Consider the following 71813-nt stretch of genomic DNA (forward strand, 5'->3'; position numbering starts at 1 on the left):
GTCCCGTTTTGCATAGGGTACAAATTTCTACTAAGTCCCCGAAATTCCCAGATTCATATGCCCATGTTCATCGCCTCGTAACTTTGCATCCATAGCTCCGATTCATGCATATAGCATATCAAAATGTTCGTCTCAGAGAGCACATCATTTCATCTCATTGCATCATTTTCATTTGAGTTCATCTTGATGCCCGAAATGCTGTTAGAAAAGTGCTACTTGAGATAATTGTCAGATCTGCTGCTCCATTTAGATATTTGTCATTTTTGCCATGATTAATGTGTGCATGATATGCCCATGAGCTCTACATGTGTTTTGTTATATGCTTTGTCATCTATCCAGAGGTACAACCCATGTACTTTTGTGATGTGTGTGGTGACTAGAACAAGCTTGCCAAGTGAGGCACTTGGTAATGCTGATTTCCGTGACTTAGCATTTCCACTAAGTCCTTGACCTGTTTATCTCATTATGCCATATGTTTATGTTGTTTCCTAGTGATCCGTGCCTCTTTTGAGGATGATCAGTAAGGATGATTTGTTAATCTTGTAGTGCTCCATCCATCCATGTCTTTGTTTGCAATTATGGAGCACCCTAGCTTGATTCAATCGAGCTCTACTTTTGTCATTTCGTGAATCTGGGCAGATTGTCTACTTGTTAGCAATTTTGCCGGGGATGTTGTAGTTGATCCGTGCATGCTATGTTATTGTTCTTGCCATGTCTAGCTTGCATTTTGTGTATTCTTGATGGATGTATGCTTAGCTTTTCATGACTTGTTGGGGAACGTAGTAATTTCAAAAAATTTACTACGCACACGCAAGATCATGGTGATGCATAGCAATGAGAGGGGAGAGTGTGATCTACGTACCCTTGTAGATCGATAGCGGAAGCGTTATGACAACGCGGTTGATGTAGTCGTACGTCTTCACGGCCCGACCGATCAAGCACCGAAACTACGGCACCTCCGAGTTTTAGCACACGTTCAGCTCGATGACGATCCCCGGACTCCGATCCAGCAAAGTGTCGGGGAAGAGTTCCGTCAGCACGACGGCGTGGTGACGATCTTGATGTACTACTGTCGCAGGGCTTCGCCTAAGCACCGCTACAATATTATCGAGGACTATGGTGGCCGGGGGCGCCGCACACGGCTAAGAATATGATCACGTGGATCAACTTGTCTCTTTCTGGGGTGCCCCTGCCTCCGTATATAAAGGTTCAAGAGAGGAGGAGGCCGGCCGGCCCCTATGGCGCGCCAAGGAGGAGTCCTCCTCCTAGTAGGAGTAGGACTCCTACTAGGAGGGGGGAAGAAGTGGGGAGGGAGAAGGAAAGGGGGGCGCCGCCCCCCCCCTCTCCTAGTCCAATTCGGACCAGGGGGGAGGAGGCGCGCGGCCCACCTTTGGCTGCCCCTCTCTCTCTCCACTAAGGCCCATATGGCCCATTACTTCTCCCGGGGGGGGGGTTCCGGTAACCCTCCGGCTTTCCGGTTTTCTCCGAAATCACCCGGAACACTTCCGGTGTCCGAATATAGCCGTCCAATATATCAATCTTTATGTCTCGACCATTTCGAGACTCCTCGTCATGTCCGTGATCACATCCGGGACTCCGAACAACCTTCGGTACATCAAAACGTATAAACTCATAATATAACTGTCATCGAAACCTTAAGCGTGCGGACCCTACGGGTTCGAGAACAATGTAGACATGACCGAGACATGTCTCCGGTCAATAACCAATAGCGGGACCTGGATGCCCATATTGGCTCCTACATATTCTACAAAGATCTTTATTGGTCAGACCGCATAACAACATACGTTGTTCCCTTTGTCATCGGTATGTTACTTGCCCGAGATTCGATCGTCGGTATCCAATACCTAGTTCAATCTCGTTACCGGCAAGTCTCTTTACTCGTTCTGTAATACATCATCTCGTAACTAACTCATTGGTTGCATTGCTTGCAAGGCTTAAGTGATGTGCATTACCGAGAGGGCCCAGAGATACCTCTCCGACGATCGGAGTGACAAATCCTAATCTCGAAATACGTCAACCCAACATGTACCTTTGGAGACACCTGTAGAGCACCTTTATAATCACCCAGTTACGTTGTGACGTTTGGTAGCACACAAAGTGTTCCTCCGGCACACGGGAGTTACATAATCTCATAGTCATAGGAACATGTATAAGTCATGAAGAAAGCAATAGCAACATACTAAACGATCGGATGCTAAGCTAATGGAATGGGTCATGTCAATCAAATCATTCAACTAATGATGTGATCCCATTAATCAAATGACAACTCTTTGTCAATGGTTAGGAAACATAACCATATTTGATTAACGAGCTAGTCAAGTAGAGGCATACTAGTGACACTCTGTTTGTCTATGTATTCACACATGTATTATGTTTCCGGTTAATACAATTCTAGCATGAATAATAAACTTTTATCATGATATAAGGAAATAAATAATAACTTTATTATTGCCTCTAGGGCATATTTCCTTCAGTCTCCCACTTGCACTAGAGTCAATGATCTAGATTACACAGTAATGATTCTAACACCCATGGAGCTTTGGTGCTGATCATGTTTTGCTCGTGGAAGAGGCTTAGTCAACGGGTCTGCTACATTCAGCTCCGTATGTATCTTGCAAATCTCTATGTCTCCCACCTGGACTAGATCCCGGATGGAATTGAAGCGTCTCTTGATGTGCTTGGTTCTCTTGTGAAATCTGGATTCCTTTGCCAAGGCAATTGCACCAGTATTGTCACAAAAGATTTTCATTAGACCCGATGCACTAGGTATGACACCTAGATCGGATATGAACTCCTTCATCCAGACTCCTTCGTTTGCTGCTTCCGAAGCAGCTATGTACTCTGCTTCACATGTATATCCCGCCACGACGCTTTGTTTTGAACTGCACCAACTGATAGCTCCTCCGTTTAATGTAAACACGTATCCGGTTTGCGATTTAGAATCGTCCGGATCAGTGTCAAAGCTTGCATCAACGTAACCGTTTACAATGAGCTCTTTGTCACCTCCATATACGAGACACATATCCTTAGTCCTTTCAGGTATTTCAGGATGTTCTTGACTGCTGTCCAGTGATCCACTCCTGGATTACTTTGGTACCTCCCTGCTAAACTTATAGCAAGGCACACATCAGGTCTGGTACACAACATTGCATACATGATAGAGCCTATGGCTGAAGCATAGGGAACATATTTCATTTTCTCTCTATCTTCTGCAGTGGTCGGGCATTGAGTCTGACTCAACTTCACACCTTGTAACACAGGCAAGAACCCTTTCTTTGCTTGATCCATTTTAAAATTCTTCAAAATCTTGTCAAGGTATGTGCTTTGTGAAAGTCCAATTAAGCGTCTTGATCTATCTCTATAGATCTTTATGCCTAATATGTTAGCAGCTTCACCGAGGTCTTTCATTGAAAAACTCTTATTCAAGTATCCCTTTATGCTATCCAGAAATTCTATATCATTTCCAATCAGTAATATGTCATCTACATATAATATCAGAAATGCTACAGAGCTCCCACTCACTTTCTTGTAAATACAGGCTTCTCCGAAAGTCTGTATAAAACCAAATGCTTTGATCACACTATCAAAGCGTTTATTCCAACTCCGAGAGGCTTGCACCAGTCCATAAATGGTTCGCTGGAGCTTGCACACTTTGTTAGCTCCTTTTGTATCGACAAAACCTTTCGGTTGCATCATATACAACTCTTCTTCCAGAAATCCATTCAGGAATGCAGTTTTGACATCCATCTGCCAAATTTCATAATCATAAAATGCGGCAATTGCTAACATGATTCGGACAGACTTAAGCATCGCTACGGGTGAGAAGGTCTCATCGTAGTCAACCCCTTGAACTTCTCGAAAACCTTTTGCGACAAGTCGAGCTTTGTAGACAGTAATATTACCGTCAGCGTCAGTCTTCTTCTTGAAAATCCATTTATTCTCAATTGCTTGCCGATCATCGGGCAAGTCAACCAAAGTCCATACTTTGTTCTCATACATGGATCCCATCTCAAATTTCATGGCTTCAAGCCATTTTGCGGAATCTGGGCTCACCATCGCTTCTTCATAGTTCGTAGGTTCATCATGATCTAGCAGCATGATTTCCAGAACAAGATTACCGTACCACTCTGGCGCGGATCTCACTCTGGTTGATCTACGAGGTTCAGTAGTATCTTGTCCTGAAGTTTCATGATCATTATCATTAGCTTCCTCACTAATTGGTGTAGGTGTCGCAGAAACAGTTTTCTGTGATGTACTACTTTCCAATAAGGGAGCAGGTACAGTTACCTCATCAAGTTCTACTTTCCTCCCACTCACATCTTTCGAGAGAAACTCCTTCTCCAGAAAGTTTCCGAATTTAGCAACAAAAGTCTTTCCTTCGGATCTGTGATAGAAGGTGTATCCAATAGTTTCCTTTGGATATCCTATGAAGACACATTTCTCCGATTTGGGTTCGAGCTTATCAGGTTGAAGCTTTTTGACATAAGCATCGCAGCCCCAAACTTTCAGAAACGACAACTTTGGTTTCTTGCCAAACCATAGTTCATAAGGCGTCGTCTCAACCGATTTCGATGGTGCCCTATTCAACGTGAATGCGACCGTCTCTAAAGCATAACCCCAAAACGATAGCGGTAAATCAATAAGAGACATCATAGATCGCACCATATCTAGTAAAGTACGATTACGACGTTCGGACACACCATTACGCTGTGATATTCCAGGTGGCGTGAGTTGCGAAACTATTCCGCATTGCTTCAAATGTACACCAAACTCGTAACTCAAATATTCTCCTCCACGATCAGATCGTAGAAACTTTATTTTCTTGTTACGATGATTTTCAACTTCACTCTAAAATTCTTTGAACTTTTCAAATGTTTCAGACTTATGTTTCATTAAGTAGATATACCCATATCTGCTTAAATCGTCTGTGAAGGTGAGAAAATAACGATATCCTCCACGAGCTTCAACATTCATTGGACCACATACATCTGTATGTATGATTTCCAACAAATCTGTTGCTCTCTCCATAGTACCGGAGAACGGCGTTTTAGTCATCTTGCCCATGAGGCACGGTTCGCAAGTACCAAGTGATTCATAATCAAATGGTTCCAAAAGTCCATCAGTATGGAGTTTCTTCATGCGCTTTACACCGATATGACCTAAACGGCAGTGCCACAAATAAGTTGCACTATCATTATCAACTCTGCATCTTTTAGCTTCAACATTATGAATATGTGTATCACTACTATCGAGATTCATCAAAAATAGACCACTCTTCAAGGGTGCATGACCATAAAAGATATTACTCATATAAATAGAACAACCATTATTCTCTGATTTAAATGAATAACCGTCTCGCATCAAACAAGATCCAGATATAATGTTCATGCTCAACGCTGGCACCAAATAACAATTATTTAGGTCTAATACTAATCCCGAAGGTAGATGTAGAGGTAGCGTGCCGACCGCGATCACATCGACTTTGGAACCGTTTCCCACGCGCATCGTCACCTCGTCCTTAGCCCATCTTCGCTTAATCTGTAGTCCCTGTTTCGAGTTGCAAATATTAGCAACAGAACCAGTATCAAATACCCAGGTGCTACTGCGAGCGTTAGTAAGGTACACATCAATAACATGTATATCACATATACCTTTGTTCACCTTGCCATCCTTCTTATCCGCCAAATACTTGGGGCAGTTCCGCTTCCAGTGACCAGTCTGCTTGCAGTAGAAGCACTCAGTTTTAGGCTTAGGTCCAGACTTGGGTTTCTTCTCTTGAGCAGCAACTTGCTTGCCGTTTTTCTTGAAGTTCCCCTTCTTCTTCCCTTTGCCCTTTTTCTTGAAACTAATGGTCTTGTTGACCATCAACACTTGATGCTCCTTTTTGATTTCTACCTCCGCAGCTTTCAGCATTGCGAAGAGCTCGGGAATAGTCTTGTTCATCCCTTGCATATTATAGTTCATCACGAAGCTCTTGTAGCTTGGTGGCAGTGATTGGAGAATTCTGTCAATGACGCAATCATCTGGAAGATTAACTCCCATCTGAATCAAGTGATTATTATACCCAGACATTTTGAGTATATGCTCACTGACTGAACTGTTCTCCTCCATCTTGCAGCTATAGAACTTATTGGAGACTTCATATCTCTCAATTCGGGCATTTGCTTGAAATATTAACTTCAACTCCTGGAACATTTCATATGCTCCATGACGTTCAAAACGTCGTTGAAGTCCCGATTCTGAGCCGTAAAGCATGGCACACTGAACTATCGAGTAGTCATCAGCTTTGCTCTGCGAGACGTTCATAACATCTGGTGTTGCTCCAGCAGCAGGCCTGGCACCCAGCGGTGCTTCCAGGACGTAATTCTTCTGTGCAGCAATGAGGATAATCCTCAAGTTACGGACCCAGTCCGTGTAATTGCTACCATCATCTTTCAACTTTGCTTTCTCAAGGAACGCATTAAAATTCAACGGAACAACAGCACGGGCCATCTATCTACAATCAAACATACATAAGCAAGATACTATCAGGTACTAAGTTCATGATAAATTTAAGTTCAATTAATCAAATTACTTAAGAACTCCCACTTAGATAGACATCCCTCTAATCCTCTAAGTGATCACGTGATCCAAATCAACTAAACCATGTCCGATCATCACGTGAGATGGAGTAGTTTCATTGGTGAACATCACTATGTTGATCATATCTACTATATGATTCACGCTCGACCTTTCGGTCTCCGTGTTCCGAGGCCATATCTGTGTATGCTTGGCTCGTCAAGTATAACCTGAGTATTCCGCGTGTGCAACTGTTTTGCACCCATTGTATTTGAACGTAGAGCCTATCACACCCGATCATCACGTGGTGTCTCAGCACGAAGAACTTTCGCAACGGTGCATACTTAGGGAGAACACTTCTTGATAATTTTAGTGAGAGATCATCTTATAATGCTACCGTCAATCAAAGCAAGATAAGATGCATAAAAGATAAACATCGCATGCAATCAATATAAGTGATATGATATGGCCATCATCATCTTGTGCCTGTGATCTCCATCTCCGAAGCACCGTCATGATCACCATCGTCACCGGCGTGACACCTTGATCTCCATCGTAGCATCGTTGTCGTCTCGCCAATCTTATGCTTCCACGACTATCGCTACCGTTTAGTGATAAAGTAAAGCATTACTGCGCGATTGCATTGCATACAATAAAGCGACAACCATATGGCTCCTGCCAGTTGCCGATAACTCGGTTACAAAACATGATCATCTCATACAATAAAATCAGCATCATGTCTTGACCATATCACATCACAACATGCCCTGCAAAAACAAGTTAGACGTCCTCTACTTTGTTGTTGCAAGTTTTACGTGGCTGCTACGGGCTTAAGCATGAACCAATCTTACCTACGCATCAAAACCACAACGATAGTTTGTCAAGTTGGTGTTGTTTTAACCTTCGCAAGGACCGGGCGTAGCCACACTCGGTTCAACTAAAGTTGGAGAAACTGTCACCCGCAAGCCACCTATGTGCAAAGCACGTCGGGAGAACCGGTCTCGCGTAAGCGTACGCGTAATGTCGGTCCGGGCCGCTTCGTCCAACAATATCGCCGAACCAAAGTATGACATGCTGGTAAGCAGTATGACTTATATCGCCCATAACCCACAGGTCCCAGGATCGTAACCTGGCTCTGATACCATTGTTGGGGAACGTAGTAATTTTAAAAAATTTCCTACGCACACGCAAGATCATGGTGATGCATAGCAACGAGAGGGGAGAGTGTGATCTATGTACCCTTTTAGATCGATAGCGGAAGCGTTATGACAACGCGGTTGATGTAGTCGTACGTCTTCACGGCCCGACCGAGCAAGCACCGAAACTACGGCACCTCCGAGTTTTAGCACATGTTCAGCTCGATGACGATCCCCGGACTCCGATCCAGCAAAGTGTCGGGGGAGAGTTCCGTCAGCACGACGGCGTGGTGACGATCTTGATGTACTACTGTCGCAGGGCTTCGCCTAAGCACCGCTACAATATTATCGAGGACTATGGTGGCCGGGGCCGCCGCACACGGCTAAGAATATGATCACGTGGATCAACTTGTCTCTTTCTGGGGTGCCCCTGCCTCCGTATATAAAGGTTCAAGAGAGGAGGAGGCCGGCCGGCCCCTATGGCGCGCCAAGGAGGAGTCCTCCTCCTAGTAGGAGTAGGACTCCTACTAGGAGGGGGAAAGAAGTGGGGAGGGAGAAGGAAAGGGGGGCGCCGCCCCCCCTCTCCTAGTCCAATTCGGACCAGGGGGGAGGAGGCGCGCGGCCCACCTTTGGCTGCCCCTCTCTCTCCACTAAGGCCCATATGGCCCATTACTTCTCCCGGGGGGGTTCCGGTAACCCTCCGGCTTTCCGGTTTTCTCCGAAATCACCCGGAACACTTCCGGTGTCCGAATATAGCAATCCAATATATCAATCTTTATGTCTCGGCCATTTCGAGACTCCTCGTCATGTCCGTGATCACATCCGGGACTCCGAACAACCTTCGGTACATCAAAACGTATAAACTCATAATATAACTGTCATCGAAACCTTAAGCGTGCGGACCCTACGGGTTCGAGAACAATGTAGACATGACCGAGACATGTCTCCGGTCAATAACCAATAGCGGGACCTGGATGCCCATATTGGCTCCTACATATTCTACGAAGATCTTTATCGGTCAGACCGCATAACAACATACGTTGTTCCCTTTGTCATCGGTATGTTACTTGCCCGAGATTCGATCGTCGGTATCCAATACCTAGTTCAATCTCGTTACCGGCAAGTCTCTTTACTCGTTCTGTAATACATCATCTCGCAACTAACTCATTAGTTGCATTGCTTGCAAGGCTTAAGTGATGTGCATTACCGAGAGGGCCCAGAGATACCTCTCCGACGATCGGAGTGACAAATCCTAATCTCGAAATACGTCAACCCAACATGTACCTTTGGAGACACCTGTAGAGCACCTTTATAATCACCCAGTTACGTTGTGACGTTTGGTAGCACACAAAGTGTTCCTCCGGCACACGGGAGTTACATAATCTCATAGTCATAGGAACATGTATAAGTCATGAAGAAAGCAATAGCAACATACTAAACGATCGGATGCTAAGCTAATGGAATGGGTCATGTCAATCAGATCATTCAACTAATGATGTGATCCCGTTAATCAAATGACAACTCTTTGTCAATGGTTAGGAAACATAACCATCTTTGATTAACAAGCTAGTCAAGTAGAGGCATACTAGTGACACTCTGTTTGTCTATGTATTCACACATGTATTATGTTTCCGGTTAATACAATTCTAGCATGAATAATAAACTTTTATCATGATATAAGGAAATAAATAATAACTTTATTATTGCCTCTAGGGCATATTTCCTTCATGACTTGCTCCGTAGTGAGTGCATCAAGATCGTAAACATGCCTACTTGATATCTGTTTTCAGCATGCTCCAGTTTTCACTAAGTCTGAAAACTGATTATGCTTTTGCTATGTTCACATGCTTGCAAATGTGTTTTCTGATCCCTTTTGGCTCAAGGTCACTAAGGGATTTTTGTTAAGATTTTTGAGTAGCTCCATGCCATGTTTTACTTTCCCATGTTCAGGTCCTGTAGCATGTAGTTTTGTTGCTCCAAAGAGTGCTACCTGATCTGAGATTCCAGACAAGTGTTAATTTCACTAAGTCTGAAATATGTTTACCATATGCACTTTTGCCTTGCTTGTTTGAACCTGTTAATGGATGAATTGGCCGTAGCTCAGTGTTCATCATTTGTTAAGCATCATGAGTGGATCCCCGCCATGTATTTTTTTGCCATGTTTGGGTGCTGTAGCATGTTCGTATTGTTGCATTTAGATGGCTACTTGCTGTAAATCGCAGATCGTGGTCATATCTGAATCGTTTGCCATTTCCAAACCGTAACTCCGATTCCGGCGTTCTTTATATCCTTTTCAAGCGATTTCATCTCACCTTTCCAGTGGCACACTTGGATTTCCAAGTTGAGGCCAGGTTCTTTCATTCCCTTGAAAATCATGCATATGCATCGCATACCGCATCTCGCATATCATACCATGTTCATGTGTTGGTTGTTTACTTTGTTGTGTGCTTCTTTCCGGTGTTTGCTTCTTCGGGTTGGTTCCAGTAACGTCACGTTGTGAGGACCCGTTCGTCTACGCCCGTTTGTCTTCTTCATGGACTCGTTCTTCTTCCTTGCGGGATTTCAGGCAAGATGACCATACCCTCGACATCACTTCTATCTTTGCTTGCTTAGTTGCTCGCTCTTTTGCTATGCCTATGTTGCGATACCTACCACTTGCTTATCATGCCGCCCATATTGTTGAACCAAGCCTCTAACCCATCTTGTCCTAGCAAACCGTTGTTTGGCTATGTTACCGCTTTGCTCAGCCCCTCTTATAGCGTTGTTAGTTGCAGGTGAAGATTGAAGTTTGTTCCTTGTTGGAACATGGAGATGTTGTTCCTTGTTTGGAACATGTTTACTTGTTGGGATATCACAATATATCTTATTTAATTAATGCATCTATATACTTGGTAAAGGGTGGAAGGCTCGGCCTTATGCCTGGTGTTTTGTTCCACTCTTGCCGCCCTAGTTTCCGTCATATCGGTGTTATGTTCCCGGATTTTGCGTTCCTTACGCGGTTGGGTTATAATGGGAACCCCTTGACAGTTCGCCTTGAATAAAACTCCTCCAGCAAGGCCCAACCTTGGTTTTACCATTCGCCACCTAGCCTTTTTCCCTTGGGAGTCGCGCATCCCGAGGGTCATCTTATTTTACCCCCCGGGCCAGTGCTTGTCTAAGTGTTGGTCCAACCCAGAGCACCGTGCGGGGCCGTCCCTTGGCAACTTGGGTTACGTTGGCTCCCGTACGCTTAGCTTATCCGGTGTGCCCTGAGAACGAGATATGTGCAGCTCCTATCGGGATGTCGGTGCATCGGGTGGTCTTGCTGGACTTGTTTTACCATTGTCGGAGTTGTCTTGAAGAACCGAGGTACCGAGTCTGATCGGAACGTCTCGGGAGGAGGTCTATTCCTTCGTTGACCGTGAGAGCTTGTCATGGGCTAAGTTGGGACTCCCCTGCAGGGTTTTGAACTTTCGAAAGCCGTGCCCGCGGTTATGGGCAGATGGGAATTTGTTAACGTCCGGTTGTAGAAAACCTGAAGTTGACCTTAATTAAAATGCATCAACCGCGTGTGTAACCATGATGGTCTCTTTCCGGCGGAGTCCGGGAAGTGAACACGGTGTTGGAGTTATGCTTGACGTAGGTTGCTATAGGATCACTTCTTGATCATACTTTTATCGACCATGCTTTGCCTTCTCTTCTCGCTCTCATTTGCGTATGTTAGCCACCATATATGCTAGTCGCTTGCTGCAGCTCCACCTCATACCTTTACCTTACCCATAAGCTTAAATAGTCTTGATCGCGAGGGTGCGAGATTGCTGAGTCCCCGTGGCTCACAGATACTTCCAAAACCAGTTTGCAGGTGCCGATGAGTCCGTGCAGATGACGCAACCAAGCTCAGGAGGAGCTCGATGAAGATCTTGTCCTTTTGTGTTGTTTCGCTCTAGTTGATCAGTAGTGGAGCCCAGTTGGGGTCGATCGGGGACCGTGTCGCGTTTGGGGTTCTTCTTTTATTTTGGTTCCGTAGTCAGACCTTGATTGTATTTGGATGTTGTAATGCTTTATTCATGTATTTGTGTGAAGTGGCGATTGTAAGCCAACTATGTATCTCTTTCCCTTATGTATTACATGGGTTGTGTGAAGATTACCTCACTTGCGACATTTCTTTCAATGCGGTTATGCCTCTAAGTCGTGCTTCGACACGTAGAAGATATAGCCGCATCGAGGGCGTTACAAGTTGGTATCAGAGCCTTCCCCGACCTTAGGAGCCCCATTGCTTGATCGTTTTTAGCAGCCGAGTTGTGTCTAGAAAAATGTTTTGAGTCATTTAGGAATTATATATCGGAGAGTTTAGGAATTCTTTTTTACTTCCCAGTCTCCTCATCGCTCTGGTAAGGCATCCTGACGTAGAGTTTTGACTCTTCTCTTCTCAAATTTCACTAAAAAAATTTAGGATCACGCAGGTATCTTGGAATCGTTTCGATGGTTTTATGACGAGAACATTGTCTTGGTGCCTCCTGTCAGGGGTTTTGTGGAAGTGTCCCGGGGAGTTGAGCTCTGAGGTGTTGTCGTCATAATTTTATCGTTGCAGTTCTGGAATACCTGAGTTTAGTACACCGACATCGAAAATCTCTTTTATGCAGTTCGTTGGTGAGATAACCTCGACGCCACCCAGTACTGGGGCAGGAGTTCGGGAGTATTGCCATAACTCGTATAACGGATGCTTTTCGAAGGTTGAGGTAGACCATTTCCGAAGGTTTCTTGGTTATGTGTTGAAGGATGGATACAGCTGGATGTAGGATTTGCTAGTTTTGGTTGAGATATTATGCTTCCCCTGTATCCCCAACACCTGATTGCATAACCGGAAAGTTTCGGGAGTTTATAAGTGGGAATTCAAGTAGTTCTTAGGATATCTTTCCGACAGATGTATGATATGAAATTAGGGTTCTACGTCTAGTGGCCCGCCTATTCACGGTCGGTTTTACAGTGGTCTCGTTGTGTCTTAAAGATTCCTTGGCTATGCCGACTCGGGGACGCTTCGTATGTCATGTGCACTGCCTTGTACATGATGGTGCTGTACGATCGAGCCCGTGTAGGCCCCACCACGAAAACTTCGGACGAAATCTCTATCATATGTTTGTTCCGGCTTATTCTGCAAGCCAATCCTTTGTTTTGTTTTGAGTTATGGTATTCGAGTTGCTTCGAAGTCAAGTGTTGATTCCATACCTTTTCCTAAGCGGTGTTCTCATACCCCGATGTGAACATTAATCCTTCTTGGTCATCGAGACTGTCATGTCAATCCTTTTCAACCGATGTGCTTCTCTTCTAGTGGATCCGATCATTTCAACATCCGCTTGATCAAGTATCAGTTCTTCTCAACGGTGTTTGTTTCATCCGCTCCAAGTTGCCTTTGTTTTTCCCGCCCACCCACCCTGTTTCTTCAAGGACCCAGATTTCTTATTCTAGTATCCATCTTATTGGTGTGAGGTCTCTCCATTCTTTTCTATCAATATTCTTATCCGGTGATTCTCATGAAGATTCTAACGGAGCTTCAAGTTCGTCTCTCATCTCTCGTTTTCTTCTCCGGTGGGACCAATTCAAGCTCTGTGGATCATACCCTTTTTCCTCGTTTGCAAATACCTTCTCATGCCGGTGCTCCTCATATTCATTCATTTCTCGCTATTCTTTTGTTCCGTAGTGCTGAAGATATCTCAGAAGGTTCACGTTTCGATTATCAATCCGTTCAAGATATCTCGAGGATGTTATCTTATTCAAACCATTTAATTCAACCAGTGCAATCTCTCTTTTCAAGTAATCATTTCAACGGTGTTTATTTTGAGTGGGCCCTAACCCATAGGTCTTTTCCCAGGATCTTACCTGACTCTTCCAATCTTCCCGGAGCTATCCTCATACTTCTTTTCAAAGTTTGACGTAAGAATGATTTATCATCAGTTAAATGTCTTCTCCTAGATCTTTCACAATTTTTTTTCCATCGTTGGCTCAACTTTTATATTCTTCTTTATTCCGGTGCCTCAATAATTATTGGTGGTGTTTCTTATCGTCATTCTCAATATTTGAAGACTGAAGAAGAGTTTTTCCTCCATATTTTATCCGCTCTCTCAGAGATTCATGGTTCTAGCGTAATGCCATCCTCTCATAATTGTTTTGATTGTGAGTATTCTTTTCACCTATCCAGAGCTTTTCATGAGTTGTTTCCATTTCTTTACACCGGAGGCCATCTTCTCAGAATTATTCATTCTCAGCTTTCAGCTCTTTTTCTCTAAATCTTACCGGTGCATCATTCTAGTATTTTCTTATCAGCTCTTGATCTCTTCGTTCTCTTGTATCTAAATTTCCCGAAGTATCTTTGTTCGTTTTTAATTTCTTACCGGTGATTAATCTCTTTTTCTTCGTTCATTTTCAATTTTACGGTGGTTCGTTGAAGACCTTCTTAAGTTTGCGCTATATCTATCTTAATCCTTTCTACGAGAATAAGTAGTGTGCCAATTCCATTGTTTGCCATCAATTTTAATTGGTGAAGGATAACGCATAATGTAATTCTTATTCTTGTTTCATCGAGTTTTTTTTCAATTACTGTTTTCCGGAGTGGTTCATCATACTTATTCTTGGTTTCAAGTGCTCATCTTTCTTTCCCGGAGTTCCAAGCCTTCTCAATTATATCATCACGAAGATCCATCTAAGTCATTACAAGGATTCACCTTGTGCTTTCAACTTCTCTTTCCTTTCATTTGATCATTCTTTTTGTTATCGGAGTTCTTCATCAAGGTTCTACATGATGATTCATCAAGGATTTAATTCCTTCTCGAAGTGTCCATCGACATTCTTTGCTAAGAAGCTCAAGTTTTCTTCATCTTGCTATCCGGAGTGCAATTTCTTTCTACCATATCTTTGGAGGTGGTTTTACATCATTCTTGATAATTTGAGTTCATGATTCACATGTTATTAAGAATGAGGTATTTGAAATCCATCAATCTCTTCTTTGGAGTTATCTTGGGTTATTTTTCACCTAAAGCCTTCCCTAAGGATTGTTGCTATCTATGGTGCTTATAATTGACCCAAGTTCTTCATTATCCTCTCGGTGAAATAAGTTTCTCGTCTCCTTGTTCATTCCAATCCAATTCTTTTCCCGTGAGTGGCAGGGTGTCACCTCATGATTTGAGATGTATTCCATAAGTCCATATCAAGCTTATTCTTTTCGTTGTTGGTTTTCAACAACTCCGTTCTAGCATTTGTTATAACCGTGCTCTCTCAAGATATTGTTTCCCTTCGCTAATTCCATGCCATTCTATTCTTTTGTCCCGGAGTCATGGTGATGTTTTCTCTTTTCTCTCATCATCTTGGATAGTGTTCTTTTCGTGCCTATCCATTTAACCCAAGTGTTGTGCCCTTTTGTTCAAGTTCTTTTCGCCTTATCAAGCCTTGCATCTCTTTTCAACCGGAGTGCTGCCCGAATCGGTTCTTTCTTATTCCTCTTTCTTAACAGAGTGCTTTCAACTTCGTTCATCTCCGTTGTATTATTCTCCCGGAGTGGCTTAACCTCTTCAAGGTTCGTGGTTTCACTCGTTTGTCAATGAAGCAACTTAGTTTTACCTCTTCTCTTTCTCTTCCTTTTTCCCTCCGGTGCCATTCTAGATCTCGGGACGAGATCCTCTCGTAGTGGTGGAGTGTTGTAATGCCCCGAGACTGATGTGCCAGGTGTCGTCCAGTTATTCGCTGTTGTTGCCTTGTCATTGCTTGCGTGTCATGCATTGCATATCATGTCATCATGTGCATTTCATTTGCATACGTGTTCGTCTCATGCATCCGAGCAATTTCCCCGTTGTCCGTTTTGCATTCCGGCGCTCCGTTCTCCTCCGGTGGTCATTTCTACCTTTCTTTCGTGTGCGGGTATTTAACATTGCCGGATTGGACCGAGACTTGCCATGCGGCCTTGGTTTACTACCGGTAGACCGCCTGTCAAGTTTCGTACCATTTGGACTTCGTTTGATGCTCCAACGGTTAACCGAGGGACCGATAAGGCCTCGTGTGTGTTGCAGCCCAACACCCCTCCATTTTGGCCCAAAACCCACCTAAACCCTCTCCATCATCTCGGTCGTTCGATCATGATCGCGTGGCCGAAAATCGCACCTCATTTGGACTCTCCTAGTTCCCTCTACCTATAAATATGTGCAACCCTTCCAAATTCGAGGACGAAACCCTAGTCTTCTTCATCCTCGCGCCATCGGACACGTCCACGCCGAGCCGGACATGTCCGCCGCCCGCTGCCACCTCACTCCGGCCAATCCGGCCTCGCCACGTCAGCCGAGCCGCCGGCGCGCCCAATCACGCGCTGCCACGTCGCCAGCGCCGCGCCCTCCTCTCTCCTCCGCCGCCGCGGCCCGAGGGAGCCCAGATCGGGCCGCCGCCGCCCTAGCGCCTCCTGTCGGCTGCGGGCATCTCCGCCGCCGTGCGCCTAGGCGTCGCCCCGCCGCCACCGACGCTCGCCGGCGTCGACCGCCGCCTCGCCTCACCTTCCCCGCCGCTGTTTCCTCGCCGGAGTGCGCGTCCCGGCCGGATCCGCCTCATCCGCCGCACCTCGCCTCCACTCGAGCGCCACCACGTGCCGCTTCCACCGGACGGCGCCTCCTCGGCGGCCGGGAGCCCGCCGCCTCGCCGGACCTCGCCGGCCGCGCCGGACTCGAGCTCGCCGGAGCTCCTCTGCCCCGATCTGCATGACGCCACCCCTGTACGGCCTCATCCACCGCACCAAACGTCCGGCTCGTCCCGCATCGGTCCATCCTGAATGCCCCCGTCCCGTTTTGCATAGGGTACAAATTTCTACTAAGTCCCCGAAATTCCCAGATTCATATGCCCATGTTCATCGCCTCGTAACTTTGCATCCATAGCTCCGATTCATGCATATAGCATATCAAAATGTTCGTCTCAGAGAGCACATCATTTCATCTCATTGCATCATTTTCATTTGAGTTCATCTTGATGCCCGAAATGCTGTTAGAAAAGTGCTACTTGAGATAATTGTCAGATCTGCTGCTCCATTTAGATATTTGTCATTTTTGCCATGATTAATGTGTGCATGATATGCCCATGAGCTCTACATGTGTTTTGTTATATGCTTTGTCATCTATCCAGAGGTACAACCCATGTACTTTTGTGATGTGTGTGGTGACTAGAACAAGCTTGCCAAGTGAGGCACTTGGTAATGCTGATTTCCGTGACTTAGCATTTCCACTAAGTCCTTGACCTGTTTATCTCATTATGCCATATGTTTATGTTGTTTCCTAGTGATCCGTGCCTCTTTTGAGGATGATCAGTAAGGATGATTTGTTAATCTTGTAGTGCTCCATCCATCCATGTCTTTGTTTGCAATTATGGAGCACCCTAGCTTGATTCAATCGAGCTCTACTTTTGTCATTTCGTGAATCTGGGCAGATTGTCTACTTGTTAGCAATTTTGCCGGGGATGTTGTAGTTGATCCGTGCATGCTATGTTATTGTTCTTGCCATGTCTAGCTTGCATTTTGTGTATTCTTGATGGATGTATGCTTAGCTTTTCATGACTTGTTGGGGAACGTAGTAATTTCAAAAAATTTACTACGCACACGCAAGATCATGGTGATGCATAGCAATGAGAGGGGAGAGTGTGATCTACGTACCCTTGTAGATCGATAGCGGAAGCGTTATGACAACGCGGTTGATGTAGTCGTACGTCTTCACGGCCCGACCGATCAAGCACCGAAACTACGGCACCTCCGAGTTTTAGCACACGTTCAGCTCGATGACGATCCCCGGACTCCGATCCAGCAAAGTGTCGGGGAAGAGTTCCGTCAGCACGACGGCGTGGTGACGATCTTGATGTACTACTGTCGCAGGGCTTCGCCTAAGCACCGCTACAATATTATCGAGGACTATGGTGGCCGGGGGCGCCGCACACGGCTAAGAATATGATCACGTGGATCAACTTGTCTCTTTCTGGGGTGCCCCTGCCTCCGTATATAAAGGTTCAAGAGAGGAGGAGGCCGGCCGGCCCCTATGGCGCGCCAAGGAGGAGTCCTCCTCCTAGTAGGAGTAGGACTCCTACTAGGAGGGGGGAAGAAGTGGGGAGGGAGAAGGAAAGGGGGGCGCCGCCCCCCCCCCTCTCCTAGTCCAATTCGGACCAGGGGGGAGGAGGCGCGCGGCCCACCTTTGGCTGCCCCTCTCTCTCTCCACTAAGGCCCATATGGCCCATTACTTCTCCCGGGGGGGGGGGGTTCCGGTAACCCTCCGGCTTTCCGGTTTTCTCCGAAATCACCCGGAACACTTCCGGTGTCCGAATATAGCCGTCCAATATATCAATCTTTATGTCTCGACCATTTCGAGACTCCTCGTCATGTCCGTGATCACATCCGGGACTCCGAACAACCTTCGGTACATCAAAACGTATAAACTCATAATATAACTGTCATCGAAACCTTAAGCGTGCGGACCCTACGGGTTCGAGAACAATGTAGACATGACCGAGACATGTCTCCGGTCAATAACCAATAGCGGGACCTGGATGCCCATATTGGCTCCTACATATTCTACAAAGATCTTTATTGGTCAGACCGCATAACAACATACGTTGTTCCCTTTGTCATCGGTATGTTACTTGCCCGAGATTCGATCGTCGGTATCCAATACCTAGTTCAATCTCGTTACCGGCAAGTCTCTTTACTCGTTCTGTAATACATCATCTCGTAACTAACTCATTGGTTGCATTGCTTGCAAGGCTTAAGTGATGTGCATTACCGAGAGGGCCCAGAGATACCTCTCCGACGATCGGAGTGACAAATCCTAATCTCGAAATACGTCAACCCAACATGTACCTTTGGAGACACCTGTAGAGCACCTTTATAATCACCCAGTTACGTTGTGACGTTTGGTAGCACACAAAGTGTTCCTCCGGCACACGGGAGTTACATAATCTCATAGTCATAGGAACATGTATAAGTCATGAAGAAAGCAATAGCAACATACTAAACGATCGGATGCTAAGCTAATGGAATGGGTCATGTCAATCAAATCATTCAACTAATGATGTGATCCCATTAATCAAATGACAACTCTTTGTCAATGGTTAGGAAACATAACCATATTTGATTAACGAGCTAGTCAAGTAGAGGCATACTAGTGACACTCTGTTTGTCTATGTATTCACACATGTATTATGTTTCCGGTTAATACAATTCTAGCATGAATAATAAACTTTTATCATGATATAAGGAAATAAATAATAACTTTATTATTGCCTCTAGGGCATATTTCCTTCAGTCTCCCACTTGCACTAGAGTCAATAATCTAGATTACACAGTAATGATTCTAACACCCATGGAGCTTTGGTGCTGATCATGTTTTGCTCGTGGAAGAGGCTTAGTCAACGGGTCTGCTACATTCAGCTCCGTATGTATCTTGCAAATCTCTATGTCTCCCACCTGGACTAGATCCCGGATGGAATTGAAGCGTCTCTTGATGTGCTTGGTTCTCTTGTGAAATCTGGATTCCTTTGCCAAGGCAATTGCACCAGTATTGTCACAAAAGATTTTCATTAGACCCGATGCACTAGGTATGACACCTAGATCGGATATGAACTCCTTCATCCAGACTCCTTCGTTTGCTGCTTCCGAAGCAGCTATGTACTCTGCTTCACATGTATATCCCGCCACGACGCTTTGTTTTGAACTGCACCAACTGATAGCTCCTCCGTTTAATGTAAACACGTATCCGGTTTGCGATTTAGAATCGTCCGGATCAGTGTCAAAGCTTGCATCAACGTAACCGTTTACAATGAGCTCTTTGTCACCTCCATATACGAGACACATATCCTTAGTCCTTTCAGGTATTTCAGGATGTTCTTGACTGCTGTCCAGTGATCCACTCCTGGATTACTTTGGTACCTCCCTGCTAAACTTATAGCAAGGCACACATCAGGTCTGGTACACAACATTGCATACATGATAGAGCCTATGGCTGAAGCATAGGGAACATATTTCATTTTCTCTCTATCTTCTGCAGTGGTCGGGCATTGAGTCTGACTCAACTTCACACCTTGTAACACAGGCAAGAACCCTTTCTTTGCTTGATCCATTTTAAAATTCTTCAAAATCTTGTCAAGGTATGTGCTTTGTGAAAGTCCAATTAAGCGTCTTGATCTATCTCTATAGATCTTTATGCCTAATATGTTAGCAGCTTCACCGAGGTCTTTCATTGAAAAACTCTTATTCAAGTATCCCTTTATGCTATCCAGAAATTCTATATCATTTCCAATCAGTAATATGTCATCTACATATAATATCAGAAATGCTACAGAGCTCCCACTCACTTTCTTGTAAATACAGGCTTCTCCGAAAGTCTGTATAAAACCAAATGCTTTGATCACACTATCAAAGCGTTTATTCCAACTCCGAGAGGCTTGCACCAGTCCATAAATGGTTCGCTGGAGCTTGCACACTTTGTTAGCTCCTTTTGTATCGACAAAACCTTTCGGTTGCATCATATACAACTCTTCTTCCAGAAATCCATTCAGGAATGCAGTTTTGACATCCATCTGCCAAATTTCATAATCATAAAATGCGGCAATTGCTAACATGATTCGGACAGACTTAAGCATCGCTACGGGTGAGAAGGTCTCATCGTAGTCAACCCCTTGAACTTGTCGAAAACCTTTTGCGACAAGTCGAGCTTTGTAGACAGTAATATTACCGTCAGCGTCAGTCTTCTTCTTGAAAATCCATTTATTCTCAATTGCTTGCCGATCATCGGGCAAGTCAACCAAAGTCCATACTTTGTTCTCATACATGGATCCCATCTCAAATTTCATGGCTTCAAGCCATTTTGCGGAATCTGGGCTCACCATCGCTTCTTCATAGTTCGTAGGTTCATCATGATCTAGCAGCATGATTTCCAGAACAAGATTACCGTACCACTCTGGCGCGGATCTCACTCTGGTTGATCTACGAGGTTCAGTAGTATCTTGTCCTGAAGTTTCATGATCATTATCATTAGCTTCCTCACTAATTGGTGTAGGTGTCGCAGAAACAGTTTTCTGTGATGTACTACTTTCCAATAAGGGAGCAGGTACAGTTACCTCATCAAGTTCTACTTTCCTCCCACTCACATCTTTCGAGAGAAACTCCTTCTCCAGAAAGTTTCCGAATTTAGCAACAAAAGTCTTTCCTTCGGATCTGTGATAGAAGGTGTATCCAATAGTTTCCTTTGGATATCCTATGAAGACACATTTCTCCGATTTGGGTTCGAGCTTATCAAGTTGAAGCTTTTTGACATAAGCATCGCAGCCCCAAACTTTCAGAAACGACAACTTTGGTTTCTTGCCAAACCATAGTTCATAAGGCGTCGTCTCAACCGATTTCGATGGTGCCCTATTCAACGTGAATGCGACCGTCTCTAAAGCATAACCCCAAAACAATAGCGGTAAATCAATAAGAGACATCATAGATCGCACCATATCTAGTAAAGTACGATTACGACGTTCGGACACACCATTACGCTGTGATATTCCAGGTGGCGTGAGTTGCGAAACTATTCCGCATTGCTTCAAATGTACACCAAACTCGTAACTCAAATATTCTCCTCCACGATCAGATCGTAGAAACTTTATTTTCTTGTTACGATGATTTTCAACTTCACTCTAAAATTCTTTGAACTTTTCAAATGTTTCAGACTTATGTTTCATTAAGTAGATATACCCATATCTGCTTAAATCGTCTGTGAAGGTGAGAAAATAACGATATCCTCCACGAGCTTCAACATTCATTGGACCACATACATCTGTATGTATGATTTCCAACAAATCTGTTGCTCTCTCCATAGTACCGGAGAACGGCGTTTTAGTCATCTTGCCCATGAGGCACGGTTCGCAAGTACCAAGTGATTCATAATCAAATGGTTCCAAAAGTCCATCAGTATGGAGTTTCTTCATGCGCTTTACACCGATATGACCTAAACGGCAGTGCCACAAATAAGTTGCACTATCATTATCAACTCTGCATCTTTTAGCTTCAACATTATGAATATGTGTATCACTACTATCGAGATTCATCAAAAATAGACCACTCTTCAAGGGTGCATGACCATAAAAGATATTACTCATATAAATAGAACAACCATTATTCTCTGATTTAAATGAATAACCGTCTCGCATCAAACAAGATCCAGATATAATGTTCATGCTCAACGCTGGCACCAAATAACAATTATTTAGGTCTAATACTAATCCCGAAGGTAGATGTAGAGGTAGCGTGCCGACCGCGATCACATCGACTTTGGAACCGTTTCCCACGCGCATCGTCACCTCGTCCTTAGCCCATCTTCGCTTAATCTGTAGTCCCTGTTTCGAGTTGCAAATATTAGCAACAGAACCAGTATCAAATACCCAGGTGCTACTGCGAGCGTTAGTAAGGTACACATCAATAACATGTATATCACATATACCTTTGTTCACCTTGCCATCCTTCTTATCCGCCAAATACTTGGGGCAGTTCCGCTTCCAGTGACCAGTCTGCTTGCAGTAGAAGCACTCAGTTTTAGGCTTAGGTCCAGACTTGGGTTTCTTCTCTTGAGCAGCAACTTGCTTGCCGTTTTTCTTGAAGTTCCCCTTCTTCTTCCCTTTGCCCTTTTTCTTGAAACTAATGGTCTTGTTGACCATCAACACTTGATGCTCCTTTTTGATTTCTACCTCCGCAGCTTTCAGCATTGCGAAGAGCTCGGGAATAGTCTTGTTCATCCCTTGCATATTATAGTTCATCACGAAGCTCTTGTAGCTTGGTGGCAGTGATTGGAGAATTCTGTCAATGACGCAATCATCTGGAAGATTAACTCCCATCTGAATCAAGTGATTATTATACCCAGACATTTTGAGTATATGCTCACTGACTGAACTGTTCTCCTCCATCTTGCAGCTATAGAACTTATTGGAGACTTCATATCTCTCAATTCGGGCATTTGCTTGAAATATTAACTTCAACTCCTGGAACATTTCATATGCTCCATGACGTTCAAAACGTCGTTGAAGTCCCGATTCTGAGCCGTAAAGCATGGCACACTGAACTATCGAGTAGTCATCAGCTTTGCTCTGCGAGACGTTCATAACATCTGGTGTTGCTCCAGCAGCAGGCCTGGCACCCAGCGGTGCTTCCAGGACGTAATTCTTCTGTGCAGCAATGAGGATAATCCTCAAGTTACGGACCCAGTCCGTGTAATTGCTACCATCATCTTTCAACTTTGCTTTCTCAAGGAACGCATTAAAATTCAACGGAACAACAGCACGGGCCATCTATCTACAATCAAACATACATAAGCAAGATACTATCAGGTACTAAGTTCATGATAAATTTAAGTTCAATTAATCAAATTACTTAAGAACTCCCACTTAGATAGACATCCCTCTAATCCTCTAAGTGATCACGTGATCCAAATCAACTAAACCATGTCCGATCATCACGTGAGATGGAGTAGTTTCATTGGTGAACATCACTATGTTGATCATATCTACTATATGATTCACGCTCGACCTTTCGGTCTCCGTGTTCCGAGGCCATATCTGTGTATGCTTGGCTCGTCAAGTATAACCTGAGTATTCCGCGTGTGCAACTGTTTTGCACCCGTTGTATTTGAACGTAGAGCCTATCACACCCGATCATCACGTGGTGTCTCAGCACGAAGAACTTTCGCAACGGTGCATACTTAGGGAGAACACTTCTTGATAATTTTAGTGAGAGATCATCTTATAATGCTACCGTCAATCAAAGCAAGATAAGATGCATAAAAGATAAACATCGCATGCAATCAATATAAGTGATATGATATGGCCATCATCATCTTGTGCCTGTGATCTCCATCTCCGAAGCACCGTCATGATCACCATCGTCACCGGCGTGACACCTTGATCTCCATCGTAGCATCGTTGTCGTCTCGCCAATCTTATGCTTCCACGACTATCGCTACCGTTTAGTGATAAAGTAAAGCATTACTGCGCGATTGCATTGCATACAATAAAGCGACAACCATATGGCTCCTGCCAGTTGCCGATAACTCGGTTACAAAACATGATCATCTCATACAATAAAATCAGCATCATGTCTTGACCATATCACATCACAACATGCCCTGCAAAAACAAGTTAGACGTCCTCTACTTTGTTGTTGCAAGTTTTACGTGGCTGCTACGGGCTTAAGCATGAACCAATCTTACCTACGCATCAAAACCACAACGATAGTTTGTCAAGTTGGTGTTGTTTTAACCTTCGCAAGGACCGGGCGTAGCCACACTCGGTTCAACTAAAGTTGGAGAAACTGTCACCCGCAAGCCACCTATGTGCAAAGCACGTCGGGAGAACCGGTCTCGCGTAAGCGTACGCGTAATGTCGGTCCGGGCCGCTTCGTCCAACAATATCGCCGAACCAAAGTATGACATGCTGGTAAGCAGTATGACTTATATCGCCCATAACCCACAGGTCCCAGGATCGTAACCTGGCTCTGATACCATTGTTGGGGAACGTAGTAATTTTAAAAAATTTCCTACGCACACGCAAGATCATGGTGATGCATAGCAACGAGAGGGGAGAGTGTGATCTATGTACCCTTTTAGATCGATAGCGGAAGCGTTATGACAACGCGGTTGATGTAGTCGTACGTCTTCACGGCCCGACCGAGCAAGCACCGAAACTACGGCACCTCCGAGTTTTAGCACATGTTCAGCTCGATGACGATCCCCGGACTCCGATCCAGCAAAGTGTCGGGGGAGAGTTCCGTCAGCACGACGGCGTGGTGACGATCTTGATGTACTACTGTCGCAGGGCTTCGCCTAAGCACCGTTACAATATTATCGAGGACTATGGTGGCCGGGGGCGCCGCACACGGCTAAGAATATGATCACGTGGATCAACTTGTCTCTTTCTGGGGTGCCCCTGCCTCCGTATATAAAGGTTCAAGAGAGGAGGAGGCCGGCCGGCCCCTATGGCGCGCCAAGGAGGAGTCCTCCTCCTAGTAGGAGTAGGACTCCTACTAGGAGGGGGAAAGAAGTGGGGAGGGAGAAGGAAAGGGGGGCGCCGCCCCCCCTCTCCTAGTCCAATTCGGACCAGGGGGGAGGAGGCGCGCGGCCCACCTTTGGCTGCCCCTCTCTCTCCACTAAGGCCCATATGGCCCATTACTTCTCCCGGGGGGGTTCCGGTAACCCTCCGGCTTTCCGGTTTTCTCCGAAATCACCCGGAACACTTTCGGTGTCCGAATATACCAATCCAATATATCAATCTTTATGTCTCGGCCATTTCGAGACTCCTCGTCATGTCCGTGATCACATCCGGGACTCCGAACAACCTTCGGTACATCAAAACGTATAAACTCATAATATAACTGTCATCGAAACCTTAAGCGTGCGGACCCTACGGGTTCGAGAACAATGTAGACATGACCGAGACATGTCTCCGGTCAATAACCAATAGCGGGACCTGGATGCCCATATTGGCTCCTACATATTCTACGAAGATCTTTATCGGTCAGACCGCATAACAACATACGTTGTTCCCTTTGTCATCGGTATGTTACTTGCCCGAGATTCGATCGTCGGTATCCAATACCTAGTTCAATCTCGTTACCGGCAAGTCTCTTTACTCGTTCTGTAATACATCATCTCGCAACTAACTCATTAGTTGCATTGCTTGCAAGGCTTAAGTGATGTGCATTACCGAGAGGGCCCAGAGATACCTCTCCGACGATCGGAGTGACAAATCCTAATCTCGAAATACGTCAACCCAACATGTACCTTTGGAGATACCTGTAGAGCACCTTTATAATCACCCAGTTACGTTGTGACGTTTGGTAGCACACAAAGTGTTCCTCCGGCACACGGGAGTTACATAATCTCATAGTCATAGGAACATGTATAAGTCATGAAGAAAGCAATAGCAACATACTAAACGATTGGATGCTAAGCTAATGGAATGGGTCATGTCAATCAGATCATTCAACTAATGATGTGATCCCGTTAATCAAATGACAACTCTTTGTCAATGGTTAGGAAACATAACCATCTTTGATTAACAAGCTAGTCAAGTAGAGGCATACTAGTGACACTCTGTTTGTCTATGTATTCACACATGTATTATGTTTCCGGTTAATACAATTCTAGCATGAATAATAAACTTTTATCATGATATAAGGAAATAAATAATAACTTTATTATTGCCTCTAGGGCATATTTCCTTCATGACTTGCTCCGTAGTGAGTGCATCAAGATCGTAAACATGCCTACTTGATATCTGTTTTCAGCATGCTCCAGTTTTCACTAAGTCTGAAAACTGATTATGCTTTTGCTATGTTCACATGCTTGCAAATGTGTTTTCTGATCCCTTTTGGCTCAAGGTCACTAAGGGATTTTTGTTAAGATTTTTGAGTAGCTCCATGCCATGTTTTACTTTCCCATGTTCAGGTCCTGTAGCATGTAGTTTTGTTGCTCCAAAGAGTGCTACCTGATCTGAGATTCCAGACAAGTGTTAATTTCACTAAGTCTGAAATATGTTTACCATATGCACTTTTGCCTTGCTTGTTTGAACCTGTTAATGGATGAATTGGCCGTAGCTCAGTGTTCATCATTTGTTAAGCATCATGAGTGGATCCCCGCCATGTATTTTTTTGCCATGTTTGGGTGCTGTAGCATGTTCGTCTTGTTGCATTTAGATGGCTACTTGCTGTAAATCGCAGATCGTGGTCATATCTGAATCGTTTGCCATTTCCAAACCGTAACTCCGATTCCGGCGTTCTTTATATCCTTTTCAAGCGATTTCATCTCACCTTTCCAGTGGCACACTTGGATTTCCAAGTTGAGGCCAGGTTCTTTCATTCCCTTGAAAATCATGCATATGCATCGCATACCGCATCTCGCATATCATACCATGTTCATGTGTTGGTTGTTTACTTTGTTGTGTGCTTCTTTCCGGTGTTTGCTTCTTCGGGTTGGTTCCAGTAACGTCACGTTGTGAGGACCCGTTCGTCTACGCCCGTTTGTCTTCTTCATGGACTCGTTCTTCTTCCTTGCGGGATTTCAGGCAAGATGACCATACCCTCGACATCACTTCTATCTTTGCTTGCTTAGTTGCTCGCTCTTTTGCTATGCCTATGTTGCGATACCTACCACTTGCTTATCATGCCGCCCATATTGTTGAACCAAGCCTCTAACCCATCTTGTCCTAGCAAACCGTTGTTTGGCTATGTTACCGCTTTGCTCAGCCCCTCTTATAGCGTTGTTAGTTGCAGGTGAAGATTGAAGTTTGTTCCTTGTTGGAACATGGAGATGTTGTTCCTTGTTTGGAACATGTTTACTTGTTGGGATATCACAATATATCTTATTTAATTAATGCATCTATATACTTGGTAAAGGGTGGAAGGCTCGGCCTTATGCCTGGTGTTTTGTTCCACTCTTGCCGCCCTAGTTTCCGTCATATCGGTGTTATGTTCCCGGATTTTGCGTTCCTTACGCGGTTGGGTTATAATGGGAACCCCTTGACAGTTCGCCTTGAATAAAACTCCTCCAGCAAGGCCCAACCTTGGTTTTACCATTCGCCACCTAGCCTTTTTCCCTTGGGAGTCGCGCATCCCGAGGGTCATCTTATTTTACCCCCCGGGCCAGTGCTTGTCTAAGTGTTGGTCCAACCCAGAGCACCGTGCGGGGCCGTCCCTTGGCAACTTGGGTTACGTTGGCTCCCGTACGCTTAGCTTATCCGGTGTGCCCTGAGAACGAGATATGTGCAGCTCCTATCGGGATGTCGGTGCATCGGGTGGTCTTGCTGGACTTGTTTTACCATTGTCGGAGTTGTCTTGAAGAACCGAGGTACCGAGTCTGATCGGAACGTCTCGGGAGGAGGTCTATTCCTTCGTTGACCGTGAGAGCTTGTCATGGGCTAAGTTGGGACTCCCCTGCAGGGTTTTGAACTTTCGAAAGCCGTGCCCGCGGTTATGGGCAGATGGGAATTTGTTAACGTCCGGTTGTAGAAAACCTGAAGTTGACCTTAATTAAAATGCATCAACCGCGTGTGTAACCATGATGGTCTCTTTCCGGCGGAGTCCGGGAAGTGAACACGGTGTTGGAGTTATGCTTGACGTAGGTTGCTATAGGATCACTTCTTGATCATACTTTTATCGACCATGCTTTGCCTTCTCTTCTCGCTCTCATTTGCGTATGTTAGCCACCATATATGCTAGTCGCTTGCTGCAGCTCCACCTCATACCTTTACCTTACCCATAAGCTTAAATAGTCTTGATCGCGAGGGTGCGAGATTGCTGAGTCCCCGTGGCTCACAGATACTTCCAAAACCAGTTTGCAGGTGCCGATGAGTCCGTGCAGATGACGCAACCAAGCTCAGGAGGAGCTCGATGAAGATCTTGTCCTTTTGTGTTGTTTCGCTCTAGTTGATCAGTAGTGGAGCCCAGTTGGGGTCGATCGGGGACCGTGTCGCGTTTGGGGTTCTTCTTTTATTTTGGTTCCGTAGTCAGACCTTGATTGTATTTGGATGTTGTAATGCTTTATTCATGTATTTGTGTGAAGTGGCGATTGTAAGCCAACTATGTATCTCTTTCCCTTATGTATTACATGGGTTGTGTGAAGATTACCTCACTTGCGACATTGCTTTCAATGCGGTTATGCCTCTAAGTCGTGCTTCGACACGTAGAAGATATAGCCGCATCGAGGGCGTTACAAGTTGGTATCAGAGCCTTCCCCGACCTTAGGAGCCCCATTGCTTGATCGTTTTTAGCTGCCGAGTTGTGTCTAGAAAAATGTTTTGAGTCATTTAGGAATTATATATCGGAGAGTTTAGGAATTCTTTTTTACTTCCCAGTCTCCTCATCGCTCTGGTAAGGCATCCTGACGTAGAGTTTTGACTCTTCTCTTCTCAAATTTCACTAAAAAAATTTAGGATCACGCAGGTATCTTGGAATCGTTTCGATGGTTTTATGACGAGAACATTGTCTTGGTGCCTCCTGTCAGGGGTTTTGTGGAAGTGTCCCGGGGAGTTGAGCTCTGAGGTGTTGTCGTCATAATTTTATCGTTGCAGTTCTGGAATACCTGAGTTTAGTACACCGACATCGAAAATCTCTTTTATGCAGTTCGTTGGTGAGATAACCTCGACGCCACCTAGTACTGGGGCAGGAGTTCGGGAGTATTGCCATAACTCGTATAACGGATGCTTTTCGAAGGTTGAGGTAGACCATTTCCGAAGGTTTCTTGGTTATGTGTTGAAGGATGGATACAGCTGGATGTAGGATTTGCTAGTTTTGGTTGAGATATTATGCTTCCCCTGTATCCCCAACACCTGATTGCATAGCCGGAAAGTTTCGGGAGTTTATAAGTGGGAATTCAAGTAGTTCTTAGGATATCTTTCCGACAGATGTATGATATGAAATTAGGGTTCTACGTCTAGTGGCCCGCCTATTCACGGTCGGTTTTACAGTGGTCTCGTTGTGTCTTAAAGATTCCTTGGCTATGCCGACTCGGGGACGCTTCGTATGTCATGTGCACTGCCTTGTACATGATGGTGCTGTACGATCGAGCCCGTGTAGGCCCCACCACGAAAACTTCGGACGAAATCTCTATCATATGTTTGTTCCGGCTTATTCTGCAAGCCAATCCTTTGTTTTGTTTTGAGTTATGGTATTCGAGTTGCTTCGAAGTCAAGTGTTGATTCCATACCTTTTCCTAAGCGGTGTTCTCATACCCCGATGTGAACATTAATCCTTCTTGGTCATCGAGACTGTCATGTCAATCCTTTTCAACCGATGTGCTTCTCTTCTAGTGGATCCGATCATTTCAACATCCGCTTGATCAAGTATCAGTTCTTCTCAACGGTGTTTGTTTCATCCGCTCCAAGTTGCCTTTGTTTTTCCCGCCCACCCACCCTGTTTCTTCAAGGACCCAGATTTCTTATTCTAGTATCCATCTTATTGGTGTGAGGTCTCTCCATTCTTTTCTATCAATATTCTTATCCGGTGATTCTCATGAAGATTCTAACGGAGCTTCAAGTTCGTCTCTCATCTCTCGTTTTCTTCTCCGGTGGGACCAATTCAAGCTCTGTGGATCATACCCTTTTTCCTCGTTTGCAAATACCTTCTCATGCCGGTGCTCCTCATATTCATTCATTTCTCGCTATTCTTTTGTTCCGTAGTGCTGAAGATATCTCAGAAGGTTCACGTTTCGATTATCAATCCGTTCAAGATATCTCGAGGATGTTATCTTATTCAAACCATTTAATTCAACCAGTGCAATCTCTCTTTTCAAGTAATCATTTCAACGGTGTTTATTTTGAGTGGGCCCTAACCCATAGGTCTTTTCCCAGGATCTTACCTGACTCTTCCAATCTTCCCGGAGCTATCCTCATACTTCTTTTCAAAGTTTGACGTAAGAATGATTTATCATCAGTTAAATGTCTTCTCCTAGATCTTTCACAATTTTTTTTCCATCGTTGGCTCAACTTTTATATTCTTCTTTATTCCGGTGCCTCAATAATTATTGGTGGTGTTTCTTATCGTCATTCTCAATATTTGAAGACTGAAGAAGAGTTTTTCCTCCATATTTTATCCGCTCTCTCAGAGATTCATGGTTCTAGCGTAATGCCATCCTCTCATAATTGTTTTGATTGTGAGTATTCTTTTCACCTATCCAGAGCTTTTCATGAGTTGTTTCCATTTCTTTACACCGGAGGCCATCTTCTCAGAATTATTCATTCTCAGCTTTCAGCTCTTTTTCTCTAAATCTTACCGGTGCATCATTCTAGTATTTTCTTATCAGCTCTTGATCTCTTCGTTCTCTTGTATCTAAATTTCCCGAAGTATCTTTGTTCGTTTTTAATTTCTTACCGGTGATTAATCTCTTTTTCTTCGTTCATTTTCAATTTTACGGTGGTTCGTTGAAGACCTTCTTAAGTTTGCGCTATATCTATCTTAATCCTTTCTACGAGAATAAGTAGTGTGCCAATTCCATTGTTTGCCATCAATTTTAATTGGTGAAGGATAACGCATAATGTAATTCTTATTCTTGTTTCATCGAGTTTTTTTTCAATTACTGTTTTCCGGAGTGGTTCATCATACTTATTCTTGGTTTCAAGTGCTCATCTTTCTTTCCCGGAGTTCCAAGCCTTCTCAATTATATCATCACGAAGATCCATCTAAGTCATTACAAGGATTCACCTTGTGCTTTCAACTTCTCTTTCCTTTCGTTTGATCATTCTTTTTGTTATCGGAGTTCTTCATCAAGGTTCTACATGATGATTCATCAAGGATTTAATTCCTTCTCGAAGTGTCCATCGACATTCTTTGCTAAGAAGCTCAAGTTTTCTTCATCTTGCTATCCGGAGTGCAATTTCTTTCTACCATATCTTTGGAGGTGGTTTTACATCATTCTTGATAATTTGAGTTCATGATTCACATGTTATTAAGAATGAGGTATTTGAAATCCATCAATCTCTTCTTTGGAGTTATCTTGGGTTATTTTTCACCTAAAGCCTTCCCTAAGGATTGTTGCTATCTATGGTGCTTATAATTGACCCAAGTTCTTCATTATCCTCTCGGTGAAATAAGTTTCTCGTCTCCTTGTTCATTCCAATCCAATTCTTTTCCCGTGAGTGGCAGGGTGTCACCTCATGATTTGAGATGTATTCCATAAGTCCATATCAAGCTTATTCTTTTCGTTGTTGGTTTTCAACAACTCCGTTCTAGCATTTGTTATAACCGTGCTCTCTCAAGATATTGTTTCCCTTCGCTAATTCCATGCCATTCTATTCTTTTGTCCCGGAGTCATGGTGATGTTTTCTCTTTTCTCTCATCATCTTGGATAGTGTTCTTTTCGTGCCTATCCATTTAACCCAAGTGTTGTGCCCTTTTGTTCAAGTTCTTTTCGCCTTATCAAGCCTTGCATCTCTTTTCAACCGGAGTGCTGCCCGAATCGGTTCTTTCTTATTCCTCTTTCTTAACAGAGTGCTTTCAACTTCGTTCATCTCCGTTGTATTATTCTCCCGGAGTGGCTTAACCTCTTCAAGGTTCGTGGTTTCACTCGTTTGTCAATGAAGCAACTTAGTTTTACCTCTTCTCTTTCTCTTCCTTTTTCCCTCCGGTGCCATTCTAGATCTCGGGACGAGATCCTCTCGTAGTGGTGGAGTGTTGTAATGCCCCGAGACTGATGTGCCAGGTGTCGTCCAGTTATTCGCTGTTGTTGCCTTGTCATTGCTTGCGTGTCATGCATTGCATATCATGTCATCATGTGCATTTCATTTGCATACGTGTTCGTCTCATGCATCCGAGCAATTTCCCCGTTGTCCGTTTTGCATTCCGGCGCTCCGTTCTCCTCCGGTGGTCATTTCTACCTTTCTTTCGTGTGCGGGTATTTAACATTGCCGGATTGGACCGAGACTTGCCATGCGGCCTTGGTTTACTACCGGTAGACCGCCTGTCAAGTTTCGTACCATTTGGACTTCGTTTGATGCTCCAACGGTTAACCGAGGGACCGATAAGGCCTCGTGTGTGTTGCAGCCCAACACCCCTCCATTTTGGCCCAAAACCCACCTAAACCCTCTCCATCATCTCGGTCGTTCGATCATGATCGCGTGGCCGAAAATCGCACCTCATTTGGACTCTCCTAGTTCCCTCTACCTATAAATATGTGCAACCCTTCCAAATTCGAGGACGAAACCCTAGTCTTCTTCATCCTCGCGCCATCGGACACGTCCACGCCGAGCCGGACATGTCCGCCGCCCGCTGCCACCTCACTCCGGCCAATCCAGCCTCGCCACGTCAGCCGAGCCGCCGGCGCGCCCAATCACGCGCTGCCACGTCGCCAGCGCCGCGCCCTCCTCTCTCCTCCGCCGCCGCGGCCCGAGGGAGCCCAGATCGGGCCGCCGCCGCCCTAGCGCCTCCTGTCGGCTGCAGGCATCTCCGCCGCCGTGCGCCTGGGCGTCGCCCCGCCGCCACCGACGCTCGCCGGCGTCGACCGCCGCCGTTTCCTCGCCGGAGTGCGCGTCCCGGCCGGATCCGCCTCATCCGCCGCACCTCGCCTCCACTCGAGCGCCACCACGTGCCGCTTCCACCGGACGGCGCCTCCTCGGCGGCCGGGAGCCCGCCGCCTCGCCGGACCTCGCCGGCCGCGCCGGACTCGAGCTCGCCGGAGCTCCTCTGCCCCGATCTGCATGACGCCACCCCTGTACGGCCTCATCCACCGCACCAAACGTCCGGCTCGTCCCGCATCGGTCCATCCTGAATGCCCCCGTCCCGTTTTGCATAGGGTACAAATTTCTACTAAGTCCCCGAAATTCCCAGATTCATATGCCCATGTTCATCGCCTCGTAACTTTGCATCCATAGCTCCGATTCATGCATATAGCATATCAAAATGTTCGTCTCAGAGAGCACATCATTTCATCTCATTGCATCATTTTCATTTGAGTTCATCTTGATGCCCGAAATGCTGTTAGAAAAGTGCTACTTGAGATAATTGTCAGATCTGCTGCTCCATTTAGATATTTGTCATTTTTGCCATGATTAATGTGTGCATGATATGCCCATGAGCTCTACATGTGTTTTGTTATATGCTTTGTCATCTATCCAGAGGTACAACCCATGTACTTTTGTGATGTGTGTGGTGACTAGAACAAGCTTGCCAAGTGAGGCACTTGGTAATGCTGATTTCCGGGACTTAGCATTTCCACTAAGTCCTTGACCTGTTTATCTCATTATGCCATATGTTTATGTTGTTTCCTAGTGATCCGTGCCTCTTTTGAGGATGATCAGTAAGGATGATTTGTTAATCTTGTAGTGCTCCATCCATCCATGTCTTTGTTTGCAATTATGGAGCACCCTAGCTTGAGTCAATCGAGCTCTACTTTTGTCATTTCGTGAATCTGGGCAGATTGTCTACTTGTTAGCAATTTTGCCGGGGATGTTGTAGTTGATCCGTGCATGCTATGTTATTGTTCTTGCCATGTCTAGCTTGCATTTTGTGTATTCTTGATGGATGTATGCTTAGCTTTTCATGACTTGTTGGGGAACGTAGTAATTTCAAAAAATTTACTACGCACACGCAAGATCATGGTGATGCATAGCAATGAGAGGGGAGAGTGTGATCTACGTACCCTTGTAGATCGATAGCGGAAGCGTTATGACAACGCGGTTGATGTAGTCGTACGTCTTCACGGCCCGACCGATCAAGCACCGAAACTACGGCACCTCCGAGTTTTAGCACACGTTCAGCTCGATGACGATCCCCGGACTCCGATCAAGCAAAGTGTCGGGGAAGAGTTCCGTCAGCACGACGGCGTGGTGACGATCTTGATGTACTACTGTCGCAGGGCTTCGCCTAAGCACCGCTACAATATTATCGAGGACTATGGTGGCCGGGGGCGCCGCACACGGCTAAGAATATGATCACGTGGATCAACTTGTCTCTTTCTGGGGTGCCCCTGCCTCCGTATATAAAGGTTCAAGAGAGGAGGAGGCCGGCCGGCCCCTATGGCGCGCCAAGGAGGAGTCCTCCTCCTAGTAGGAGTAGGACTCCTACTAGGAGGGGGAAAGAAGTGGGGAGGAAGAAGGAAAGGGGGGCGCCGCCCCCCCTCTCCTAGTCCAATTCGGACCAGGGGGGAGGAGGCGCGCGGCCCACCTTTGGCTGCCCCTCTCTCTCTCCACTAAGGCCCATATGGCCCATTACTTCTCCCGGGGGGTTCCGGTAACCCTCCGGCTTTCCGGTTTATATACCCTCGAAATCAGGCAAGATGATCATACCCTCGAAATCACTTCTATCTTTGCTTGCTTAGTTGCTCGCTCTTTTGCTATGCCTATGCTGCGATACCTACCACTTGCTTATCATGCCACCCATATTGTTGAACCAAGCCTCTAACCCACCTTCTCCTAGCAAACCGTTGTTTGGCTATGTTACCGCTTTGCTGAGCCCCTCTTATAGCGTTGTTAGTTGCAGGTGAAGATTGAAGTTTGTTCCTTGTTGGAACATGGAGATGTTGTTCCTTGTTTGGAACATGTTTACTTGTTGGGATATCACAATATATCTTATTTAATTAATGCATCTATATACTTGGTAAAGGGTGGAAGGCTCGGCCTTATGCCTGGTGTTTTGTTCCACTCTTGCCGCCCTAGTTTCCGTCATATCGGTGTTATGTTCCCGGATTTTGCGTTCCTTACGCGGTTGGGTTATAATGGGAACCCCTTGACAATTCGCCTTGAATAAAACTCCTCCAGCAAGGCCCAACCTTGGTTTTACCATTCGCCACCTAGCCTTTTTCCCTTGGGAGTCACGCATCCCGAGGGTCATCTTATTTTACCCCCCGGGCCAGTGCTTGTCTAAGTGTTGGTCCAGCCCAGAGCACCGTGCGGGGCCGTCCCTTGGCAACTTGGGTTACGTTGGCTCCCGTACGCTTAGCTTATCCGGTGTGCCCTGAGAACAAAATATGTGCAGCTCCTATCGGGATGTCGGCGCATCGGGTGGTCTTGCTGGACTTGTTTTACCATTGTCGGAGTTGTCTTGAAGAACCGAGGTACCGAGTCTGATCGGAACGTCTCGGGAGGAGGTCTATTCCTTCGTTGACCGTGAGAGCTTGTCATGTGCTAAGTTGGGACTCCCCTGCAGGGTTTTGAACTTTCGAAAGCCGTGCCCACGGTTATGGGCAGATGGGAATTTGTTAACGTCCGGTTGTAGAAAACCTGAAGTTGACCTTAATTAAAATGCATCAACCGCGTGTGTAACCGTGATGATCTCTTTCCGGCGGAGTCCGGGAAGTGAACACGGTGTTGGAGTTATGCTTGACGTAGGTTGCTATAGGATCACTTCTTGATCATACTTTTATCGACCATGCTTTGCCTTCTCTTCTCGCTCTCATTTGCGTATGTTAGCCACCATATATGCTAGTCGCTTGCTGCAGCTCTACCTCATACCTTTACCTTACCCATAAGCTTAAATAGTCTTGATCGCGAGGGTGCGAGATTGCTGAGTCCCCGTGGCTCACAGATACTTCCAAAACCAGTTTGCAGGTGCCGATGAGTCCGTGCAGATGACGCAACCAAGCTCAGGAGGAGCTCGATGAAGATCTTGTCCTTTTGTGTTGTTTCGCTCTAGTTGATCAGTAGTGGAGCCCAGTTGGGGTCGATCGGGGACCGTGTCGCGTTTGGGGTTCTTCTTTTATTTTGGTTCTGTAGTCGGACCTTGATTGTATTTGGATGTTGTAATGCTTTATTCATGTATTTGTGTGAAGTGACGATTGTAAGCCAACTATGTATCTCTTTCCCTTATGTATTACATGGGTTGTGTGAAGATTACCTCACTTGCGACATTGCTTTCAATGCGGTTATGCCTCTAAGTCGTGCTTCGACACGTAGGAGATATAGCCGCATCGAGAGCGTTACAATACTCGACGGGAACGTCTCCTCCTACTGAACGCACATCGCCGAAATGACTAAGATAAATCCAGAAAAATACAACCACCAAGGACTTGACCCCTGATGGGCTGGTTCTATCCTAAGAACATAACCGTCTGCGCTACGCTAGGTTCACACAATTAATATACAATAATACTACACTCACGGGCTCACTACGGCCTTTTACACAATCTTCATTGCAAACTCTTCACCCCGAATTTCAGGTGGTGTGGGCCTCTCATCCTAATTTCTTCCAATCAAATTACCCAGCTAAGCACCCTCATAAAACCCGTAATTATAAGCACGTGCGTGTAGCATTGCTGATTAATATATGCTCACTACACACCTATAAAATTTCATAATGAAATATGTCTTTTTTGGGCTAAAATTGAGACAAGCATATGGATATAACAGATTTACTGGGGGTACTATTTTCTACTTAGAGATCTACATTTTTTGTTGCAAATAAACGAAAAAATATCTATGAAAGAAAATTATACATGTATCTACAACTTGAAAATATTATTATTATTATTTTCAAAAAATCCGGGCTCCAAACTATCACACTCGTGTAAATACTTCCTACTTTGAAAAATCTACCAAAATTATTGATTGATATAGGGAAATGACTTGCATCCGGATGAATGGATGATTTACATTGAATCCAAGAGCATGAGTGACCAAAAGAGGTTCAACAAGCAAGAAAATTGTATGGAGACGCATAGGCGACCGGCAATCACCCGATGGGCTCACCAATGCCGAAGAGGCTACACCGACATCTCTCGGGTTTGAGAAAAATATGTTGATAGAGGGTTTATTTGGTTAGTGTCCAGCACTCCATATCGCGAAAAAGATGGTGTCTAGCTTTAGGTTAATATTTTTTGATATTTTTTGTCTGACGAGGATGCCCATGAGAGGGTTGTTTTGTTGTGGCATGTAAAAGCATTTAATAGTTTACTAGCATTAGTAGATGCTCGTATGGTCAACAAGGTTGGAAGACATTGATTGAGGCAGCTTCACTTGAACGCTATGCGAGTCCTTCCGAGTGTGCAAAGCAAGTGTCTGGGTCACAATCTAGAGCTAGATCCTCTGACGTACTACACCCTAACTTGTGGGGCTGAGTCCACATGTCAGTGGGCTAACAGCATGTCAGGGGAGCCGCGTCCTACAATCCAGGATGCTCAAGGGGTGGCGAGCCGAGAGGAAGAAGGCATTTGCGTTGGGGAAGGCGGTAGGGAGAAAGACATGTAAAGCGGTTTTTAGAGCACCGTTTTTTGGTTAAATTTTTCCAAGATCACCACACATGTCATTTCATTACATAAGTTTGCACGCAAGTAGTAGAAAACACGAACATGTTTGTTGTCTAAAAATTCAGATTTTCTATCTTTTACTTTCCTTCGCGTTTTTTTTTATTTTGCTGTTCTTGCAGAGCATATGAGCCTGAGATCCGTTTTGAATATCCGGTGTTGAGTCCTTTCCATTGATTTTTTGTTGTTTGAAGTTGTGAGAAAATTCAGGGTACAACATAATCGGTACCTAAATTAAAGCTCCGCTTTAATTCAGCCTTGTGCATGGGTATATGGACTAACTTTATGAACAGAGTCCAAGCAGACAGAAATGGATCATTATGTACAAAGAGATGCAGATCAGTAACTAGATTTATTTTCCAAAACAGAAAGAAAATCTGGAAACTTGATTGCTGAGAAGCAAACCGAACTAACAATATGTACAAAGGAGACTCCAAGTCTGCAACCTTGTCTGGGCACTGTTTAACTAACACCTAAATTTAATCAATTGGAGAACATTATTATTTTATTTCAACCAATGACAAGTTTGCTGGGATAGATACAGGATCACTTCTCATCCTTGCCGGTGTAAAAGTGGCGAAACGCGCATGAGAAGTCCTTGAATTCACAGCCCTCGTCGCATAACTTCCGGTAACTGCAGAAACTAGTGATTAGTCATGCAACAAAAGAAAAGGTGAAATGTAAGGTTTTCTGTAACTTTTTTTGTTCTTGTTAATAATCTTACATCTCAAGTGCTTCAGAACCCATGGGACATTTGAAGCCAACTCCAGATGCAGAGGCCATGGCCAAATCCAAATCTTTAGCCTGCAGAGGAATGCAAACGATGAAGTGTGAGCTTTGTTTAATATGATGATCATATGCACTTAGTTTACACTGTTTCGCTCTTCCTTTGCTAAGGGAAACATGTACCACACATGTTGATGTGATTACAAGATTCCAGACTAATGTTGTTTTACCAAGCAATCCACTTATATTCGACAATCAGAACATTCTGTGTCCCGTGAATCATACCATTAATTTGGAGGTGAAACCACCATCATAATTCCTCGACGATGGCACGCCCGCCATTACTCCAGGAACTGGGTTATATGTGTCGCTGTTGAAATTAGCCCCAGAAGGAGCAAACAAAGTTACAAACTTCAGATGATCCAACTTATAAGGCATAAGCTTAAGGTGAGAATTTTCAGTTAAAAAAAGCTAAGGATGAGAATGTAATTTTCTATGACTCATTACACATTTACACCTGAATAAAAATTATGCTCCATCACCACAATCTAATGTTTGAAGAAGCAAAGCCCGTAGTACTGCATCTCAAACCACAATAGGATAAGTGAGGAGACAATACCTACTCCAGCAGCGGGCGCTAGAGCAATTGAATATATCTGTGAGAGTGCTTGCTTTGATCCCAAGATTCTGACCAAGAGCAAAGGCCTCGGAGACCCCAAGCATGCTGATGGCCATGGCCATATTGTTACAGAGCTTTGCAGCCTTAAAAGTACATATTAAAAGTGAGTTTGAATCATCTGTGCATGAAAAGTTATATAAAGAGAACTCAGTGAAGAGCTGGAGTAAATCAAACTTACCGAGCCATTTCCAGCCCCGCCGCAGTAGATCAGCTTTTTGCCCATTGCGAGAAGTAACGGCTTTGCTGCTATGTATGTTTCTTCTAAACCACCCACCTATATATCATTCCTTTGCACCAAAGTAAGACACAAGCCCTTGTATGTAACACTAGTTTTTCCCCAACAAAGTCTCTGTATTTTCTGGCAGTAACAATAAGTTCTGTGAAGCAAGGAATGGTACCATGAAAGTCAGTGTCCCAGCTTCTGCGGCAGGAACACCTCCGGAGACAGGAGCATCCATCATCATCGGTTTTTCGGCGTAGCCTGAAGATACAGAAAAGGCAGACATGCATAACTCAAATGTGCAGATAGTGTTATTTGTTGCCGGGGACAGATAAGGACACAGTTAAGACCGTTGATGGTTTCATCTTTTCCAGGTGTACACTGAAGTATTCAGGTTTTGAACTGCTAATTTCAAATGGTGGTTCTGTATGATGGCAGATCACAACCTTTCTTCTCATTTAAACTGCATCTTGACATGTCCATAGATATCTTTCTCGATGTATGAGGATCAACTGTGGATGAATCTATGTATAACCACGGTCCCAGGCGCCCCCCATTACCGAGCAAGCCATTCCGTCCACTGTATACATCTAAGACCTGAAAAGAGCCTGGTAGCACTAAGCATTTGATTTGGTAAAGGTGTTTGGTATAACTCAAGTTACAGCTAGTGCTTGTGAGTCACCAACTTCTCGTAAAGAAAACTAAACCAACTTACATGGGCAGAGGAAGGTAACATGGTGATTACAACATCACTCGACTCAGACACTTCAAGTGGCGACCGCTTCGTGGGAATTCCATCGTCGGAGAACTTCTTCATGGCAACCTCATTTCTGAACATCATAGATTCAGTGTTTGTTGGATGGTCTAACAACAGGTTTTAAGACGACCACAAAACTACGTGTTAGAGTAGGGTAATGCGGCTTTTTACATGTATAATTAGTAGGCAAACCACTTTTGAACAAGGAATAATTGGATGAACATTGGACCACAAAAAAAAATGGAAGCTGGCAAGAAGGGCTTACATATCATGAACTGACACTCTGTATCCAGCCCTCACCAGGTTCCTTGCCATGTGGGCGCCCATGTTCCCAAGCCCTATGAATCCAACACTCTGCAAAGCATGCCAACACCTCATAATCATAAACAAGGGAAACAATGTAAAATGTCTGTGCCTATCAGAAGGATGCATTGGCCAAAGATCAGAGCTCCTTCCAATCTTATTTTATTTCAACTAAGCTCTGCTCGACTCAAGTTGCAGGTGATACAGGCAGAGAAGAACGCGAGATGGACATGAATCATAAGAGGAAAGAAACCTCCATGTGGGGTGGAGGTGGAAGCGCAGGAGCGGAAGAGAAGCCCCGGGCGCGGAGGCGGCTCTCCCAGCCCCATCGCTGCCGCAGCTTGGAACCAAGCCTCCTCCATCCAACACCACCCATGCTTGCTGCTGCTGCTGCGGCTGCTATCGGGTATCAGTGGAGCGCTGAATCCAGACTGTTCGCTGCAGGAAGGAAACAGAGAGCGGATAACATCAGTCAGGTTCGATGGATCCGCGCGTCGTGGAGCGATGATCCAAGCGAGGCGCGGCACCGGACTCACTCACTCTGTCAGCCTGGGATTCGGATTCGGCGAGCGACACGGCGGAAGCGCGGGTCACTCACCAAATCTCGCGACTGGGACGGAAGAAGAAGCGGAAGAAGAAGCGGGAGCTTGCCTTCACCGGTGGGTGGGGGAGACGGGTGGAGAGAGGAGGGGACGAGCTGTGCTGTGCAGCAGGTGGGAAGGGGCTCGTTCCGGCGTGGCGTGGCGTGGCGTGGCGTGCATATCGCTTCGCCGCCGCCGAGTCATCGGTCATCACGCTCTCTCGCACGAGGCTCGCACGCCAAGAGGGATCACGTTTAGCTATGCAGACGAACAGTAAAAAACACATTCTTTTTTACTATAAAACAAACTGATTTATTCGTGCATGCCTGTGTCAAAAGCATGCTTGGCAAGAGCAGTTGTGTCACGCTGGTAAAAGGAAAATCAGCGGTTGAAAGTGCCAAAATTTTAGCGCTAAAACCAATTTTATCGGATGTCAAATATTTGGACCCCGAAACACTTACTGATAAGGGCATGTACAATGATTGATAAGACGGTCTCATCTTAAGTCTTGCATGTAATTTAAAAATAACAAATAAAATTGTCTATAATGGGTCATCTTTTAGTCTTATTTTTAATAACTAGCTATTCCTAAAAATATGGTGAGACATATTGTACTAAGAGATCATCTCTTGTCTTCTCTTAAATAAGATAAGACAAGACTTTTTCTTATGAGTACTCTCTCCTCCACCTCATTATTTATCTTACGTGGCACTCCTATGATACACCATTGTACATGCCCTAACATTTAGAGATGAACGCTTTTTGGGACAGCGTACTTGTCTAATATAGAGTATTAGCTAGAAAATAAACTATGCCTGTCGATTTTCTGGATTGTTGGATCTTCATCCAACGGCGCCAATTGCCCTCATGTTGTTCTTCTTCCAACCAACACTGACCTAACTGCCTACTCTCACCTCCTGCGGCCAAGGCGTTACCACGCTCGCCACGCCGCTCTCGTCCTCCCCTGAATCATTTCTCATGCCATCCCTCCCCTCACACACATCCTGGGACGTCTCCCCAGCTTCGGGTCGTTCCCATTCGAGCCCTAGCCATTGTCCCCGTGCTTTGCTGAGTGTCGGATGCTTCGGGTTCAGCTCTAATGCTCAATTCGACAGACACAAATTTTACTTTCAAGTGTCTAATATATAGCAAATGCGAATTTTTCATTTTTTTACAATTCCAAGAACATCTTCTATGCGCAAGATTAAAACTCCACATAACTGAATATATCTGCATCACCTTCCACTAAATAGTACTCCTTCTGTTCGGAATTACTTGTTGCAAAAATGGATGTATCTAGACATATTTTAGTTCTAGATACATTCATTTTCAAGACAAGTAATTCAGAACGGAGGGAGTACTTAATTTTTTTTAAAGATTCTAATATGAACTATATATGAAGCAATATGTATGAATCTACACCTTAAACTACATCTATATACGGTTCATATGTAGTTTATATTAAAATATTAAAAATACTTATATTTATGAACGGAGGCTCTACTGGAAGAGAACCACTACAGTGGCCACCCAAAGCACACTATTGAGCCACCTAAATCATTTTTTTATTTTTTTTATTTTCAAATTGATAGCATGCAAGCATCGAAATGATGGCATCGCCCGATACTTTGCATGCCAAACAGATTACTAGCACGTTTATCACTACTTAGTCCTGACCGTCGGCGCCGGTTGAATCGGCCGCGTCTCTGCCCATGAACCGGCCGACGACCCGCACGACCTCGCCGCTGGTCTCCGACCACGGGCCCCTCGAGAAGAAGCCGTGCTCCTTGCCGGCGAACACGGCGAGCTCCACGTCGTTCCCCGCGGCCTTCATCCCGTCCACGTACCGGACCTGGTTGTCCTTGAGCATGTCGTCGCCGCCCACGACGACGAGCACGCGGCCGCCGACGGGCCCCAGGCCCGGGCTGTCCGGCCCGAGCGGGTTCATCAGCGGGTAGTCCTTGTTGGCGCCGGCCGGCAGCGCGAGCCGGTTGTACCGCTCCGCCACGTCCCGGCTCAGGAACGCGCTGCCCCGCGAGCCCAGCTCGGACTGCGTCGGCGCCTCGGAGGTGAACGCCGGCATGACGAGGACGTACCCGGCTGTCTTCACGGGGTCGAGCCCCGCCGCGCCGAACCGGGCGGCCATGTGGTGCGCGATGTTGGCGCCGGCGGAGTCGCCGGACACGAAGAGCCTCCCTGGGTCGGCGCCGGAGTCGGCGAGCCAGGCGCGGACGTCCTCGTCGGACCCAGATCCGTCAGCAGGCCCTGGGGCGAGCCGGTCGCGGAGCCAGGCGAGGGCGGCGGCGGCGTCCTGGTGGGCGGCCGGGAGGCGGTGCTCGGGCGCGAGGCGGTAGTCGAAGGAGAGCAGGACGGCGGGGAGCTCGTGGGCGAAGCGGAGGCAGCAGGCGTGCACGGAGGGCCAGGCGCGGCTGCCGATGCAGAAGCCGCCGCCGCGGAAGTAGGCCAGCACCGGCAGCCTCAGCCGCGCCTTCCCCTTCCCCTCCCGGCGCGCCGGCCGGTACATGCGCACGCCGAGGCCGTGCGCGGCGTGGTACACGGCGTCCCTCCACTCGACGCGGCCGTCGTCGCGGTCCTCCACCGTGTACGGCGCCGCGGCGGAGCGCACGGTCGTGCCGTCGCTGAGCACCTGCAGCACGCCGCGGCAGTCCTCCACGACGCGCGGCGCCTCCGTGCCGCCCGCCATCGCCTCCCCGCCGGACGCGCGCGCCGACGTGGACGTGGAGAAGCTGGCCGGCCGGCTCGATTCGACCCGATCGATCCGATCTGCTACAGGCAGTTGGTTAGCGCACACGTGACACGCCACGTACCATATGCGCGGCCAGCAGCTCGTGGGTTGGTGTGATGAGCCGTGAAGAGCGTCTTGGAGCGGGCGCGCGTGCTGCTGTAGCTGACTGCGCGGTGAGTAGGTGCCGACGTGCCGTGGCGGTGGGCGGTGGCGGTCAGCCGTGTGCACATTATTGTTCGGGTTCGGTGGCTAACCTGGCGCAGGCCTGCGGGCGCTCGAGCGTCGAGGTGACGGCGGCGCGGACGCGGCGGGCGGCGGGACGGAGACGACGATTCGCCTCCGTGCAGCAGCACATGCTTCTCCGCGCGTCGGCCGCGCGGCGTGGAAGAGGCGGCGGGCCGGCGCTGTTGCGCGCAGGAGCAGGCTGCTGGCCATGGCGATTTGATCTTTCGGAGAAGACGACTCGGCTTTGGGGGATTCCACACAGCTTAACGTTAAACTGACTCTCATGACATGTGGGACCCTTTTGTTTCAAGTTGGATGACATGCGGGATTTCGGGTGGTAAGTACTTTTTTCTAGCAGATTTCCATCCATTCGGCCATTCATATCTACAGTAGATTTGACTAATACTATGAGCCATTAGAGTATGCTGAATTTCATACGAAACAAGGGTCGGCTTGGTCATGTTTACTGTTCCGTGTGAAGCTGTTGGTGCTTTTTAATAATCATAATAACAATTTTGAATCGTCTTTCTGTCCCTAGGCAACAGAGAAGCACCATTAGGGCATCTAGAATGCTAGGAACTTACATACGCGCTTACCAAGAAAACAATAAATATAATAAAATCTGAAAAACACCTAAGCGCCTCATGCCTCAACGCTAGATGCTAATTAACTAAACAACGCAGGCGCTAAGTGCTGGAAGAAAAATGGCCAAGCGCTGGGTGCGTGATTTGGCGTCGATGCCAGGGTTGACACCAGGATTACAGCCAGCAACCGCTAATCTGCTGGGATTACGAACCTGGCGCCGGGGCTAAGCGCCCAGCGATGGAGATGCCCTTAGAGAAAGAAGCACTGATGATGCTTCAGTCTGCTAAAACATTTAGGCCTCCTTTGATTCATAGGATAAAAAAATCGTAGGAATAGTAAAGTCATAGAAAATGAGATGACATATATTTCAAATCTTATGAGTAGGAATAGAAAAAAAGATACCCTTTGATTCATGAATTTTTTGTTAAAAAATACCACATACGCTCTTGCATTGACAGAAAGGACCACCTGCTCATCATATTGACAGAAAAAAACAGCTATGCTGTGGCGTGGCAGCCGACATGTGGCACCTGCCGCCACAGCCGATGGCGGCTAGGCCTGCCGCCACAATACACGGCGGCAGCCAATGCATCACAAGGATCCGGCCGAGCGAACGGAACGGAAGGATGTTGATGGGTTGGGTTGTGCGCATGCATGCATGCAAGTACACGCACAAGCACTGCCTCCTCGCTAGACACGCGCAAGCCTGCATGCATGGAAGAGCGGCACGCACAGCTAGCATATAGTGAGGCGAGGTTTGCCCAAAACATTTGTCTCTCGTCAGTTTGATGCATGTCGCTGAACGTAGGTCACGCGCACGCACAGAGTCCACACGCACCGGCCGAAATCACTGTTCTGATCTTGTCAACGTTTATAATCATAAACTAAACTTGACGAAAAAGTATTTCGCGATTTGACCCTTTTAAAAACGTCAGGGTCTGTGGTGTTTCCACCCAACATAGAAACGTCGAGCAAGCTAGCGTTCCAAGCCAACACGCAAACGCCGAGGCAGCTAGCGTTTCTGTCCTGGCCTACAGTCAGTCTGAACCCGCTGTTTTCGCTGACGTGGCATGCTTGAAACGCCAAGGTCCTTGGCGTTTCTGACCAGGATTAAGTAACGCGCGCGGGCCGCGGGGGCCTAACCCAGCCCACTCCCCCGGTCGAGCAGTTCTGGTTCGACGACGAACTGGCGGCCGCCCCCTCCCTCTTCTTCACCAAATCTTCCCCAGATCTACTATTTTGATCATCAAAACGAGGAGATCGGAGCATCCCCGAGTTGCTTGAGGTATTCTCCTCCCAATCCTCCATTTATTTTTAGTTAAGATTGGCTATTGTAGATGCATTTTTTCAAACATGATGGAACCCTAAGATGAGTTATTAGTGATTTGTTTGATGAATATTTTGGTTACATTATGTTTAGAAAGAAGACATATACTCCTTGTGTTTAAGTATTCTTAGTTAACTTGTTTATTATTGGATTTAGAGAGAGACCATTTTTTGGATTAGGTTGAGCCTATTATTTGTTAATAATTAGTTGTGATAGATTCTTTAGGATAAAATAGGTTGAAAAGAATTGGTGTTGGTAATGTATCTTTGGGATAATTTGTAGTAGTTCTCACACGATTTTGTATATGATGCGGTCATAATTTTAAGCATATATTATAACAAATCCATTGACCTTATTTTGTAGGATGTTTGAGCCGGATAAATATCCCGGCCTTGATGATTATTACGAGGAGAAGCATCGTGCTGTGCTAGTGGAAAGGGGGGAGGTAATTATGTATCTACATTGTTGATTCTCATATTGTGAGTAGTTTAGAGAAGTATATAAATTGTGCGTGTGTTATTTGTAGGTTCCTCCAGTACTTCGTTTGAGAGGCCACAACCCACGTGAGCCCTTGAGGTATGACCGTCGCTACGAGCCTTATTTTAGAAGAATGGATCTTCTCCAGTCTGTGCTCAACTTTAAAGGCACACCACCATGGTTGAACTCGACGACCATTACCGCCCTTACGGACCGTTGGAGACCAGAGATGCACTCTTTTCACCTTGCTCTTGGTGAGATGACCGTTACTTTGGAGGATATTGCGATGATCTCCGGTCTTCCGATCGAGGGCAGGGCTCTTATCGGGAAGGTGAGGTCTGAGGGGTGGCGACAAAGGGTTGCAGGTTTGGTTGGTGTTGAACCTCCCCCGTGGATTCATGAAACAAAGAAGGATCCTAGGCCATCTGGTGTTTTGTTCTTGTGGCTACAAGAACATTTTTACGAGTGCCCAGAGAATGCCAGTCCGGCTGTTGTGGAGAGGTACGCCAGGGCTTACTTATGGAATCTTTTGACCCAAGTGGTGTTTCCTGACGACACAGGAGACACAGCCTCGTGGATGTTCTTGGACCCTCTTCGTAACTGGGATGCCAAGTGGAGTTGGGGGTCGGCGGCACTAGCCTTCTTGTACCGTCAGGTAATGATAATTTGATGCATTCTCATTATATGAAAGAAATTTTTTCCTGTGATTGTTTAATGTGTGTACAAATGTGCAGTTGGACGGAGCATGTATGAGGAGTAAGCCGAAATCTTGTCTTGGTGGTTTTGTTTGGGCCCTACAGATTTGGATGTGGGAGGGTATCCCTGTGGGCCGTAACTTCACCATTGCTCCGGAAGAACCTTGGGAGTGGCCTTTTGACGGGGATGAGGAGCGATATCCCACTATCACATACACGTGGGCTAATGTCCAAGTGTCGAGTATCGCCGCCATGGGGCGGTATAAGGCATACATAAGCGAGCTTGACATGCTTACTTACAACTAGGTAATTATCAAATCCCTTGCCATCATTACAGATTTTTTTGTTGTGCATGAGCTAGTGACATGTTGTGATGTAGGTTAATTGGAGGCCGTACATGGTACTTAGGCAGTTCCCTTTGAGCAACATGTGCCTTCATGACCAACATCTTTGGCGTGTGCGTTGCCCCATGATATGCTTTTTTGCGGTGGAGTGGCATCTTCCACATCGTGTTTCGAAGCAATTTGGAGTACAACAACGCACCCTGCCGGAGTATGTTGAGACAAGTGTGGTGCTACATAGGTGAGAGTTTCTTGTACCATATGTTGATCAATGTGTAACCACGGAAAAATGAAAATGATGCCGATACTTCTCATGCTTTGTAGGACGAGCCGGCAACACAAAAAGAATGTCATTAATTGGGAGGATCACCATCTTATGTGGGTAGACATGTGGAATGCTTAGAGGAATGCCCGAGTTGAAGATGATCACACACCTGACAACGATGAGGGGGCATATTTAAGGCATTTGGAGTGGCTTCGCAAAGAGTACAGAGTTATCCTTAAGGGTGCTTGGACTCGTGCCGATTGCTTGGAAGTAATGCCAAGTGAGGCTGCTGATGGTGCATTCAACAACTCTATTAGGGAGACCATTGGAGCGCACCTAGATTATGGCCCTCTGCATGACCGAGTGGTATGTCTTTTTGTCTCTTTTTTTGAACATGTGACATTTCTTCATGAGTGGTGTGTCACTTAAGTTTTATTCAGGGCACGGAGCTATGGAGATGTATCAATGATAGTAATGTGGTGCTTGGCCGCGCACCTGGTAGAGAAACAGACGTTCTCGTTAGGAGTACTCTACAGGTTAGAGGCCCTTTTAATATGAACATGTGTCATGTGAACTATTTTTGCATATTTACATGTCAATGTCTTCGCCTCTGCAGAAGGTTGTGAATCGTTGCCGAACACTAGCCGCTTTACTTTCTTGCCATGGCGGTTCATCCATGGATGTGCGTGCACGTGCTCAGTATAGAATGGATGTGCTGTCTTCCGCTCGTCCATCTTCGATCCAAGCACGTGCTTGTTCCACTCGTTCATCTTCCAGCCGAGCAGGTGCTTCTTCGAGCCGAGCACGGATTGATGAACAGGAAGATGAAGAGGAGGAGACAGACTACGATGCGGATTCGGACTATGTGGAGCTTGCGGCTTCGCAGATGGAAGATGCTCCACCGCCAACTCAACCTTCTCAGCCTTCTGAAGAAGCACGTCGAGTTAGCTCAAGAACCATCCGACGTTGTGAATGGCAGAACACTCCAGAGGGCTACGTCAACAGGGGGAAGATGGCTGCAAAAAGAGGCAAGAAGTGAAGTGATGACTAATGCGAACTTGTTAGTTCTATATGTTGTGAACTAGAAATGTAGTGAGCGTTTCAGATGGAGCAAACTTGTTAGTTCTATATGTGATGAACTTCTTATGTTTTATGTCTGATGGACTTCTTAGTTCTATGTTAGCAAGACTTGGTAATTATTATGTAAGCTGGATCATGTTAAGTTCGTTGCCGAAAAATATGTCTCATTGCTATACTGTTGCTGTACTTGGCATTATATTGTGAAAACTGTTGTTGTACCTTTGCTATCTGTGATGGAATGGACATGGGCAGCAGGGTTTGCTGTGTTCTGCATAACAGGGAAGAAACACCAAGGACAATGGCGTTTATCTGTGGCTTGGAAACGCCAAGGACAATGGCGTTTCAGGTGTGAGCGGCAACGTTTCGTGAACATGGCCCAACCAGCCTCTGTCTTAAAGAAACGCCAAGCCACGGAGAGTGTTTGGTTGTAGGGTGGAAACGCCATGGACATTAGCGTTTCTGGGGTGAGCGGCAACGTTTAGTGAACATGTCCCAGCCAGCCTCTGTCTTCCAGAAACGCCAAGCCAGGCAGAGCGTTTCGTTGTAGGGTGGAAACGCCAGGGTAGTTGGCGTTTCTGGTGTACATAGAAACGCCCATTTGTTTGGCGTTGCTGTCATAACAGGGTGTCAAAACAAACTGTCGGATCACGGGTTCCGGCAGACCCTTAAGGTCCGAACACTGGGGTGCGTGCGGAGATCACGCCTTCTACCTCCCCGTCTCGCAAAGATCTAAACTACTAAAAGAACTACACAAGGGACGCAAGATTTATACTGGTTCGGGCCACCGTTGTGGTGTAATACCCTACTCCAGTGTGTGGTTGGTGGATTGCCTCCTGGGGCTGGTGATGATGAACAATACAAGGAAGAACAGCCTCGCGAGGGTCTGTTCTTGGCTGGGGCGATGAACTGCTAGGAGGAGTTCAATCATCCTTCTCTCTCTGGTTTCGATCTGATGTCTCTTCCAAATTCCTCTCTTCCAAATCCGATCAGCTTGCCTCTACCCTGGGGGTGGCTAGTCCTATTTATAGGCAAAGGCCCTGGGCCTCTTCCCAAATATTGAGCGGGAAGGGCGCCAACAATTGGCCAATTCGAAGGGGAACATCTAGTACACTTATCCTGACTAAAGTTGGTCTTCGCCTGCCAAAGGCTCCGTGGTGACGCCGTGCTGGGCTCCATGGTGACCTCCGTCTCGTATTCCTCCTGGTCTTGGTCTTGTTGCACCGAAATGGCAACCTTTGCTTGATGCCTCGGTACTCCGCGGCTGCGCTTGCCCCCTTTGCACCAAAGAGGAAAGAAGGACGCTGCGCGCGCTGGCGCCCGCCTGGCACCCTTGATCGTCATGGCTTGCGTCATGGGCACCTCGCGAGGTACCCCGCCTTGATCTCTCCGCCTCCTCGCGAGCTAGCCTGAGGAGGCTGCGCCTGAGGATGCGCCGTGTCGTCCGCCCCGCGAGGCTTGGCCCCTCGCGAGGGTCTTGAGTCTTGTGTTGATGAAGATGGGCCGCACTGGGCCCCCATTTGAGCCACGCCGCAGGCCGCAGGCAGGCAAGTCTGGGGACCCCCGTTCCCAGAACACCGACAGTAGCCCCCGGGCCCAAGGCGCGCATGGACTTGGCCGTGCCGAGAGGCGAAAGGGCAAGGGCGAAGCGCCGCGGGCCCTAACAGCCTGCGGCCTTGGGCGCCGCATGGCGGTTGATTGGACGTGGGCGTCTCCACTTCACCACAATGCCTCGGTGATCGCGCGAGTTGGACAAGTCCCTGCATGCAGATCGTGTCATGATTACCTGTGATCGTGGAGGCCGGCGGTTGGCCTTCGCCGGCTATAAGTACGGAGCTGTGCGTGCCCTTCCAGTCCATCTCTTCTTCCTTTCTCCTTTGCCTCAGTTCTTGCTCCGTCTTGGTGTGATGGCTCCAATTCGCTGGTTCTCTGCAGCGGAGAAGGGAAAGGCTCCTCGAGAGGGACCAGACCCGCTCCCGCCGAAGAAGCGGCTCGCCCTTTGCAGCCGGGACGAGGAGGACCGTCAGGTGGTGGCGAGGCCCTGGTGCGAGCGGGCTCCGCCGGGGTTCCTGCTTCCCTTGTATGCCCACGTCGAGGGCCCCGAAGGTGTCGATGCCGATCCCCGCGGTCAGCGCCGTCGTCGGCGCCGTCGGATCACGAAGGCGTGGGTTGTTCCTCCTGGAGTCCATGCCGAGGTCTCCTCCCAAGAGTTCATGCTCCACGTCGCCATTCCTCTCCAGTCCTGGATCCATCTGCCTCCCTTCTTCGCCTCCATCGTCCCTCCAGGAGGGCCCCTGGAGCTCTGGCTGCAGCACGCTGGCTGCAGCACCCTCGCGACCAAGGCAGAGGTCGTGGTCACTGCCCCGGGCGAGGTCTACATGTCCCGCGGCTGGAGAGAGATCGCCCGGGTTTGCAGGGAAAGGGGCGTCTTCGCGGTCCACTTGGAGTACGATGGCGCTGCGGTGATGTTCTTCAAGGTCTTCGACGCGAACGGGCGCCGGCTGGAGTGTTGCCCCGGGAGAGGTGGCCAGGACCTTGCCCTGGTGAGGGCTAGGCCCGTCGACCGCTCCCTTGGCGGAGGCGCCGGAGGGTCCAGTGACTCCGGCGAAATCTTCGCGACTCCGGAGACGAGCGACGACAGCTACGAGCCCCCGAGTCAGCGCCGCTCCCGGAGCAGGGCGGGCTCGTCAGGCCGTCGCCGACCCTGATCTGGATGGGGTTGGCGCCGGCGCCTGACGGCCCACTGTTGATGATGGCATCTTTTGCAGGAGCTCGTGTAGTTAGCATCCCTTAGGATCTGTTCCCTGTGAGGAATCAAAATGCGCCCCACGGGGGCTTGTAAGGTGTCTGTAGTCCCGTTTGTTAATACATAACCTTTGCTGCAGAGCTGTGTGAATTGCTGATTCCGTCTTAGCTCAGTTCTCCCTTTCGAACCTCGCGATGGCTTGGTGCTCTGCGCCGACAGGTCCCAGTCCCAAGGCGGCGTCAGCCGTCGCTGGTATGCCAGGTCGCGATGTCGTGGTCAAGGCCAGGAGGTGAGCGACCCGGGGTCCGGTAAGAGCCCCTGAGTCGCGATGCTCAGGAGGTCCCCTTTGGCGCCCAAGCAGCCGTCGCTTGGTGAGAAAGGGAAGCAACGTCGCTAGTACGGAATTGCTTTTAGGTGCGGGGGTAGTGCCACGGTAGCCAGTGCTTTGGGTGGTGACTTATCTTGAGAATCGGGGATTGCCCCCAGCGCATCGTCAGGTCCGTGGGGTAGTTGGGACGGAGTTGCTCAGCGAGGTCCTCGCGCGCCCCTTCCCCCTCGCCTCTGCTCCCCTTTCTGCTCTACGTCCTCGGGTCCCGGCCCTCGAGCTGGTCTCAGCCGTCGCTGGTATGCCAGGTCGCGATGCCGTGGACAAGGCCAGAGGGTGAGGGCTGGAGAGCCAGCAGGAGCCCTGAGTCGCGATGCTCAGGCGCCCCCCCTTTAACGTGCAAGCGGTTCGCGCGGGCGAGGATGAAGGGAACTCCGTGAGGGCCTTGGCTAGCGCAGTTCCCTCCAAGGATCCTGCAGATTCATCACAGAAAGAAGGTGGGGTTGCCATGGCAGTCATCAGTCGATCGTTAGTCGCTCAAGAGCTCGCTGGTTGGAGCAGGTGAGGTGTATCAGGGCACCCGTGAGCCAGCGCGGGACTCATGAGGCCCTACCTCTAGGCGGGTTGCGCCTGGCACTGGGCCGTATCTTGAGATGTGTCCTTGCAAAATTTGGTTAGATGCCGGTACTCTACGTCCTCGGGTCCCGGCCCTTGAGCTTGTCTCAGTCGTCGCTGGTATGCCAGGTCGCGATGCCGTGGACAAGGCCAGAGGGTGAGGGCTGGAGAGCCAGTAAGAGCCCTGAGTCGCGATGCTCAGGCACCCCCCTTTAATGTGCAAGTGGTCGACATGGAGAAGAAGGGATGCCGTGGACAGGCATCAAGTAATCAAGCGTGATAGGCGAATGCATAGTTGGAAATAAACGCGAGGGAGATACACGCCGCTGGGCCTAGCCCGAGCGGCTTGGGGATGATGCAGCCCGAGGGGCGCCCCCAACAAGGCAAACTAACGACCGAAAAATAAAAGGGGATACATGCCGCAGGGACGGACCCACGCGGCCTGGGAGTGATGCAACCCTGGGAGGGCGCTCCCAGCTGGGAATGAAGCTTGAAAGATGTCACCTGAGGATGTCGTCGGCGAAGTGGCGTTGGTGCAGCAGACTCGGTGGGCTGTGGAAGCCGATCCTCACGAGCCCCCAGGCCCCGGGGCCTCGGGAGGCTCCGGAGGCGCTGGTGGCTCTTCGCGAGCTGTCTTCATCTCCGCCAGGGCCGCGGAACACCTGTCTTCCTGAGCCTCTATGATGCCCCTCATGAGGCACTGGTATGCCGCAGCCATGCTCAGCAGGCCGTAAGGCATGCGAACATAGCTGTGGGGTGGACCCCCGCAGCGCCCCACTTGCGAGGGCCAGAGGCGCTCCGTCGTGGCGATCTGATTGAGCCCTGGTACGTCGACGTAGACGCGCAGCCCACTATCCTCGCCTGGATGTGGAGCCACGGCTGGTGGACGACGGCAACCTCTCATGATCCTTGACTCCTGTAGTTCTTGGATGGCTTTGTTAACGAACTCCTGCTGGTCTGACCTTCCTTGCCTGGCTCCTTCTCGAGGGAAACGTGCTTCGAAGCACGCCTCCACATGGTGCCCAAGCGCCTCCCTCGTGACCCTGGCTAGGTAGGTGGCCCTCCAGGTGAGAGCCCCCGAGCCCTGCCCGAGGAGGGCGCCGGGTGCGCTTTCCTATGCGATGGAAGGGGGGGTCCTCCCAGGCAGACACGGGCCCTGAAGGGCCTGCCTCCTGAGGGGCTGAGCCCGACGACATCTTCTTCTTCTTGGGGGTGGTCTCAGGAAGCCTCCTGCTTCCGTGATCTGGGTCTTCTAGCGACGCGGCCTGAAAGGCTCGCTCCAGGGAACACACTGCATCCTTCTCTTCACAGGGCACCGTGATGACGCCGCCACTTCCTGGCATCTTGAGGATGTTGTAGCCGTGGTGAGTCACGGCCATGAACTTGGCTAGCGCTGGGTACCCGAGGATGGCGTTGTACGGTAGGCGGATGTGGGCGACGTCGAAGTCGATGAGCTCGGTGCGGTAGTTGCTGCGGGCCCGGAAGGTGATAGGGAGGCGGACCTGCCCGATCGGGACTGTGGAACCGTCGGTGACTCCAGAGAAAGGCTTGGTTGGCTGAAGCTGGTCATAGGGCACTTGGAGGTTGTTGAATGTTTCCACGGACAGGACGTTGAGCCCTGCCCCTCCGTCGATGAGGGTCCTGGTGACCAGCACGTTGCTGATGACTGGGGAGCAAAGCATCGGGAGGACTCCGGCTGTGGCCGCGCACTTGAGCTGGTCTGCTGAGCTGAATGTGATGGCGCATGCCGACCACCTGAGGGGGCGCGTTGCTTCGAGCTTGGGGAGAACTGCATTCACTTCGCGGGCAAACTGCTTGAGGACACGTTGAGAGGCTGGGGCTTGAGCTCTGCCCAGGATGCAGGCGATTGCGCGCGGCTCTTGGAAGCCCCCAGCCCCCTCGTCTTGATGGCGGTCTTCGTTCCTCCTTGGCTGAGGCGGCAGCGGAGGTAGGCCTGCGTTGCCATGAGGGCAATCCTCACGAGGCTGATCCCTCCAGTCCCCCTCGCGAGGCAGGTCCCGCCAGCGGTCCTCGCGAGGTTGGTCGCGCCACCCCTGGCGCGGGCCGCGATCTTCCCAGCGTCCTGGGTTTCTTCCTCCTCCTCGGCCATAGCCCCGGTCGGCACGGTCAGGGCGACGGCCGATCCTTCCTTCTCGCACGGCGCGGAGTTCTTGACATTCGTTGGTGTTGTGGGTGTGGAGGTCGTGGTACACACAGTACCGGCTGCCCCTGGAGGATTCGGGCAGATCCTTGCCCCGCTTGGTGTCTGGTTCTGCTGCGAGTACGGCAGCCCCCTTGCGCTTCACGTCCTTGGCCTTGGGCTTCTTCTCTTCTGGGTCCGCGGCAGGCAGCTCGAGGAGGGAGAGACGTCCCTCCTTAGCCCTGGCGCACTTGGTCGCCAAGTTGAACAGCTCCAGGGTGGTGCAGAGGTCTTCATGCATCGCCAGCTCCTCCTTCATCTTGATGTCGCGCACGCCATCGGAGAAGGCCGAGATGATGGCTTCCTCGGACACCTTGGGGATCTTGAGGCGCGCATTGTTGAAGCATTGGATGTACTTTTGCAGGGTCTCCCCAGGTTGTTGCTTGATGCGGCGCATGTCGCTCACGGTGGGTGGCCGGTCGCGAGTACCTTGGAAGTTGGCGATGAAGCGGATGCGCATCTGGTCCCAGGAAGAGATCGTGCCTGGGGCCAGATTCAGGAGCCAGGTGCGAGCTCCTTCCTTGAGCGCCATGGGGAACCAGTTCGCCATGACCTTCTCGTCCCCGCTGGCAGCTTCGATGCCCAGCTCATAGAGCTGGAGGAACTCTGCAGGGTCAGTCGTGCCGTCGTAACGAGGAGGCAAGTCTGGCTTGAACTTGCCGGGCCACGCGATGCTACGCAGCTCGGTGGCGTAGGCGCGGCAGCCTGCGGTGGCTACGGGAGGCTTCGGTTGAGGGAGAGCTTGGCCTTGAGGGTCCCCACGCGCTGCAGCTAGGAGCAGAGCGGGGTCTTGACGTGCCGGAGCTGGAGCAGGGTCTCGGCGAGCCAGAGCTGGAAGCGCCCGGGCAGCCTCTTGCGGTCGAGGGACTTCTTGGCAGCTCCGTTCCTGCTGAGCTGGCGCCTGACGGAGCGGGTTCCGCCCATGGGCCGCGCGCCTTGGGGCCATGGCGTCTTCTTGGAGAGGAGGCGGTTGGTACGCCCCCGGAGCTTCATTTCCCGCGCGGGGCGGGGTGCGGCGTAGCGGAGCGGACGGCGCAGGAGAGCCCCCTGCGGCGCGGACGAGCTCGGCGACGCGGTCGAGCCACTCCTCGTAGACGTCGTCGACGGGGCAGTAGCGCAGGAGTTCGTTTGCCGCGATGAGCGCAGCTCGAGCCTCCAAGGGTGCGCGGAGCGCGCGGGATGAAGAGCCGGCTGGGGTGAGCGATGGAGTAGCGGTGCGGCCGTCTTGCCGCACGGACGGGTGCTGAGACGATGCTTGCTGCTCGTTCCCCGCCGGGCCGGTGGCGGCGTTGACGGTGGGTGACGGGGAACAACGAGGACGTCCGCCGATGGGGGCCGTCTGGGCGACGCGAGAAGCGATGGCGGCCCGGTGCTCGGCGCGGGCCCGGCGAGCGTCAGACATGGATGCGACGGTCGGAGGAGAGCGGAGTGGTGGAAGACAGATTCCGGCGCACCCCTACCTGGCGCGCCAAATGTCGGATCACGGGTTCCGGCAGACCCTTAAGGTTCGAACACTGGGGTGCGCGCGGAGATCACGCCTTCTACCTCCCCGTCTCGCAAAGATCTAAACTACTAAAAGAATTACACAAGGGACGCAAGATTTATACTGGTTCGGGCCACCGTTGTGGTGTAATACCCTACTCCAGTGTGTGGTTGGTGGATTGCCTCCTGGGGCTGGTAATGATGAACAATACAAGGAAGAACAGCCTCGCGAGGGTCTGTTCTTGGCTGGGGCGATGAACTGCTAGGAGGAGTTCAATCACCCTTCTCTCTCTCTCTGGTTTCGATCTGATGTCTCTTCCAGATTCCTCTCTTCCAAATCCGATCAGCTTGCCTCTACCCTGGGGGTGGCTAGTCCTATTTATAGGAAAAGGCCCTGGGCCTCTTCCCAAATATTGAGTGGGAAGGGCGCCAACAATTGGCCAATTCGAAGGGGAACATCTAGTACACTTATCCTGACTAAAGTTGGTCTTCGCCTGCCAAAGGCTCTGTGGTGACGCCGTGCTGGGCTCCATGGTGACCTCCGTCTCGTAGTCCTCCTAGTCTTGGTCTCATTGCACCGAAATGGCAACCTTTGCCTGATGCCTCGGTACTCCGCGGCTGCGCTTGCCCCCTTTGCACCAAAGAGGAAAGAAGGACGCTGCGCGCGCTGGCGCCCGCCTGGCACCCTCGATCGTCATGGCTTGCGTCATGGGCACCTCGCGAGGTACCCCGCCTTGATCTCTCCGCCTCCTCGCGAGCTATCCTGAGGAGGCTGCGCCTGAGGATGCGCCGTGTCGTCCGCCCCACGAGGCTTGGCCCCTCGCGAGGGTCTTGAGTCTTGTGTTGATGAAGATGGGCCGCACTGGGCCCCCATTTGAGCCACGCCGCAGGCCGCAGGCAGGCAAGTCTGGGGACCCCCGTTCCCAGAACGCCGACACAAACTCCAAAGCCTTTTGTGGAGTAAACATAGAGGAGTCCAAAGCAATTGTGACCAAGGTTGTCAGAATCGCGATTTTGAATTGGATCGGAGCTCTGATGGTAGGATCGCAAATCGTAGAATCTTCACTATCAGGATCGTAAAAACATAGATTCTATGAACTAAAATCGTAGAATCAGAGGAGTTAGTTTGGATCGTAAAGTCGTAGAATCGTATAACAGAATCGCGATTCTGACAACCTTGATTGTGACATCACATAAAGGAGTATACATAGAGAAGTCCAAAGCAATTGTGACATCACATAGTTCACCACATAAAGGAGTACACATAGAGGAGTCCAAAGCAATTTAGAGTACACATAGTTCACCACATAAAGGAGTCTAGGCAACAAGAAGGTTCAAGATGAAATGCACACGAAGGTCCAAAGCATGACACAGTTCACATCATTGCTCTATTGTGTAGAGCAAGGCCCCTTTCCCTTCTTCTTCTTCCTCCTCCCTTTTCCTTATGAGGTGAGCCTCCTTGACCACCCTCTCCATGAATATCTGATTCTCCCTCTCTTTTTTTTCATCTGCAATTGCCCAAAGCTTCAAGGTTTTTTCTACAAAATCCTTTTGACGCTTTTTCTGTGCCTCCTCACATTTCCTCACCAACGCTTGCTCCCTAGCATACATCGCATTTCTCGCTCTCTCTAATTCCTTCCTCTTCTTCTCAAGTTCCTCTTCCTTCTTCTTCTTTAGCTTGGCTGCATCCTCCTCTCTAAGCTTCTTCGCAGCCTTCTCCCACCATCCCGCCATCTCACCTTCGCCATCCTTAAGCCCCTTCATTGTTGCTTTGTTGGGTTGAGAAGCCGCCATACCTATGAAAAATTGCAAGACATTAGTTAGTAAGGACAAAAACAACATGAAAGTAATATTGGGAGACATGAAAATAATTATGAAATGTAGCCACGTACGGAAATGGTCCATCTAGGTATGCAAACATTCCTCTAGCATTACCACGGCCTCTACCCATGAAACCTCCTCTACCACCACCCGAACCTCTACCCCTACCACGAGCACCATCACCGGTAATTCGTCCTCGACCACGACCACCCCTGGATCCTCGGCCACCACCGGAACCTCGGCCACCACCAAGGCCACCACTGGAACCTCGGCCACCACCAAGGCCACCACCGGAACCTTGGCCACCACTAAGGCCACCACCGGAACCTCGGCCACCACCAAGTCCATCACCGGAACCTCGGCCACCACCAAGGCCATCACCGGAACCTCGTCCACCACTTGAAGAAGCATTGTGCCCTTTTGAAGTTTTGTTTGTTTTGCAAGTCCTTTTGTTGTGTGTCGTTTCATTGCAACCACCGCATTGGTTCCTATCACGTGGCTCCATGAAATGTCCACTACCAAATTCTCTGGTGCTCATGAGGTCATCCATATCATTCCTGTATCGCTTTGTTCTCCTTCTACCCTTGGGTTGTACCATCATCTCCGGATCGGGCCTAATGTTAGGACCGTGATACTCTGGCCACTGCGATGCGTCTAGAAAAGGGTGGAATCTAGACGCCCATGTTAACTTATGAGTTTGCAAATTGAATTCATGCAACCTCACAACTACTCCATCGGAGATATCCACATTCCTGATGCGGGCCGCCGACATCATGTGCGAGCATGGCCGGTGGTACTTACTAGGCTGCTCACAAGTGCAATGTCTTGTCCTAAGAGCCACCGTAAATGAGCGACCACCATATGATTGTCCATCTCTAGTTGTCCCACCTGGCTCATTCACTTGGTATTTCATTTCTACATTATCGAAACAAGTGACTCGCTGGATGGCTGACTTGTCTCTCTGAAACTCCAGCCACTCGGCAACCTTCTTCGGATAAATTTCATTGGGAGGCTTATCACTATCAGCAATCAACTTGTCGATTTCGTCGGAGTGCTTCAAAAAATACTCATTCAGCTTGTAAAAGGTATATTCCGCTATTGCCGTCACCGGCAACTGACGTGCACCCTTCAAGACAAAGTTGAAGCACTCAACTAGATTGCTTGTCATGTCACCATATCTCATGCCTCCTTCGTCACATGCCCGTGACCACTTGTGTCTCTCATCAATATTCCTTTCTAAGAAATCTTTCCCACCTTCATTTGCCTTCTCATAGATTTTGTTCAAGCGTGTCGTGAATGACTTAACGGAGAAGGCTACACATGCGGAGTTAAGATCCTTACAAAGATCCTTGTTCTTACAAGCCCTGTAAAAGTTTGCAATGAAGTGCCTCATACACCATCGGTGGTGAAGCCTCGCATGACCTGGAATATGAATATCCACGGCCTTCAATATGCCTTGGTGCCGATCGGATATGATGCATACCTCCCTATTCGGAGGAATGACCGTGCTCCTAACAAGTCTCATGAACCATTCCCAGTTGTCTTGGTTCTCCATGGAGACCAAAGCAAATGCCACAGGCAACACCTGATCGTTAGCATCATGTGCCATTGCTATCATGAGTGTGCCCTTGTATTTACCTGTCAAGAATGTCCCATCTATAGACAAAACCGGTCGACAATGCTCAAAAGCTGCAATGCATGGGCCAAACGTCCAAAAGGCACGACGGAACACTCCTTCAATATCTTGGACATAGTGGTACATTCCTAGGTTTCTGTACGACATCGCTCTCAGCAACCTGGGTAGCATGTTGTAAGCCTCTTCCCATCCACCATACAACATTCTGAGAGCGACTTGCTTGGCCTTCCATGTCTTTCCGTACTTGACCTTATATCCGAATTTATCTTCAATCCAACTCATCAACAACTTCACTTTAATGGTTGGATCCTCGGCTATATGTTTTTGGTATTTATAACCAACGAATTCCGATGTTAGTTGACGGTGTGTCTTCCGTGCTTCTACGGCCGGCGGTGTGCATTGGTGAGTGGCTTTGCAACTAGTTATCTTCCACCAACCATCTTTCGTGAGTCTTCCATTGACTTTCCATTTGCATCTTTCTACCTCACATTTCACGGTGTATCGCTTGTTGCAGTCCGAGTGAACAACTATGAAAGGCCTGTGGTGTTTGACATCATACTCACACAACCACATCCTGAATTCTAGCATGTGCTCGAACATCAAACCTTTCCTCACGTATGACATCGAAATCGCGTCGGGTGTACTACTTGGGAACTGTCTAGCCTCAATTGTCTTGCTCATGCCACCATCGACTATAGCCTTATCTGCAAGGCTAACATCACAAAACAAGGGAACTTTGTGATCCTACCGGTGATTTTTGTGTACCACTCTGCTTCTTTCGCAGTCAAGCCATCCTCGTCCAACTCATTCACCGGGCCTTCATCATCTGAGTCATCCACACAAGCACGCTGATAGATAATGTCAGGATCCATGTCCTGATGCCTTACTTCAGCCTCTACATCACCAACAATGTTGTGGTGCCTCTCATACTCTTCATCGGAGTCATCGCCATCATCTTTCATCGGTGCACTACCTCCGAACTCATATTGGGGATACTCATTGGCTTCCGCTTCAACTTTATACTCAACAATAGGCGGCACACTACTAACCGGGTTCACATGATCTACTAAGGTTTGGTTCAAGTCAACATGAAAGAGAGGAGCCTTGACCACCTTACTTGCAAAGACTTCGAGTGACTTGACTTCTGAGGATGCAACAACCTCCTTATATGCAGCCCAATGCAAATTGGACTTGATAGGCATTGTCTTCATTCAACACTTGTGTGCCGACCCAACATCATATCTTCCTACTAATTCAACTTGATCACTTGCATCCACCCACTTTAATCATATCTGTGTTTCTTCCACAACCTCTTCATAACTAGGGGTCTCAAGAAATATCAACACTTCCTCATACTTGTCAACAATATCCACATTCATGAATGCCTCATTGTCAACATAATGAATATTCACAATCTTGTCCATCTAAAAAATGGTAACATAAGTATAAGAAATGTACAATGCTAAATATACCACATTGCTAACAAAACACCTAACCCTAACCCTAAATCTTAACATTGGCCATAACCCTAACCCTAAATCTTAACATTAGCCATAACCCACAATAAGGTATGCTCAACAACATCAAAATGCAACACTATTGGAACAACAATACTCAAAACATCACATTATAGATCCATGCTCAAAACTAGGGTTAGGAACAACAAGAACAAATCAATCCAAATGGACAAATCCAACCAATACAAATTTGTGAGATGAAGGAGGTTACCTCAACGAACAGAAATGACACCGGATCCACGGACCAACGCAATCGATTTGCAAGGATTTGTGAGGGGCTAAGTGAGGGACACAAAGGGGGAAAAGGGCAAGAGCTCGGGATAGGCCAATGGGGGAGAAGAGAGTGAGTGGTGGGTGAAAGCCCCACGGCCACCTAAAATATCTGCACCAGAAACGCCACTGATTATGGCGTTTCCAGAAACGCTAGCTGGGTCGGCGTTTCTAGCCTGCCACGTCAGCAGCCAACGCGTCCTCGGCCTGGCAGTGGGCCAGGGCAGAAACGCTAGCTTGCTCGGCGTTTCTATGTTGGGTGGAAACGCCGCGGACCCTGGCGTTTCTAAAAGGGTCAAATCGCGAAATACTTTCTCGTCGAGTTCAGTTTGTGACTATAAACGCTGACAAGGTCAGAACAGTGATTTCGGTCACACGCACCGGCCAGTACTTGCCGCCACAGGGCATGGCGGCTGGGCCCACTAGCGCCCCTACATTCCGTCCGCTCGGCCAGTTCCCTGTGATGCACAGGCTGTCACCATGCGCTGTGGAGGCAGGACCGGCCGCCGCGGGCTATGGCGGCATGTGACACGTGTTGGCTGCCAAATCTGCCTTCATGATGCAAGGGGTCTGTTTTGTCAATACGATGAGTAGGTGGTCTTTTCTGTCAATACGAAAATTTTGGTGGTCTTTTCTGACAAAAATTCTTGATTCATATCATATGATTTTTTCCATTGAGTCTAGGCTAATGTTTATTTTCCTATGAAATGTGAAGGATAGAAAGAATTTCTCCGTAGGAATAGGATTCCATTCCTACAAACCAAAGGGCTCTAAAGGAATTTTTCCTATAGAAATCCTATTCTATGAAATTCCTACAAGATTCCTCTAAACCAAAGGAGTCCTTACAACCTTTAGCACAGACATTTATGAACAATTGAGCATGGATGTACCAACCTGCAGAACAAAGTTGGAGTGATCATATGAAACTGGCATTCTCTCAGAGTAAATAGTACTCCCTCCGTTCCTAAATATAGGGTGTATAGTTTTTGGCACGAAAATTAAAGAATGCACGTGGAGTGAAAATTTCACAAGTTTTGGGCGAGATTACACCTGACTAATTGACATGAGAAAATAGAGGAGTTTGCCTAATATAAGTAAATGTAATCAAATCCCTAAAAAAATTATTCAAACAAGTGGTGCAACGCAAGACACCTTATATTTCGAACTTTTTCTAAAAAATCTGTACACCTTATATCAAGGAACGGAGGGAGTATAAAATTACCACTTTTCGTGCTAGGGTTCCAAAAAATCATCACTTTTTTGTTTGTGACTGATACCTACCACTTTTCTCGTTGGCTGTCTCAAAAAAAACCCAAATTGCCCGTTGGTAGCGTTTTAAACCATTTTCTGACGGCCCGGGCCCGCATGTCAGGCCACGTCAGCGCCGCATGTGACGACGAGGCCGTTAACGGCCGTTACTCGGACCGCACCCGCTTGCTCGCTGCCTTTCTCTCTTTGTCGGCAGTAGCTCTCTCTCGCTCCTCCTTTCCCCCGTTGAGGGAGTCCTGGATTAGGGGGTCTCCGGACAGCCGGACTATATCCTTTGGCCAGACTATTGGACTATGAAGATACAATATTGAAGACTTCATCCCGTGTCCGGATGGGACTCTACTTGGCGTGGAAGGAAAGCTAGGCAATACGAATATGTATATCTCCTCCTTTGTAACCGACCTTGTGTAACCCTAGCCCCCTCCGGTGTCTATATAAACCAGAGGGTTTTAGTCCGTAGGACAAGATACAATCATACCATAGGCTAGCTTCTAGGGTTTACCCTCTTTGATCTCGTGGTAGATCAACTCTTCTAATACTCATATCATCAAGAACAATCAAGCAGGACGTAGGGTATTACCTCCATCAAGAGGGCCCGAACCTGGGTAAACATCGTGTCCCCTACCTCCTGTTACCATCCGCCTTAGACGCACAGTTCGGGACCCCCTACCCGAGATCCGCCGGTTTTGGCACTGACATTGGTGCTTTCATTAAGAGTTCCACTGTGTCGTCACCATAAGGCTTGGTGGCCCCTTCGATCATCGCTAGCGATGCGGTCCAGGGTGAGGCTTTCCTCCCCGGACAGATCTTCGTATTCGGCGGCTTCGCACTGCGGACCAATTCGCTTGGCCATCTGGAGTAGATCGAGAGCTACGCCCCTGGCCATCAGGTCAGATTTGGAAACTTGAACTACACGACCGACATCCGCGGAGACTTGATCTTCGACGGATTCGAGCCCATGCCGGACGCGCCGCACAGTCGCAATGAGCAAGACGTAACTCTGTCGTCGGACAGTGTTCGGGAGATCGCATCCGCAACTACTCCGGCCGTTAATCCGAAGCAAATCGCGCCATCCGAGAGCGGAGGGATAGACCCCGCCATGGAGGCCGCACTCTCAGCAGCGATAGAGCCAGATACTGACTTCACCACTTTCAAGAGCCGTGGCGCCGAACCACTGGATTTATCCCCGGCCACGGACTCCGAGCCGCCTACATCCGTGCCTGTCGAATCCGACTGGGCGCCGATCATGGAGTTCACCTCCGCGGATATCTTTCAGCACTCACATTTCAGAGATGTGCTAAATTCATTAAGGTCTCTCTCCCTGTCAGGAGAACCTTGGCCGAACTATGTCCGGCTAGAATGGGATGCGGACAACGAAGAAATTCACTGCCCACCCACCACCCACTTAGTAGCCACCGTCGATGACTTAACAGACATGCTCGACTTCGACTCCGAAGACATCGACGGTATGGACGACGATGCAGGAGACGAACAGGAACCACCGCCCTCAGGATGCTGGACCGCCACCTCATCATATGATATATATACGTGGTGGACACCCCCAAAGAAGGCAATGGCGACGAGACAACGGAGGAGGACCCCTCCAAGAAGCAACCAAAGCGCCAACGTCAGCGGCGCCGCTCTAAGTCCCGCCATAGCAAGAGCAGTGATACTGGCACATGAGATAATAACACTCCGGATAGCACCGAAGACAACAACAATCCCCTCCAGCACGATGTAGAGCTAGAAGATAAACAAGCTAGTCCTCCAGAGCAAGCAGCAGATGGAGAACCAGAGAAGGACAATTACATGCCTCTCTCCGAAGACGAGGCGAGCCTCGGCGGCGACGAGTTTATCGTGCCTGATGACCCCGTCAAGCAAGAGCGCTTCAAGCGCCGGCTTATGGCCACGGCAAATAGCCTGAAGAAAAAGCAGCAACAGCTTCAAGCTGATCAAGACTTGCTAGCAGACAGGTGGACCAAAGTCCTTGCGGCCGAGGAGCATGAACTCGAGCGCCCGTCCAAGAGTTACCCAAAACGCAGGTTGCTACCTCACCTCGAGGAGGAAGCATTGAAACCTCATTCACCAGTGTACGATGCGGCTGACCGGCCACCACACGGCCAAGCCAGAGAGGCATTTCAGCCTGAAGTTCATCCCGCACCCCGTCGCCACTCAATCAAAAATACTAAGGCCCGGGGTTACACAGAGGACCTGCGAGACATATTGGACTGTAAGGCAAAAATCGCAAGGTCAATATACGGGACACGGGCACGCGCGCCAACACGGGACGATGATCATCGCGTCGGATACACCAAGAGTAAATCCGGCTGGGCCGAATACAGCAGACAAGACTCATACGAAATGCGTCGGGATATAGCCCGGCACAGAGGCGTCGCACACCCCCTATGTTTCACTGATGAAGTTATGAATCATGAATTCCCGGAGGGTTTCAAACCTGTAAATATCGAATCCTGCGATGGCACACAACAGATCCCACTGTATGGATTGATGATTTCCTCCTTCACATCCACATGGCTTGCGGTGATGATCTACATGCCATCAAGTACCTCCCACTAAAACTCAAAGGACCAGCTCGGCATTGGCTGAACAGCTTGCCAGCGGATTCGGTCGGCAGTTGGGAGGATTTGGAAGATGCATTCCTTGACAACTTCCAGGGCACTTATGCGCGGCCACCGGATGCTGATGACTTGAGCCACATAACCCAGTAGCCAGGGGAATCGGCCAGACAATTCTGGACACGGTTCCTGACTAAGAAAAACCAAATTGTAGATTGTTCGCATGCAGAGGCCCTAGCGGAATTCAGGCATAACATCCGAGACGAGTGGCTCGCCCGCCACCTCGGCCAAGAGAAGCCGAAGTCCATGACAGCCCTCACAACACTCATGACCCGCTTTTGCGCGGGCGAGGACAGCTGGCTGGCTCGCAGCAACAACACATCGAGGAATCCGGATACCTCGGATACCAAATATGTTAACGGTAGGCAGCGTCGTAACAGACCAAAACGCCGCAATAATGGCGATAACACCGAAGATACGGCAGTCAATGCCGGATTCAGAGGCTCTAGATCCGGTCAGTGGAAAAAGCCATTTAAAAGAAATACTCCGGCTCCGTCCAGTCTGGATCGCATACTGGATTACTCGTGTCAAATCCACGGCACCCTGATAAGCCAGCCAATCACACCAACAGAGAATGCTGGTTGTTCAAGCAGGCCAGCAAGTTAAATGCCGAGAACAAGGACAAGGGGCTGCATAGCGATGACGAGGAGGAGCCCCGGCCGCCGAACACAGGAGGACAGAAGGGGTTTCCCCCACAAGTGAAGACGGTGAAAATGATATACGCAACCCACATTCCCAAGAGGGAGCGGAAGCGTGCACTAAGGGACGTTTGATCGCAGTCTTCACTATTCCTAGACCCCATGATATACGCAACCCACATTCCCATGGTCTGCTTGCCCGATCACCTTCGATCGCAGGGACCACCCCACTAGCATCCGTCATGGCGGATCCGCCGCACTGGTCCTAGACCCCATCACTGACGGATTTCACCTCACTCGAGTCCTTATGGACGGCGGCAGCAGCCTGAACCTGCTTTATCAGGATTCAGTGCGAAAAATGGGTATCGATCCCTTGAGGATCAAACCTAGCAAAACCACCTTTAAAGGCGTCATCCCAGGTGTAGAGCCCCATTGCACAGGATCAATCACGCTGGAAGTGGTCTTCGGATCACTAGATAACTTCCGAAGCGAAGAGTTAATCTTCGGCATCATCCCGTTTCGCAGTGGCTATCATGCACTGCTCGGACGAATAGCATTTGCAGAATTCAATGCAGTGCCGCATTACGCATACCTCAAGCTCAAGATGCCATGACCTCGCGGGGTCATAACAGTAAATGGAAACACAGAATGCTCGCTCCATACGGAAGAGCACACTGTGGCCCTTGCAGCAGAAGCACAAAGCAGCCTGTTCAGGCAGACCACTCATTCGGCGTCACGGCCCCTGGACACCTTCAAGCGAGTCTGGAACAAGCTGCAACAGGATCGCCTGGCACAATCAGAGCTCGCCTAGCAATTCGGCCCCCGTCCCAGTCCCAGTGACACGACAAAATCCGTGTCGCGTGTACATAACTACGCATTGAAAATACCATGGACATAGGCGGGGGCATGATCAGGACACGCCCCGCATTGTGGCTTAACCACACTAGGGGCTATATACCTTTGACATTCCTTTTCGCTTTTAAGGCCTAACTCTCTGGAAGCCCTTTCCGGCAGTACGATTGCCGGACACATTCCGAAAGCAACAACCAAGGTGGCAAGAAACTAAGATGAACATGGGAACCACCAGGTGGTCTCTAGTAATAATTGATATACCCGCTTTTCACTATTTATGCGTAGCTTGCCCTGGGATAGGACATTTCGAATTGTCCTATTTTATGCTTATTGCACTACTTGTACCAAGTACGCTTTGACGTATCATTTAAATAACAATGCATATCATTAAGCTGTCATTGCATTATTTACGTTTTTCTCTTTCTCTTATATGTCCATTTACGACAATCTGCACCCGCACATGCGGGTATGGTCAGTTCGCCAGGGGTCCTCGTTTACCCCATAATACGGCGCAAGAAGTCCGAAGACTTTCGACAGTGCGGCACCCCGAACTTATAGCATTATATGCATCAGATCATGTCTTTGGTCAAATGTTGGGTTGCCCGGCTCCCATGCTTTGGTACCTTATGTTCCGCTATATCGGCTAAGGTAGCGGTGGGAGAACTACTGCGATTGTGTCCCGGTTCTTCGGATGAGCACCTCAGTAGAGAAAGCCAAAAGCTGACTGTCATGATAAGGCGAGAGACTAGTCGCCGTTCGAGATGTCTCAAGTCCTTAAAGACTTTTTCCGCTTCGAGCGAGGAGTCGTCGTTGTCCGACTTAGGCGTGTATAGCGCCCCAAATTCGGCCCTCCGAATACCAGGGGCTTCACCAAAAATTTAAAATCATAGAATTCTATGGCTAAGTGAGAGTGATAAAGCATTATAAGTCCGATTGCCTGGTTCGTTGCGCCGAACACCTCCCTTGAAGGACCCAAAATTGGGGTAAAGAGTGTTCAGGTTTATCCCGAACACCCCAGTACTAATTACATGGGAATAGAAGCCGACGACTGACCAACTTTCAGATTTTATAAACGGCCGCACAGAAGGTAATATTTTAAATTAAGAAAGCGTCGCATGGCGCAAACGAACTCGTTTCATATTATAGGATCACATGTTCATTCAAAAATCATCCTTGGCACACTCATCTGCCACTAAGCGGGAACCCTTCAGGACACTCTCATAGTAATTCTCGGGGCAGCGATGCTCCTTGCCCTCCGGCGGCCCCTCCTTCACCATCTTCACGGCATCCAGCTTCGCCCAGTGCACCTTCGCCCGGGCAAAAGCCCTGCATGCACCCTCGATGCAGACGGACCGCTTGCTGACTTCAAGCCATGGGCAGACTTCCACAAGCCGCCTCACCAGACTGAAGTAGCTGCTGGACAGGGGCTCGCCAGGCCACATCCGGACTATACGGCCCCTCATGGCCTGTTCGGCCGCCTTGTGAAGTTCGACCAACTGCTTCAGCTGGTCGCTCAAGGGCACGGGGTGTTCGGTCCCAATATACTGAGACCAGAACAACTGCTCCGTTGAGCTCCCCTCCTCAGCCCGGTAAAACTCCGCGGCATCCAGCACACTGTGGAGAAGATCTGCAAACGCTCCTAGAGAGCTCCGAACTCGGGTAAGAAAAAGGAAAGTCTCCTTCATGTGCTTGCTTTGCATAATGAATGCCTTACCCGCTGCTATCTTCTTCACCGCGTCAATCTCCTGGAGGGCCTTGTGGGCTTCGGCCTTGGCGCTCCGGACGCTTTCAAGTGCCCGCGTGAGCTCAAACTCTCGCGTTTTGGAGTCAAGCTCCAAGGACTCGTGCTTTTTGGCGAGAGCCTCGAGCTCTTTCTGCACCTCGCCTACTCGGGCTTCCTGTTTCTCTCGTTCAATGCGTTCTTTGGCCGCTTTGTCTTCGGCCTCGGACAACGCCTTCCTCAGGGCCGCCACCTCGGTCGTAGCCCATGACAAATCCATGATGATCCTATTACTTTACTCCCGAACTTATTTTTAACTATATAGACAGGGGTATTTCTTACCTTTGCTCTCTTCGAGCTGCCTCTTGGTAAGGCTGAGCTCGTCCTCGGACTGCTTCAGGTCCTGCTTCAGCGCAGAGACCTTTAGCGGCCAGCAGTGAAGCCTGAACATACACATAGACATACTCTAATTAGACTCCTAAGTTATCATTTGATCCTCTATTCGGCCTTTCCTCGTGAACGCCGAACAGAGCATCAGGGGCTACTATCTATGTGGTAATATTTTCTTATATTTTGATTGCTTACCTCAAAGCCTGTTAGGAGGCTGGCGCAAGCTCCGGTCAGTCCGTTTTTGGTGGACTGAACCTTCTCGACCACCGCACTCATAATAGTGCGGTGCTCTTCATCGATGGAAGCGCTGCGAAGCACTTCCAGCAAGTTGTCCGGTGCCTCTGGTTGGATAGAGGACACCGGCACAGATGGTTGGCCCCCCTTAACGGGGGACCGCCTACCAGAGTCTGGAACCGTCGAAGGTTCCGGCGCAGTGTCTGGCTGGGGGCTGAACTCGGAGCCCGTAGGGACCTCGCTCCCTTGGTACCCAGGGTACGGGAAGTCTCCTCGAGGCGCCCCCAGAACCACCTCCCCTTGGCTCGGTGCCTTTTGAGACAACACCTCGGCGTTGTCCGTAGGGCGAGGGGTGGTAGTAGTCGGGAGAGAACCGTTGTTCATATCCGACGAGTCCAGAGAGCCGCTCGACGAGGGTACGTCGAGATGAGATCGGGACGGACTGCATAATCATGTTCGGCATGAGGAGAGACAGTGTAATAAAACATACCACGAAGTGCTATGGTGCCCGGACACTTACGATTTCCCCAGGGGCTTGACCCTGGGCAGCCACTCGTCGCCGCAGTCGGCGGCCGTCGTGGCACAGTCCGGAGGGAGGGTCCTTCCCTTCTTGGACCCTTCGGCCTCCTCGGTTGGGACGGCCTTCCTTTTCTTTTCTCCCCTGGCTGGGGGAGGGGGAGAACTTTCCTCTTCCTCCTCCTCGTCTTCATGGGAGGAGTGCGTGTCGGAGTCATCGGACGACGAGTCCAATACAACCTTGCGTCGGAGACCCTTTCGGGTCCCCACGGCTTTCTTCTTGGTCTTCTTCACAGGCACCTTGTAAGGTGCCGGGGTCAGCATCTCCGTTAGGAGAGCGCCTGCAGGATCTTCGGGCAGGGGGGCTGGGCAATCAAGCTGCTCCGCTATCTCTATCTAGTCCTGTTAAAGGCATAGAAGCTTAGATCCTGCATATAACTAAACTGGGGCAAATAAATACCCTGAGAGATATAAAAACTTACCGGATTGGCGCGGCGTTTTGCGCTGAGTCCGCGGTCCTCGGTGAGGGAAGGAGGAATCTCGACGCCCTTGAACATGTAACACCCCGGATGTAATTTACCTTATATGTATCCCAACTCTTGCCGTTTCCGGCCTAAGTTATTTTATTTTCCTCGGGTTCGGGTTTTGTCTCCGTCTGTTGTTGCCTTTGTCATGCATCTCATATCATGTCATCATGTGCATTGCATTTGCATACGTGTTCGTCTAATGCATCCGAGCATTTTCCCCGTTGTCCATTTTGCATTCCGGTGCTCCTATCTCCTCCGGTGGCCCTTTCTACCTCTTTTCATGTGTGGGGGTTAAACATTTCCGGATTGGACCGAGACTTGCCAAGCAGCCTTGGTTTACTACCGGTAGACCGCCTGTCAAGTTTCATACCATTTCGACTTCGTTTGATACTCCAACGGTTAACCGAGGGACCGAGAAGGCCTCGTGTGTGTTGCAGCCCAACACCCTTCCAAAGTGGCCCAAAACCCACCTAAGATCTCTCCATCATCTCGGTCGTTCGATCACGATCGCGTGGCCGAAAACCGCACTCATTTTGGAGCTTCCTAGCTCCCTCTATGCCTATATAAAGGTCACTCCCCGAAATTTTCGCGCAAACCCTAGTCCACTCCCTCTCCACACGCGGCCGGACGAAATCTCGTCGGCTGGACACGTCCATTCCGCCGTCCGCCGCCACATGGCGCTTCCCTATTCGTCCGCCCGGTGCCCACTTCGCCGCCGCCGCCAGGGCCTGCGGGGCCCATCGCCGGCCCTCCCCGGCCCGTAGCACCGCACCGCCCCGCGCCTCCTCTTTCCTACGGCCGAGCCCGCCTGACGCCGTCCTTCGCCGCCATCGCCTCATCGCCGGCCAGCAGCAGCTCGCCGGAAGCCGCAAGCCCGCGACCCCCCGCGCCTCCTCACCTCCCCGCGGTGGCCGGAGCCGCTTCCCCGCCGCCGGATCAGGTCGGGAGAGGCCGGATCCGCCTCTCCCTCGCCTCCCCGCCGCTTCTTCGAGCTCGTCGGAGACGCTGAGAGCTCGCCGGAGTTGCCTCGGTTCACGTGCCGAGGAACCCTAGATCAAAATCCGGTTGACTTTTCCCTCTCGCTCAATAATTTTTGCACATGTTCACAGCATCATAACTCCACATCCGTAGCTCTGATTTGCGTGTGTAGCATATCAAAATGTTCGCCTCAGAGAGTACATCATTTCATCTCATTGCATCATTTTCATTTGAGCTCATCTTGATGCCCGAAATGCTGTTGGAAGAGAGCTATATGAGATAATTGTCAGATCTGCTGCATCAAATAGCTATTTGTCATTTTTGCCATGATTAATGTGTGCATGATATGCTCCTGAGTTCGGGCGTTGGGACGATCTGCCCCGCATTTGGCAGCCGGTGCGCGATATCCGTAGCCAGGTATCCGGCTTCCGGTAACTTTTTGATGTTCTCCTCCGTGACGGAGGAGACCATCCACTTGCCTCCTGCTCCGGACATGCTTGGAGTGGTTTGAGAAGAAGAACGCGAGCTTGGGCGCTAGAGCTCGAGTGTGCGGGAATGGGTAAGCGAGGAGGAAGAAGGCGTGGGTGAAAAAAGTAAATCTTTGTCCCTTTATAAGGGCGGAAGAGGCGATGTGTCTCCCCACTTGCCTGGCAAAACTGCTTATTCCCCAGGCGCAGTAATTGATGGCGCGGTTGGGTTACCCACGTCCGCATTGATGAGAATCCTGTGATAAGGGGAACACGATCTCTGCTTTGACAACACATGTCAAGAAAACTGCCTCACGATATTGAAGGAAATATGCCCTAGAGGCAATAATAAAGTTATTATTTATTTCCTTATATCATGATAAATGTTTATTATTCATGCTAGAATTGTATTAACCGGAAACATAATACATGTGTGAATACATAGACAAACAGAGTGTCACTAGTATGCCTCTACTTGACTAGCTCGTTAATCGAAGATGGTTATGTTTCCTAACCATGA

At 48.5% G+C, this 71813-nt stretch overlaps 2 protein-coding genes across 6 annotated transcripts; both read right to left on the reverse strand.

Annotated features, from left to right (window-relative positions):
* Positions 1-37817: 37817 nt before the first annotated feature.
* LOC125522132 (6-phosphogluconate dehydrogenase family protein) lies at positions 37818-40947 on the reverse strand. Of its 5 annotated transcripts, none has more exons than XM_048687209.2 (11): positions 40787-40947; positions 40389-40573; positions 40098-40186; positions 39791-39905; positions 39522-39672; positions 39254-39336; positions 39034-39129; positions 38796-38938; positions 38462-38546; positions 38175-38254; positions 37818-38084 (listed from the first exon to the last, which is right to left on the reverse strand). In XM_048687209.2, exons 2-11 carry the CDS (start codon positions 40509-40511, stop codon positions 37997-37999), a joined length of 1053 nt encoding a protein of 350 aa, XP_048543166.1. In that variant the 5' UTR covers positions 40512-40573; positions 40787-40947; the 3' UTR covers positions 37818-37996. The 5 variants fall into 5 exon arrangements, with proteins under 5 accessions (XP_048543166.1, XP_048543165.1, XP_048543164.1 ...); XM_048687208.2 differs by having other exon boundaries at positions 40734-40940; XM_048687207.2 differs by having other exon boundaries at positions 40672-40940.
* A 1172-nt stretch (positions 40948-42119) lies between these two features.
* LOC125523758 (strigolactones hydrolase CXE15) lies at positions 42120-43897 on the reverse strand. The gene is made up of 2 exons (XM_048688824.2): positions 43717-43897; positions 42120-43500 (listed from the first exon to the last, which is right to left on the reverse strand). The coding sequence occupies exons 1-2, from the start codon at positions 43895-43897 to the stop codon at positions 42383-42385; spliced, it is 1299 nt and encodes a 432-aa protein (XP_048544781.2). The 3' UTR covers positions 42120-42382.
* Positions 43898-71813: the final 27916 nt, after the last annotated feature.

The sequence above is a fragment of the Triticum urartu genome, chromosome 7A, assembly GCF_056163025.1.
Source record: "Triticum urartu cultivar PI428250 chromosome 7A, HENAU_Tu73, whole genome shotgun sequence".
Taxonomy (NCBI): domain Eukaryota; kingdom Viridiplantae; phylum Streptophyta; class Magnoliopsida; order Poales; family Poaceae; genus Triticum; species Triticum urartu.

Bases quoted from the DNA above. Each gene is read 5' to 3' on its own strand.
- LOC125522132 (XM_048687209.2), bottom strand. From the start codon at position 40,511: ATGGGTGGTGTTGGATGGAGGAGGCTTGGTTCCAAGCTGCGGCAGCGA. The intron at 38,255-38,461 runs GTATGATTCACG...ATTCCTCTGCAG, and splicing joins GTTTCACCTCCAAATTAATG to GCTAAAGATTTGGATTTGGC. The intron at 38,085-38,174 runs GTAAGATTATTA...TAGTTTCTGCAG, and splicing joins GGTTCTGAAGCACTTGAGAT to TTACCGGAAGTTATGCGACG.
- LOC125523758 (XM_048688824.2), bottom strand. From the start codon at position 43,897: ATGGCCAGCAGCCTGCTCCTGCGCGCAACAGCGCCGGCCCGCCGCCTC. The intron at 43,501-43,716 runs GTTAGCCACCGA...TGCCTGTAGCAG, and splicing joins CGCCCGCAGGCCTGCGCCAG to ATCGGATCGATCGGGTCGAA.